General features: G+C 44.2%; 2 protein-coding genes and 1 long non-coding RNA gene across 3 annotated transcripts; all 3 read right to left on the bottom strand.

Annotated features, from left to right (window-relative positions):
- Positions 1-13,175: 13,175 nt before the first annotated feature.
- Positions 13,176-15,394, bottom strand: LOC131264583 (uncharacterized). Its single transcript, XM_058266862.1, has 3 exons — positions 15,287-15,394; positions 13,791-15,240; positions 13,176-13,192 (listed from the first exon to the last, which is right to left on the bottom strand). The coding sequence occupies exons 1-3, from the start codon at positions 15,392-15,394 to the stop codon at positions 13,176-13,178; spliced, it is 1,575 nt and encodes a 524-aa protein (XP_058122845.1).
- A 106-nt stretch (positions 15,395-15,500) lies between these two features.
- LOC131264582 (uncharacterized) lies at positions 15,501-16,952 on the bottom strand. The gene has a single exon (XM_058266861.1). It carries the CDS (start codon positions 16,950-16,952, stop codon positions 15,501-15,503), a length of 1,452 nt encoding a protein of 483 aa, XP_058122844.1.
- A 14,494-nt stretch (positions 16,953-31,446) lies between these two features.
- On the bottom strand, positions 31,447-43,205 carry LOC131265930 (uncharacterized). Its single transcript, XR_009178340.1, has 3 exons — positions 42,749-43,205; positions 42,488-42,670; positions 31,447-32,523 (listed from the first exon to the last, which is right to left on the bottom strand). It is a non-coding gene; the product is annotated as an uncharacterized LOC131265930 (long non-coding RNA).
- Between the last annotated feature and the right edge of the window lie 28,884 nt (positions 43,206-72,089).

Raw genomic sequence — 72,089 nt, 5'->3', positions numbered from 1 at the left:
AACAAAATCGATCCCACACCTTATAATAAAACTTAACTACAGGGTGGCATCGTAGAAGTGATACACTTTGTTTATGTCATAAAATTGAAAGCAGGTACGATATCTCTTTGAAATTGATTTAAATAACATCTATTACTACTTAATTTGCATTTGACTCAATTTATTTCAAATCTTTCACCTTTGAACTTGATAACGGCCCGTAGACGCTTTTGGAAGTCGTTGCAAGCCGCACGCACAACTTCATCCGGCATTTCGTCCCATATCTTTAGCAACCGTCTCTTGAATCCGGCCAAATTCAAACCTTTGACGTCGCCTAATTTCCCAAGCATGTATCCCCATATGCTGAAGTCCAACGGATTCAAATCTGGAGACGAAGCAGGCCATTCCGATGCGCTGATAAAACATGGCAAATGTTCCTTGCACCACTCCTGAACGATTGATGCTTTATGGGCCGGGGCTGAATCCTGTTGGAAGCAAAAGCTGTCTTTGCCAAAAAGCTTCATAGCGTATGGTTTCAAGTGGTCTTGGAGAACGTGTTCCAAATAGTACTCCTTGTTTATCTTCACGCCTTTGTCGATAAATAACAACGGCAACTTCCCTTTGGTGGAGATAGCTCCCCAAACCATAACCGCTGACGTATTTTGATACCGCTCGACTGCTCTTTTATCGGCTGGTATATCCCGAATAGATGCTCCATAGACTCGATCATTCTGCTTATTCAAGGGTGCCTCCAGAGTGAACAGTTTTTCGTCCGAAAAGATGATGTTGTGGCCTGCGTGCGTCTTCAGCAGCAAGCGAGATCTGGTAACCCTGTCGGCAATATTTTTGGTGGTTAAGCCGTGAATTTTCTGCTTTTTAAAGGCTTCGTAACCAAGGTCCTTTTTCAAAATGCATTGCATGGCAAAGTGACTCATGTTCATGTCACGCGCCATTTTTCTTCCCGAGCGAGCTGGATTCCGCCGGACACGTTCCTTCACCGCTTTGATCACCGCTGGAATCCGGACACTCCGTTTTTTGCCCGGTTTCTTCTTTGGAACAACTGTCCCTGTCTCCTCGTATCGCTTGATGGTCCGGTAGACAAATAATCGACTTAAATTTAGATGAGGCAGTTTCTGCCTAATCTGGATGTTTGTCAAACCTTGCAAATGCAAAATTTTTACTTGTTCGCGACTTGAATTCATTGTAGTTACTAGAAAACTGAACTGAACACTGAGTGTACGTTTTGGACATAAATAGTAAACAAGTCTTCTTCTTCTTCTTCTTCACTGGCCCGCTCGCAGTTGAGCACGTCGTGCTGACATGGCCTGGTCACCAATCGCTTTCCAGGTTGCTCGGTCCATGGCTGCAGCCCTCCAACCCCGGTCGCATCCGATGTCTCGCAGGTTCTGCTCCACTTGGTCCATCCACCGAGCTCGCTGAGCTCCTCGTCGTCTCGTGCCGGGCGGGTCGCTGGTGAGCACCTTCTTGGTGGGGCATGAGTCCGGCATCCTCATGACATGCCCCAACCAACGTATCCTGCCGGCCTTCGCCACCGTCAGGATGTCCGGCTCGCCATACAGCTCAGCTAGCTCGTGGTTCATCCTTCTCCTCCACACGCCCTGCTCATACACGCCGCCAAAGATAGACCGGAGCACGCGCCGCTCGAAGACTGCGAGAGCGTTAGCGTCCTCCGTGAGTAGGGTCCAAGATTCGTGCCCATAAAGGACGACCGGTCTAATCAGCGTGCGGTATATGGCACACTTAGTGCGTGGGAGAAGCCATCTGGACCTCAGGAGTTTGTGGAGCCCATAGTAGGCACGATTCCCCTGAACAATGCGCCTCCGGATTTCGCAGCTTACGTTGTTGTCCGGAGTTACGACAGTGCCAAGGTAGCAAAACTCCTCTACTACCTCGAGTTCGTCGCCGTCTACTGATACACTGCTCCCCAGCCTGGCTCTGTCACTGTCAGAGCCTCCGACGAGCAGGTACTTCGTTTTCGTCGCATTGATCATCAATCCAATCCTTGCGGCCTCGCGTTTCAGTCGGGTGTACGCCTCGCACACCGTCCTTGTGTTCCGCCCGATGATGTCGATGTCATCCGCGAAACCGAGGAATTGGAGAGAGCGGGTGAAAATCGTGCCACGGATGTCGAAGCCCGCGCTCCTCATGACACCTTCCAGAGCGATGTTGAATAGAAGGCAGGAGAGTCCATCACCTTGCCTCAGACCCCGATGAGATTCGAACGGATCCGACAGCATGTTCGAAATCCTCACCTTACACTGCACCCCCTCCATTGTGGCCTCTAGCAGTCGAACCAACTTCTCGGGGAAGCTGTACTGCCGCATGGTCTTCCATAGCTCCTTCCTATCTATGGTATCGTAGGCCGCCTTGAAGTCGATGAAGAGGTGGTGCGTCGGGATCTGGTGCTCCCGGCACTTCTGGAGGATCTGCCGTAGAGTGAAGATCTGGTCGGTGGTGGATTTGCCTCCAACAAACCCAGCTTGGTAGCTTCCGACGAAATCTGTAGCAAGGGACTGAGTGTACGTTTTGGACATAAATAGTAAACAAGTAAATCTGTCAAAATATGCCCATTTGTTTAACACACTGGGTACAGGGGTTTGGCAGAAACCGCTCGAATAAGTGTATCACTTCTACGATGCCACCCTGTACATAGACGTAGGCAGATTGAAGACGGCCAGAATGGAACTAGGTTTGATATATAGTCAGCCAAAACGTCAATGAGGTGTGGGAATAAAGGGAAGGAAAACCACTAGGCGGGAAGTGCATGTGCTGCGAGCAAGATCGGAAGGCAGAAATGGGGTGCTGGAAATCAAAGTGGTTAGAGCAAGCATTGAACTGTCGCAGGCACTTAAGCAGGGAATCGTCACTACCATACCGGGTACGACGGTTGGGATGAGCCAGTGGGAACCCGATCCGAGTTCTTAAGGATAGGGAAGGAACATTAAAAGGAAATTGTTGCAGTAAGGAGCAGAAGCGGAACAATCCGTTCGGGGGCCCAAGCGGTTGGATAAACGTGGCCCTCCAGACATTTCGATTGCTCTAAATATTTCTATACCTATGGCCAAAATTGGACTTATTTTTTACAACAGCTTGCAATCCTTTATACATATTTTCAGCATATAGTCTCTTTGATTTTTTATAGGTATAAATTCTTCGTCATATATCTTATAGTCAATATTAATTTGAAAAATCTAAAATAAATAATTAAATTTAACCATATAATGTGGAATTAAGGAATAAATCAAATGTATTCTGAGGATGTGCCAACGATGATGATGACGATTACGGATTAGGTTTTCGCGAGGAAATTCGATCTTTTGCGTTAGATACTAATTTACCGCACATAAATTACAACCAGGCTATACTGCGCAAATACACCACGCAGAACTTTCCAAAGGATTCCCGGACGTTTTTGGAAACATACAGAGATAAGGCAAATCGGACCATTTCAAACATCCAGGAAGGACAGTTCTGGTATCAAGGAATCAGAGCTTGTTTTGCCTTCGAGCTGAGGTAAGTTGAAAATTATTTGATGAATCGTTGACGTCGTTTAATGTCTCGGATTTTTTTTTCTTTTTATCAATATAAAACCTCTCCACAGTGGACACGGCCCATATTAACGTATCGGTCGACGGATTACCACCACACGATAGTTCGGATTGATAGATATTGCCACCTGCACAGTTTTGGCCGATACTCATCGATGTTTTCGAGATGGCCGAAGCTCCAGTGAAGACGGTAGGACTTTTCTGCGGAGATTCTAAACCAGCCAACCTTGAGGAATATCTGCGCCCTTTTGTGGATGGGATCAACGGAGTTCAGGAGAACGGAATCACCATTCGGTGGAAAACCAGTCCAGCTCAGATTGCGCGCAATAATTGCAGACTCACCTGCAGGTGCTTTCATAAAAGGTGTGCCCGGAAAGTAGATGGTGATAGAAGCGAATGTTATTATTGTTATAATTTTCAGGAGTCGCTTATTTTCACGCAAAGCAGTGCTGTTTAAAATGCACCGGTCTAGGTGTTTACCATTATACTTTGAGGAAGGTTATTTTCCCCTCAAGTGCAGGACCAAAGCGAACGGATAACGCATTCCGAGCAGGCAGTTATAGCGAGCATCATCGATCGAGAACACCTGTACTGGGTATTCGCAACATAGCACTGCTTGAGAAGTTCGTGGATCAATTCGACTCCATGAATGGTGCTGGACACATCTCAAGTAATGTCCATCAACTGTTGCAGGTACAAGATGACGTAGCTAAGTTTGGGAACCTTGAAACAATTTCTTCGTATCAGTTCGAAAGCTTCATGCAACACCTGAAACGAATGCTCCGTTCAGGACACAAAAATATACATGAGGTTGTGAATAGGACAGCAAAGAAAGCAGCTTTTTGCTTACTTTACACGAGGCACAAAACTCTGAAAATACAGGGGAATTTTTTTTTTCTGTCACTTTTTTTCGCTTCGTGTAAACGTGTGTAATTCGTGAGCCGAAGCAGATGTAAGCGCATTCAGTGTTAATTTGATTGTTTAACTGTAAAAAAACAGCACAGAGGTATTGTGTACACCGAAATCTTTTCAACAACCACTGTACATCATCACAAACAACTATATCCAAAAATAAAAAAAGAAAGGGAACCAAACGGTCTTATTCGTTAGCCAGGGTTTTTCTTTAAGACAGAGAATGAGGAATGAATGGTTTTTAACATCGGATAGCAGCATAGTGCAAGTTATGTTTTCAACCCTGGGGCGTGGTTTTTAAAAAACGGGCTGCCGCACGCGTAGTCGTTGTCATCGTACGATGCTGATGTTGCGTTTCGCGCGCATCGTATTACTCCACCGCAGAGTATGGGTTGCCGGTCGCGATGTTTACGTTGGCGTACGGTAACTTGCAGTATCAGGGTATTGTTGAGGAAGCAGGGTCAATAAGAATATTAGGTAGGGGGCTTAACAAGAAGGCAGATATATTTCAGTTCCAATGTGCAGCGTAGACGTTTTTTCGTTGCTTCAATGTAATCTGAGGAGGCCGTTTAGTCCGCTCATAGGTAGACCGCATCTGGTAAGGAGGGACTAATGATTACATGCCAAAGCAGAATGGAATGGCAGAACGTGCTAACAGAACCAACTTGGCCGGAAACCTAATTTGACTCATATTTGGGTGTATGGTATCGGAAGCATTGCTTTGGTACCAAAGATAAAGCGACAGAAATGGGATCCGAAATCCAAAGAGTGTACTTATTGCATTTAAAGAGGACACCAAATGCTATCGGGTTTACGATCCAGCTGCGAGGTGCTTATTGAAAAGTCGCGATGTTATTCTGCACAGTACATGGGTCCTGTAAACGGGCCATTTTACTTAGTACAAAAAAAAGCAAAAATATGTAGGAGATTATGTAGGTAGGAAATCAAAATTTGAAACTGGAATTTGAAGTCTTATTTCTTGGGTGGTAGGTTACAACAGTTGGAACTCGTCGGGAGAAGGAATCCCTTGCGTGCTGCTGAAATGTTAAAAACCATTGCTCGTAGACCGGGCTAGAGTTCGTGACCAAGCGATTTTACACCACTCTTGACCATGAGAAATACGAATATTCTGCGGCTGAAATAGAACGAAGGAGGAAGATGCCGGACCCGATATTCTACAGATTCAAGCCTATAAGTAGATATGAAAAGCTGTTTCTACAATAAGATGTTTTTCGAATGAAAAATAGTATTTAATCAACTTTCGTTTTTTTTTTTCAGATCACGTAGAAACCAAAACTAAAGGACATTGTTGAAAACGAAGAAACTTCCTTCTGATATCTAGTAGATTTTAAATAATAGATTAATTATATTTGTAATATTTAGATTAATTATGTATGCAATAGTTAGATGTTTTTTTTCAGTTCCTCTCCGAGACTCGTAGCGATCGGACGCTCTTTTACGAAGCAGAGGAATAAGTTTGTAACCGTGTAATAGAGCAAGCCCAACAATGGCAGCTTTGAGAAGCACTCTTCGAGTGGACTTCTCAAAGATTCCGAAAAGGTCTCCCGTGATGGAGGCAACAACCTTTGTGATGTCAAAGCTGGGTCTTACCAGCAACGACATCAGCTTGATCCGGATGAAGCCAGCGACATCCGCAATGTTTATTCGCGTAAAGGAGCAGAGCCTTGCTCTAAAAACCGTCGAGCGAAACGACGGAAAACACAAGCTAGAATGCGACGGGAAACTTTTCCCGATCCCGATCACCATGGTCGACAACTCCGTGGTCGTAAAAGTCCACGACTTGTCTGAAGACGTATCAGACAAGACCATCACGGATTTCTTCTCCCGCTACGGAGAGGTGCGCGCGATCCATGTACTGGCGTTTGGTCCAAACCCTATCCATGCGCCGGAATCCCGGACGGATACCGGTATGTGACAGCGGTTATCACAAAGCCGGTGCCTTCATACGTCACTATCGGAGATGAAGAAGCGATGGTGATCTACCGAGGCCAGCACCAAACGTGTCGCACCTGTGGGCTTTCGGGGCACCATGGCATGACCTGCAACCGTCCCGACGAGCGCACCAATCGTACCGATGGGCACACCGACCGTCCCGGCGAGCGCACCGATCCTATCGGTGTGCACACCGACCGTCCCGGCGCGCACACCGACCGTCACGGAGATCGCACCGGCCGTCCTGGCACCCTCACCTAGTACGCGTACAACTCCGCCGAGCGACTCGATCGGCACACCATGCGTCGTTTATACGACCCCGGGCGCTAAACCTAAACCCGCCGTATCCGGTCTGCTGCGAGCAAGTTCGCTGAACTTATCATCTGGCGCCAAAAACCACCGAGTTTCGAGATCAGCAATAACATCGGAGGCAGAGTCGGACATGGAAACGGAGCAGTGCCAGACTTCGTCGCTGCCTTTCCAAGCTCCTCGCATTCCTTCCCCTACTCCTTCCACATGATCCGTGCTGGTGACAGGTAAGAGAAGATCAGACGAGACGGTAAAGACAGACGAACCGGGAGGACGGACGGAGGCGCCGCCCGCCCAAGACCCGAAGCCGACAGAACGACATTCGCTCTAAATTGGTTGAGATGGAAGTCCCGCTGAAATCATTATCATTATTGCATCAATTAATATCAATGCGATCTCCAACTAGACCAAATTAGATGCTTTACGGAGCTTCCGGCGGAATATTGACGCTGACGTTGTATTCTTGCAGGAGGTTCATGACTCTGACTTGACGCTCCCTGGGTACAATATTGTAACGAACGTCGGGAGACGAACAAGGAGAGGTACTCCGATTGCTATTCGCGAACCGATAAAATTTTCTCACGGCGAACGCAGTTTGGATTCACGTTTCATCTGGGTTCGGCTTGAGAATAATTCCACATCATCCAACATCTATGCTCCTTCAGGAACGCAGCGTAGAGCAGAGCAGGAACTGTTCTTCAACCAGACGTTGGCCTACTACATGCGGAATGTACCAGCACCGCACGATGGAGCGAAGCCGGGATAAAAATCAAAAATTCATTTTTGGATTTCAGAAAAATGAAATATGATTTCTTAAACTACAAGATGAAACTAAGAAATGACCCAAAAACTAGAGCCTTTGCTCTTCCAGATTCTGAGAAACAGCCCGTCAAAGTCAAGATTTGTGAAAATATTGCGTGAAAAATTGAAAAAAATCCATCAACTTTGAAGGTCTGTAACTCCTATAATAATGGCCGGAATCAAATTTTAAGCACAGTTTTGGAAAGGTATATTATCCTGCTTTAAACTTGTTGACAGTTTAAGTAAATTGAAATTGAATGTCACAAAATATTAAGAGTTGTTTCGTCTAGGCGTCTCCATCATGCCATATGCTGCATATGCTGCAGGGTGGCCACTCAACCGGGAAAACCGGGAAAACCGGGAATCAGCCTTGAATTTAATTTTTCCGGGAAAAAAACCGGGAAAACCGGGAATTTCGCCGAAAACACCGGGAATATTTTTCATATATTTTTTTGAGATTTACATATTTTATTCTCGTAGCGTAATTATATTTTCCTTTAAAATTGTCACTACATTTCAATTGTTAAGGGCGACATTTGTTGTCAGCTGTTTGAAGGTCCAATGTATCCATATTGCGTTTTCGTTTCTTCCAGTAGTACCGGCGTAGAGGCAAAGCGAGAAAGCATGATGATTTTGTCGCCAGGGAAGCAATGTGTACGAAAGACAAACGCATCGAGGGTTAACATTCGTAACATGGTAACGGGGATTTCCAGTTGAAATTGTAAAAGCATTGATCATCTGTTTAAACACTCGATATGAAATGGCAAAGCAACCAAATGTCTTTGTATATGCTTCAGATAGTAGCCAAAACAGTTACTTTAAATCTAGTAAATCTACTAGCTGAAAAGCTAATCGCTTCCTATGATATTGTACGAAAATATTCACAGCGCTCAAATCCGTCCTTTGAAATTTCAATTGCAAACTCCTGTCCTTCTACCAATATTTCCTGATGAGATCCTTTATCCTGTTGAGTTTATAAGGTTGCTTGTTTCGGGACGATCGCACGCAGTGCAATCTCTTGCTTCACTTGTTATGAATGTGTCACTATGGATGTAACTTTCGGATATGATCTGAACGATTTCTATGATTGCAAAAAAATTGCCGCTTTGGATAGAATTTCGGTCGCGGTGTGGTCATTACTATTCGTACGGAAATAATTATGTATGTTTCATTCTATTTGTCAGCAATGGTTTGATATGGATAAAGTTATTTGTTTTACCTTTAACTGCTAACCACTCTCTGGCTGGTGTGGTAGATGGTGGAGGTGGTGGACTTGCTGCGTCGCGAACTTTAACCGTTTAGAGCTTTTACGCGCACATGAGTCGCGGGCGGACTCTGCTGACCGGACAGCATGGAAACACTTAGGGTGTTTCCCAAATACACGGTACGGAACGTTGGGAAGCGTCGGGCCTTACCTCGGGTAGGGGGACTTCGACGTTCCGGGAGAAAAAAATAAATAGACACGAGGTTTAATTTATCATTATCTCCGATGCACTGGCTCTCTTGTCCAACTATCGGTTCTTTATTTATACCAACTTTTTGAACGATTTTACACGGTTTTTAGGAAAGTGTTTGTGACGGTTGCCGAAATAGCTGACTCGGCTAGATGATGTCAACTTGTGTTATAATTGGTGAAAGTGGTAAAGGGTGGTTTTCCGGTGCGAACTAGTACATAGCCTACGCTTCACTTTGAGTGCGTTTACCTCTTGTTTACCAGCTAGCTTGTTGGTAAACCCTTCGTATGCCAATCGATTGATTAGCGCCTGTTGTTTATGAAATAATATGCATAGGTGAGGTGATTCTATCACACTGGTGTATTGGTTCTTATGGTATGGGATCTTATTGCATTCCGGCATTCGCTAGACGAGTGTACTGGTCAGTTTTTAATCTTGGTGAAATGTAGGTCATTTGAGTTGTTGGTGTGTTTGCTTGAAATTTTGATAACGTGAATCATTTGTAGTGACGTGTTTATGAAAGTCTGATCCATGCATTGTACAAAGAATCTTCGAAGTGTTCCAATTTAATAAAAGTTTAAGTAAAAATAAAACACATTTAAGATACTTCCGGCGTTATTTTTCACAACTCCCCCTTGAACAAATTTATTAATTTATTATTTTTCGAAGAGTTCAATTAACTTCTGCCAGATTACTTAGCTTGAACTTGTTTCATCATATATTTGAGGTATTTTATGTTAGGAAGATCGTAAAGTTTTGCTTTAATCATGCATAAACAACAAAGTTAATTATTAAAATATTTTCGATACAAACTATAAGTTAACAACTTCTTCTAATTATTGCGCAATTTGGCAATAGGAAACGTAGTCGTTTGATGCACTCATTTGAACTATATCTATAACCACTAATTTTGAGCATCTGGAGCGACGGAATCTGCAAGAAGTCATCGACAGTCCACTGGTATGGGAAGAACCGCAAGTAGAATGCATTAAAATTAAAAGTAAAGGGTAACAGTAGAATAATGGCGGATATAGTTTACCTACCTCGTCCCAGTTGTGAATCGAGAGTACACTGATTTTGTGTAATGGCATTATTTTAAGCAAACCATCAGTCACATATTGCTCGTTGGGATACATGTTATTTAAACTCAACTTAAACAGATGAGGTAATCGATCGAGCTATTCCAAAGATTTGATAGATCGAGGTAATGATTTCCCGCTGATCTGAAATGCAACACCACAAACAATTTAAATTCTTTTTTTGATTTGTACAAAAAATAGTGTGACACGCAGGTTAGTACCTTATTACATGATAACTTCAAACATCTAAGAGATAAAAGGTTATTGCAGATAAATTGAAGACATCGATCCTGAACAAAGTTTTCTAGACATAGCTTAGTGAGATATGGTGCCGCCGTACATAATCTTTTGAAGAACATCAACTGATCTTCTATGTCATGTAAGTAAGCAACATGAAGTGCTTGCAAAGAAGGAATTGGTTTACATTCGTCAAATACGTAATGCGGAATCGTGCCATTCAATTCAAGGGTCTGCAAGAGAAAAACGAAGCATAATTTTACTATCAACGAGCCTATTTCCCAATTTTTTTAAAAATATTTTGCAACTTACATTCAAATGTTCCAGATTCGCCAATTCAAGCAACGGAAGATTTTCTAATTTGTATATAAAGATTTCTAATTTGTTTGTAAAGATGGCAAGGAATGTTATTTCCCTGTTATTGTTTTATGTTGTGTAATGTTAAGGAATGGTCCACCAAACTGTTGATGAACGGTTGAGCTATCCGACATTTCAGTGTTGCACGTTGAAGATGTTTTGATCCAGATAACTTAATCCATGGAGCAGTTTATTCCATTGGGTAACAATTTATAACATAGAATTCGCACATGGTTTGTAATTCAGCTCGACTCGTAGACTACTTTTGGTTTAAAAGCGTGTAATTTCCATAGCTTTTCAGTGGTCGTCGACATCCTGTATTTGCTGCGAATCTAATTTTCTTTTTCCACCTTCTTCGAAAACAATCTATTGACAGTTTTTAAAGTTGCCAACTTTCTTCGAGCTTAGTAAAATAACTCGCCGTCGGAACAATCCTCCCATTCGTCCGATGATCCAGTAATACCTATAGCTTCGTCAACGACGTCGTTAATCCAGACTGAGAATTCCTCGAGCGATTTCTTGGGTAGATCATTGTTGAGCTTGTTGAACTTTGCGCTTGCAACGCGGGGCAAAAGTTTGATCAGCTCTGGCATCAGCTTCTTATCGTACGATGGTTGGACGACGAAGTTCTCGTCTTGCGCAGCTAACCAAATATCATCGATAACCATGGCGAAATCGTGCAGCTCCGTAAATTCGTCCTTCGGAATGTTTGCGCGATCGCGCAATCTCTTCATGAGATGCTGGATGCGTAATCGTTGGGTTGTTGCTGCTTTTTAGGTTTTTTGCCCTGCGGTTTTGGTTTAGTACCCTTCTTCAGCTCCGCCGTAGGCTTCACCTCGGGGGCTGCCGGCGCCGGATCATTTTGCGCTCCATTTGTGATAGCTTTAGCAGTGCCGGTAGCTGATAGCAAAAGCTGCGCAATTTCGGCATCCTTATCCTTTAGCAATACCCGGGTAGATTGATACAGTTCCTTCCAGCCTTCCACCTGCCGGCGAAGCGTTTCGATTTCTTCCTGCAATAATGCCGCGGAATTCGATGGGCCAGGATTGCTTTCACTTTCCTTGCCGGTCGCCTCGAAGGATCCTATTGTTTCCAACGCTGGTGGCAAGGCCTCTAACAGTTCATTTTGGCTTGCGCTTAGCTTATTACTTTTCTCCGCGATCTCTAACTTTACTGCTTCGGCCATAGTGTATTTACGTACTTTTGCCTTCCGAAACGACGTAAGTTCAACAATAAACCAGACATAAAACCACAATTCCCATTCAAGATAAAGCCATCAACAAAACCAAAAACAACAACCTTGATTTCTAAAAGCTTCGGAAAAACGATTTCACAAAACGAATACGTAAGTTCATTGTTCTTAAGAACTACATCCACCGATTTCAGTTGATATCTGAAGTGCCTGTATAAGGTTAGAGTGCTTTCTGTATCACACACCATCTGGATTGCCTGGAGGTTTGGAGCGATGGTACAGAAATCAATCGCAGTCAATAGCGTTGTGCTATTAAACCACATTTCCCGTACAGAAAGTTGTTTTAACTCCGCCAACTGGCTAAAACCGTTTGTACGCACTTCCATATCTTCAAGCTGGTTCAATGAAAGAGCCTTCAAAGTTGGAACCTCCAGTAGGATGCGCTTGATTAGCGACACTTCATTGTTCCACTCTAAATCTAAGCTCACTAAAAATCTTTCGAAACGCTGTAAAATGGTAACGAATTTCTCGCAAGTGCCTCTATTGCTGGCACTGAACCGAATATGGCGATACCGTCTTTGACTTCTTCTGAGTACGTTTAATGAGCCACGTTTTACATAATCGTTCGCTACATAAAAGCGCACGCGATCTAGTCCGCGTCCAGAAAATACCAACTGCGACAACTGAAAGCACACCAAGCTGGCAGTTTTTAACTCAGACACGGTCAAGTAGTCGAAAATGATTCCAAGAATCTACAAAACAAAAAAAAGTATTTAAAACAACGAACTGTGTTATTAGCATAAAATAAACTCACTTCATCTGGTAAATCACAAATTTCTATTGTTTGCTTAGTAGAATTATCCATTGTGCAGAATGAAATATTGTTCAACGCATCAAAACCGCTACACAAGAATTACTAGATGTTTTCTCCTTTCAATCTTTCGTAAGTATCTCTTTTGACTAAAAACCCAGTCTACTGCGACCAAAACTATGTCAGTTTGTTCGATCCAAAGAAAGTACTATGGTATGTTGATTCGCAACTGTGGTATGCATGATCTAGTCGTAATGATTCTTCTTGGTGTAACGACCTTGTTGGTCATGCATGCCCCGTTAAGGACTTACGAGACTTTTTTTGACCCTACTAGGTAAAACGGCCCGGTTACGCGGCCCAGTTACAGGACCCAGGTATAGGACCCGGTTACAGTGCCCGTTTACAGGACCCGATTACTGGGCCCGTTTACAGGTCCCGGATACAGGGCCCGTTGATAGGTCCCAGTTGCAGGGCCCGTTTACAGGGCCAGGTTACAGTGCCCGTTTACAGGGCCCGGTAATGTTATGATTGAGAAAATTCTATGAGCGAAAGAAAAACATTATTCATTTCTATTTTTGAGCCGTATCAAAAATTAATTTGTCTTTTATGTCAAAAATGAAGTTGTTCTACAACATCTTTATATACATTTTCTTCTTCTATATACGCTCAAGAAATGTGTGTTGTTGCAATATAAGTTCAGTTTAGGATTCTGTATAATCCCAACCCGTATGGGTTGTCCTTGTTTTCCTTCAGTTTTTCAAGAGTTTTTGATTTTGAAAATTTTGAAGTAATTTCCTTAAAGTAGTCTTAAACACATAACTTACATGCAGTTGTAAACTACCTTAGAAACCATAGAGACATATAACAGATAAGTTAATCTATTATGAGCAATCGAAATGTAGTAAACCTGCATAAACTGGAAAAAACCGGGAAAAGCTGGGAAAAAACCGGGGAAAAACCGGGGAAAAACCGGAAATTTGAAATCATAATCTGAGTGGACACCCTGTATAGTCTACCTTTAGGCGTCGCAATATCGTACATTCTGCCACCTTAAAATTGGATAATTTGAACTGTTTTCGTTTGGCTTTGGTAATACACAAAATTTTACCAATGGTCTAGTCACTGTAGTTCCCTTACTTGTACGCAATGTAAAGACACGCGCTTTGCCATCCTTTCCAGGATGCTCCTCGGTTACGCGTGCTAATGGCCAACACGATGAAGGCACATTATCCTCCTTGATTATAACTAACGTTCCTGGCGTTACTGTGGTTGTACCATCCTTTGTCCATTTAGATCGCGCCTGCAGTTGTTTTAAATAATCCTTCTGCCAACGGTTCCAAAAGTGCTGGCGAAGTTGTTGAACATGACGCCAGTGGTTCAACCGGTTCTCGGCTTCATACAGCAAGCAGTGGTCCGGAATGAGCTGTAGGTTCGTTCCAATAAGGAAATGTCCAGGAGTGAAGGCTGTCATATCGTGTGGATCGTCTGACATCGATGTTATAGGCCGGGAGTTGACACAGCATTCTATCTCGTCCAGCAGCGTAGACATGTCCTCAAACGAAAGTGTTGTCGTTCCTAAAACGCGTACTAGGTGATATTTCATGGTTTTGACGGCGGCTTCCCACAGTCCTCCGAAGTGAGGAGCTCTCGGGGGGATGAACTTCCATGAAATCTTCCGTTCTAGTGTCCAAGTCTGAATGCTCTGCTGGTGTTCAGTTGTACGCAACAGCTTGTACAACTCGTTCAGCTTGTTTGCTGCTCCCTTGAAGTTCGTCGCGTTTTTCGAGTGAAACTCCAATGGCAACCCACGACGAGACACAAACCGTCGCAATGCTGCTAGAAACGCTTCCGTTGTCAGGTTTGACACCAGCTCGATGTGTACGGCACGGGTGGTGAAGCATACAAATATGGCGACGTATGCCTTCACGGGCGCCGCCCGTCGATGGTCACCTTTCAGGAACACTGCACCACAGTAGGCAACCCCGGTGATCGAAAAAGGAAGGGCCGGTGTTACTCGGACAGCCGGCAGGTCAGCTATTATAGTTGCTGACGATGATGGTCGGGCGCGGAAGCAGGTGTGGCACTGGTGGAATACCTTCCGGGTGAGATTTCGGCCACTTGTGATCCATAAGCGTTGCCTGCACGTGTTTAGCATCAGAGTTGGTCCCGCATGAAGTAAGTGTTTATGGAAATGTTCCATCAGCAGACGAGCGAATGGATGGCTGGCAGGAACAACTAGTGGATGCTTAACATCCTCCACTAGCGGTGAGTTGGATAAACGTCCTCCAACCCGGATGATTCCGTCAGCTCCCAGTTGCTCTGCTTGCACTGAAGGATCTGGTGTCGCAAGCAGCGGTGGAGGCCATTGATCTTCTGGCAGGCTCATCCAGGAAGGACCCTGCCACCATAGGGTACTGGAGAGGAGATCTTTGCCCAAACATCCTCGGGAAGCAAGGTCAGCAGGATTGTCGACTCCTGCGATGTGACGCCACGTGCAACCCTCCGTTAGTTGTTGCACCTGCGATACCCGGTTCGCAACATATGGCTTCCAGGAGTTCGGTGATGCTCGTAGCCAATGTACCACAGTCTGTCCAGAAGACTGCCAGAGATTCTGGGTTTACCGCAGTTCTTACTCGGTCGAATAGCAAGCTGGCCAACTGAGCTGCGCACAGTTCAAGCCGAGCGATAGAGTGCTTGCTATTGAGGGGCGTCACCTTGGTTTTTGAGGCGAAGAGCTCCATTGTGCGATGTCCCTGGGCATCGCAGCTACGGATGTAGCAGCATGCTCCATATCCTTTCTCCGAAGCATCGCAAAAGACGTGGTATTGGATGGTGGTCACTGAAGATCTAATGGCGACTCTCGGAATGCTGATGTTGTGAATATGGGCTGGATGCTCGGCTTTGTTGGGCCACATGATGCAACACTGCTTCCTCGTTTGATGCCCATTTCCGCAGCTCAAATCCACCCTTGGCAAACAGTTGTTCGGTTTGCTGTTGCAAAGTTTGAGCAGCCTCGGGTGAATCAGCTCCAGACACAAAGTCATCCACGTAAAAGTCAGAGAACCGAGCCGCTGCTATTGGAAACTCACTCCCATGATCCAATACTGTTTGTTGCAGAGATCTCACCGCAAGGAATGGTGCAGAAGCGGTTCCATACGTCACAGTATTCAACTCATATTCTTCGATGGGATCATGGGGCGAAGCTCGCCACAGAATCCGCTGCAGGGCGCGATCGCTGGGATGTACCCATACTTGCCGGTACATTTTTGCCACATCTCCTGTCAGGGCAATTTGATGAGTTCTGAATCGCATCAGGATCGATGTAGCATCTTGTTGAATTGTTGGTCCGATCATCAGCGTATCGTTCAACGACACTCCTGTCGATGACTTGCTGAATGCATCGAACACAACCCGACACTTCGTGGTGGTGCTGTCGGCTTTAAAAACAGGATGATGTGGGAGGTAGAACGTTGTCTGACTATCAACTGCTGCTGCCACCTTTGTCATGTGGCCTAAGCGGAGGTATTCGGCCATAAACTCCACGTACGCCTTTTTTGTTTCGGGTTCTCGCTGCATACGTCTCTCGATAGCCAAAACCCGATGGAGGGCGATCGTCCGCGAGTCACCTAGTTTCCCGATCATGTCAGACTTTCTCGGAAGTCGGACGACATATCGGCCGGCTTGGTCTCTGCTTGTAGTGGCCGCGTAGTGGTCCTCACAGGCCCTTTCCTCGATAGTCCAGCTAGGGAAACTGCCTACGTCTTCTATTGCGAAGAATTTTCTCATCATCGTAGTCAGCTCATTGGTGTGTATGGCAACTGAACACACCACTGACAGCGACTGCTCTGCGATCGGGGCTGTGCCACTAACAACCCACCCAAATTCCGTTTCTTGTAGTGACGGCATGCCTTCTCCAAGTGAGATTCGTCCGGGTTTTAGAAGCTCGTAGAAGCACGCAGCACCCAGGATGAGATCGATGCCACCAGGCTTGTGGAATGTTGGGTCAGCCAAGACGCAGGCTGCTGGAATCATCCACTGGCTATGGTTTATGCGATGGGCTGGCACGTCTGCTGACAGCTTGGGCAGTACCAGCATCTCCAGTGACGTCGAGAATGATGAACAGCGCGACTGGATGGTGGCTCGTACTGATGATTTCACGTTGGTCGCTTGGCTGCCACCAATCCCCGACAGCGGAATGCTCACCGACTTACGAGGTAGGTTTAAAAACTGTTCTAACCTTCCCGTGATGAAGTTGGACTGTGCTCCACTGTCCAAGAGAGCCCTAGCAGCATGCATCATCCCTGCGCTGTCAGTGATGTACAGTAAGACGGTTGACAGCAACACAATCGATGGTATCACCGTGTGAAGGGATATTGTAGCTGTACGGTGTTCTGCTGCAGATGCTGGCTGTTCGTGACGGATCTCGATGGCGGCACTAGTCCCTTCGTCGTGGAGCAAGGTGTGATGTTTCTGCTGGCATCGACGACACGTCCACTTCGAGGGGCACCTTTTGTTGAGATGACCAGCTCCGAAACTGTTGAAACAACGTTTCCAACTTCGAAGCTTGTCACGTTTGGCTGGTAACGATAGTGCTATAAAATCTGCGCACTTGCTGAGCGTATGGTTGTCATGGCACATGACACATGTTGCGGTCGGTGACGGTGTAACGGTCGATGTGAACGCCTTTGTAGGTGCCGGCTTTGGACGAAATGGTTTGTCCGTACTGCCTGCTGCACAGCTCTTCAACACTTCACATTGACGCGTGATATAGTCGAAGGTACGGAACTAGTGTTGTGCTTAATGAATCTTTTGGCGAGATTCATTCATATGAATCTTTTACCTAAGATTCATTCAGATGGATTCATGAATCTTTGCGGATTCGAATATTCAAAGCTTAATGAATTTTTCGAAACCTTAATGAATCTTCATGAATCTTTCATGGTTCTGTCATGAATCTCCCCGATTCTGTCATAGGCGTGGACAATGAGACCAAAAAAAAAAAAAAAAAAGGTGGTCCCTCAACCGACTTTTGGTTGGTGACTTTACATCATTTGGTGTGTCTTTGGGATTCATGAATCTCGCGGCGAAAGATTCATGAATCCCTTATAAGGCAGAGATTCATTCAGATTCATGAATCTGAATCCGATTTACACAACTCTATACGGAACAAATCCGGAAACTCGCCGTGTTGCAATGTGAGCTCCCATGCCTTTCGAGTGTTGGCGTCCATACACGACGCGAGGATGTGTGTGATGATGAGGTTGCTGGTTTCGTCGATGTTCTTCTCTAAGAACTGCAACCCATCAACATGACCCTTGCACGCTTCTACAAGTGAGCGAAGATCGCTGGCTGCTTCGCGTTGCACGGGTTTAAGTTGGAGCAACCCAGCAATGTGTTCGAATTTTCGTCTAATTGTCCTACAGCAGACTTTTCAATGTTCGACATACTTGCCGCAACATTTTTTTCGTCCTCTCCCGATAGCATTGTAGTTGCTACATCACTATCCTCTTTGTCACTCGTAGCCTCACTTTCCTCGGAGATTATACGCCGTACACGCTTGCCTGTGTTCCGCATCAAAGAGCGTCTCATAACAATCGAGCTCGTATCAGACTGATCACTATCTGACGATTCCGATTGAATGGCGAGACGAGTGCGTTTCGTTCGGCGGACATTAACGATGGATTCGTCACTGCCGGAGCAATGACAACCCGACTCTTCGGAACCGTGTGATGCATCCTTGCGCACTGCCCTATCTTCAACATCAACAGAGGATGAAGAAGAGGAAATGGTAGATGATGCTTCATTCTGATCATCTTCGCTGTCTTCAGCGTCACTTTCATCATCGTGGTCATCTACGGTCAATCGGGATACAACTTCTCCCGTGATCGGTCTACAAGACTGACACACGTACGTACGTGACTCCGTGGACTCTATACACAGGGTGGCCACTCAACCGGGAAAACCGGGAAAACCGGGAATCAGCCTTGAATTTAATTTTTCCGGGAAAAAAACCGGGAAAACCGGGAATTTCGCCGAAAAAACCGAGAATATTTTTCATATAATATTTTTTTGAGATTTACATATTTTATTCTCGTAGCGTAATTATATTTTCCTTTAAAATTGTCACTACATTTCAATCGTTAGAGCGACATTTGTTGTCAGCTGTTTGAAGGTCCAATGTATCCATATTGCGTTTTCGTTTCTTCCAGTAGTGCCGGCGTAGAGGCAAAGCGAGAAAGCATGATGATTTTGTCGCCAGGGAAGCAATGTGTACGAAAGACAAACGCATCGAGGGTTAACATTCGTAACATGGTAACGGGGATTTCCAGTTGAAATTGTAAAAGCATTGATCATCTGTTTAAACACTCGATATGAAATGGCAAAGCAACCAAATGTCTTTGAATATGCTTCAGATAGTAGCCAAAACAGTTACTTTAAATCTAGTAAATCTACTAGCTGAAAAGCTAATCGCTTCCTATGATATTGTACGAAAATATTCACAGCGTTCAAATCCGTCCTTTGAAATTTCAATTGCAAACTCCTGTCCTTCTACCAATATTTCCTGATGAGATCCTTTATCCTGTTGAGTTTATAAGGTTGCTTGTTTCGGGACGATCGCACGCGGTGCAATCTCTTGCTTCACTTGTTATGAATGTGTCACTATGGATGTACCATTCGGATGTGATCTGATCGATTTATATGCTTGCAGATATACGGAAATAATTATGTATGTTTCATTCTATTTGTCAGCAATGGTTTGATATGGATAAAGTTATTTGTTTTACCTTTAACTGTTAACCACTCTCTAGCTGGTGTATTGGTTGTTTTGGTATGGGATCTCATTGTATTGCGGCATTCGCTAGACGAGTGTGCTGATCAGTTTTTATTCTTGGTGAAATGTAGCTCATTTGAGTTGTTGGTGTGTTTGCATAAAATTTTGATAACGTGAATCATTTGTATCGACGTGTTTATGAACGTGTCTTTTGATAGAAATATTAGAAGATGTACAACAGGTATGCTACATCTCCCTTCTTTTGTTGAAAAATGTTATGATTAAGCAAATTCTATGAGCGAAGGAAAAACATTTTTCATTTCTAATTTTGAGCCGAATTAAAAATTAATTTGTTATTTATGTCATTAATGAAGTTGTTCTTTAACATTTTTATAAGGATTTTCTTTTAAAATATATACGCTCAAGCAATGTGTGTTGTTGCAATGAAAGTTCAGTTTACGATGCTCTATAATCCCAAACCGTATGTGTTGTCCCTGTTTTCCTTCGGTTTTTCAATAGTTTTTGTTTTTGAAAATTTTGAAGTTATTTCCTTAAAGTATTCTTTAACACATAACTTACATGCAGTTTTGACCTACCTAAAAAACCATAGAGACATATAACAGCCAAGTTTATCTACTATAAGCAATCGAAATGTAGTGAACCTGCATAAACTAGAAAAAACCGGGAAAAGCTGGGAAAAAACCTGGAAAACCGGGAAAAAACCGGGAATTTGAAATCATAATCTGAGTGGACACCCTGCATATGCAGCATCATGTGTGGTAAGAAATATTTGAAATTTTCATTCAATTAAAAATTGTGAAGCAGGGTAATGATTGAACATCACGTAAAAGAGGAACGACAAGCCAAATCACTAGCAAAGAATGAAATTTGGTTTGGTTTGCTTTGAATGTATCAGGTCGCTTTTACTTGTTCTACAGCTCATAAACCCATCTTTATATCCCCAAGATTCCTCGGAATAATGTACCCTACACTTACACTTTATTCTGTTTGTACCCTTACACATCATATACGTTTTGATATCATAAACGTTTTGAAAAACATTAGGTATGCGTTAGAGTTCATTGAAAGTAAAGTAAGCAATAAAAAAAGCAGAAATCTTGCGACACCTTTGATCTTCTTTGTGTGATTCACTAAGCGTCACATTATTGTGCTCGTGGGGCATTGACGGATCTAGTGGACACAACATTTACAATCAACCGTTTCATGGTTCCGGCGAAAATACTGCATCAGACAGATTTACTAGTATCGGCATTAACGCCTATCCGCCTTTCGTTCATTAGTGACGATTCAGATATCAACTGGATAAACTTGATGCACCAAAGTGTTAGGATTTGCAGGACAATTGTTATCGAGTTTGCGAAAGTTTGTTATCAAAAGATAAAGTTATACAAACAGTAGACGAAATCAAAAGCCAAATAACCAGGTTGGTCCCTTACACAATTCTGCTAAATGAAACAAATCATGCGGCAGTAAACTATTCATATTTTATGAGTTTTTTCTCTTCTTGTTGGCGTAACGACCTGCCCGTGGGCTTACGGGACTTATTTCCCTGTTGTATGTGGATGGTCAGTCCTCTCGTACAGGGGAGGGTCCGGTCTCGGTTGGGATTCGAACCCACGCCGTCGAGGTGGTGAGCCCCGACGCTCATGGGCCGATTACATGAGTTTAATTGATGGAATATTTTTGGTATATTTAACCGACACTCTGTCTATGCAAACATGTTGTGTATGTGGTGCAAAACCAACAGAAATGAACAGTGTATAGCACTTAGAAAATGGATTTATTCCAAATCCTGAGAATTTATCTTATGGAATATCTCCACTGCACTGTTGGATGATATTTTTCGAATGCTTGCTTCACATTTCGTACAGTTTTGAATTCAAAAAATGGAAGGTTACTAAAAATTATAAAAACAAGTACAATGACCGAAAAAAAACTGTATTGGAAAAGATGTACAAAAATGTGGTGTTAAAGTAGATGAGCCAAGGCAAATGGGTAAACATAGTACGACGGTAAATGTCTGTCGTCGGGCTTTTTCAAGCATAGAAAAATTGAGCGATATTTTGCAAATAGAAACAGAACTTATAGAAAGGTTTCAAAATATGTTAATAGCCATCAAATGCTCACAGCCTTTAAATCCAAAAACTATTAGTCTATATAACAAAGACACATACATGTTTTACAAACATCATTATGTGATATCCCGGCACTTTTAATAATAACTATTTAAGTGTGACTTTTCCGAAGACTTTATTGCGAATGATCTTACTTCGCACGCAGCGCGCTTTTATATCACTCTTACACAAAAGGCCCAATGACACAACGTAATTAAAGTAAGGTGACCGCTTGCTTGTGATGCGCAATATTATCCTTTTCGGGATCTATCTATAAATTGGTCATCTTACCCTATCTAAGTTATATTCCTAATTACCCTAATTTTAATTACCTATCACGTGAAATTATTTCCTACCTATTTATAATTATATTTTGATTTAAATTTACAATTATTTGATAAGCATGCTTAAAACATATATCTGTCTCTTTCTTATTATCTAGCTATCTATCTTATCGCCCGGTGCTAAACATATTTCAATCTTATCTTAACGAAAGTTTTGAAATGTTTCACTAACTAGCTTACTATAATTATTTCAAACACCTATAACCTAAATTCGTTGGCTGTTATAATTATGTTACATCCTACCCCTATAGAAAAAAAATGAAAAGTGTAACAGTATGTAAGCTTTTCATTTTTTTTATCAACCTATTTTTATGAACTACGGTTGTTTTATTAGTATGATTATTTTTGATAGTACAGTTTGGATCTCTTAATTCAATTACTGTAAATGGTCCTATGTATAACGGGTCTAGCTTTTTTCTATTTTTATTTTTTAGATACACAAAATCGCCTATACTAATATCTATGGGGTGTATGTTTTGATTCAAGTAGGTTTGTCTTTTTTCTTTTTGTTCAATTATGTTTTTACGAGCGATTTCATTAGATTTCTGTAATTTAAATTTTAACTCATTGTAATATTGATCTAAATTATAAATTGGGTCTATTTTATGTTTGTAAATATCTTGAGGTAGGTTTGCTTTCCTACCGAAAACAAGTTCATAAGGTGTAAATGTATGACAATTTGGTGTAGTATTATAAACGAATTCGTAAAATTTGATCCATGCATCCCAATCATCGTGGTGTTCGTTAGTGAATGCTCTTAAATATTCATTAAGGCTTCGATGGTTTCTTTCCAACGCACCGATTGTTTGTGGATGATAGGGTGTAGCAAATGTCTGTTTGATTTTAAGAATTTCAGCAATTTTTCCTAGAATCTCATTATTGTACTCCAATCCTTGTTCCGATTTGAGCTCCAAGAATGAACCGTAAGTGAGAATAAAATTTTCAACCAGTGCCCTTGCAATAGTACTTGCCTCTTTGTTTTGAATAGGAATGATCACTACATATTTTGTAAGGTCACATTGAATGGTGATTGCGTATCTGTTATTGTTTAGTGTTTTAGGTAAAGGACCGACAGTATCAATTGATATTACTGTAAATGGTTTACTTGTAGTTGTTGTGATTATTGTTTTTTCTTTTGTATGTCTGTTTACTTTGTTTAATTTGCATGTTTCGCAACTATGCACATAATTCCTTATGTCTTGCTTCATATTATTCCATGTGAAATTTTCACGTATTTTCAAATATAACCTGTGCTGCCCTACATGGCCTCCAGTTGGTATCATATGATATTCTCGCATAATTTGTCTCTTTTTATTTTCATCGCTAATCCATTTGGGTGGATCAAATAATATTACAGGGTTTACCATTTGATAAGACAAAATAATCAGATGATTCCACAAACGCAGTAGATGATTCCACAAACGTGAAAGATGACAAGCCAAGTGAGGCATGTACACCACAATCGTGGCACATGATATCACAATTGTGGGAGATGATAGCACAAGCCCGTACGGATGGTGTCAGTGAAGTACAAACTCGCGCGTATAAACGTATTCACAGCAATTTGACATGTTGACAATCAAACGATCGTTGTTTACATTTTCGTTCGGTTTCATTTTCAAATTCGATTTCTCAGCTTTGTTTTGCGTTTAGGTGCTCTGCACTTTTTTTCAAACAGCATATCAAGAGTAAGTGAACCTACCTGAACTTTATTTTGTGAATATCATTTTTACATTGTATATTAGCATTCCTCTTGCAGTCATGGATGTTGATGTAGGTGACTGGACGGCAGGATCGCCTGAGTCAGAAGAGCGAAATTCTCCCACAAGTGAAGCACCTGGTGCGTCGAGGAAAACGACTAGTGATTCCGATAGACAGCGGATCATTAATGCGTATTTAAAAGGGAGCAATGCTAAAACAATTGCAGAGATGTTTAATGTAAAACTGTTCACTGTCTACGGCATCATCAAAAAATATCGCAATACCGGTGAAGTGGCTGCCGCAGCACGTGGAGGGAATCACAAGAAAAAGCTCACGAAAAATGCAATAGCCGGCATTCAGCAGATGGTAGATGATGATTGCACCATAACCTTGAAGCAGCTGTCGGACAAGATCTGGCAAAATTACAACATACGAGTTAGTGTATCCACTGTGGCACGTGAACTGAAGGGATTCAACTACACGTTGAAAAGGCTGCATCTCATTCCTGAACGGAGAAATAATCCGAATACAGTACAGGAACGAAAAGATTATGCAACATTCCTGTACGATCTATCCCATCAGTTCCCTGATAGTGGCATGGTATTTGTCGACGAGGTTGGGTTCAACGTCAGCATGCGCACATCAATGGGACGATCAGCCAAAGGAAGTCCTGCAACACTTGTGGTCCCAACGATTCGGTCGCGCAATATTTCAATTATTTGCGCAATGAATAAAAGTGGGATATTGCACTACTCAATTCACCACCAGGCAATAAATCGTGAAACTTTTAAAGACTTCATTTTGGAGCTGAAACAGAAACTGAGGTCGCAAGATATTAGTCAGTCTGCCATTGTTATGGATAATGTTCGTTTCCATAAATGTGTAGAAGTTAGAGAAGCCATTGGGGAAGGACAAGATAAGGCTGTTTATTTACCGCCATATTCGCCCTTCTTGAACCCAATCGAAAACTTATTTAGTAAGTGGAAAAATTCGGCAAGGAGGGCAAATCCCCAAAACGAAACGGAATTAATGGAGGCTATACAGAATGGAGCAGAAACCGTTACAGCAGCAGACTGCGAAGGCTACATTCGCAACATGTGGAGTTATGCATCTCGCTGCTTAAGAGGTGAAGAAATTCTCGATTGAATTTCAACTATGCTATAATTTCAACTATGCTATGTAAAATAAAGTTCAGGTAGGTTCACTTACTCTTGATATGCTGTTTGAAAAAAAGTGCAGAGCACCTAAACGCAAAACAAAGCTGAGAAATCGAATTTGAAAATGAAACCGAACGAAAATGTAAACAACGATCGTTTGATTATCAACATGTCAAATTGCTGTGAATACGTTTATACGCGCGAGTTTGTACTTCACTGACACCATCCGTACGGGCTTGTGCTATCATCTCCCACAATTGTGATATCATGTGCCACGATTGTGGTGTACATGCCTCACTTGGCTTGTCATCTTTCACGTTTGTGGAATCATCTGATTATTTTGTCTTATCAAATGGTAAACCCTGTATCTCATAACCGAAAATGGCTGTATCCGCGATTTCCTTTATGGTTGACTGAGAAAATTGATTAAATAATTCATCCTTTACTGAAATTGCAACTTTATCACGATTATATCTCTTCAGAATTTGGCATATTTCCAGAAGAGCTGACTCGAGGATCAGACTTCCATTTTGGCCTTTTACATCATTTAGAGAAATAATCTGTTTTCCAAGCTCCTTGTTGTAGTTATGGTTAAGTACTGCTATTTCAATACTTTTACGATTGACTTTTGACTTAATCTTCAACATTTTGCCAACATCTGACGGTAGTATTGGCAGAAAAGTTTTTCTCTCCAACTTGTTGATCAAGGTATACTTGATGATCGGATGTTATATCGTGGTTATGTGTGCATTCTTTCTCATATTTTTCTGGACTCGTTTCTGCTATGGTGCCATTTACGATACCAAGGTAAGAGTTCATTTTTTCTATCAAAATGTTAGTTGCAATGAAGAGTTGTTTAAGTGAATCAGTTTTCATCCTTTTTGTACGATCTTTAACCCAGCGAAAAATATCATCATAACTCTTTTCCACCGTTGTTCTGAATGACGCATCAGAAATTTTGCGCAACAGAACGAGAGCCCTGTCCAACTCATCGTGAACTTTTTGTCGCAGAACACGGTTTATAGTTTCACGATCAGCCATTTTCTACGCTGGCGGTGTCTGCTGCTCCGCTACGGCGGTGGCTGGCGATGGGCTGCTGCGCTACGTTGGTGGATGCTGCTCCGCTACGGTGGTGGATACTGCTCCGCAACAACTGCTGTCCTTATCTTTTGTTTAATTTTTTTTTTTTTCTCACTGTTCCGCTATGGCGGTGACTGCTGTAATACGGGAATATTGTTGTCTCTCTCTTTTATTAAAATCACTCATTCCACTCACTTTGTTCACTTGTGAAGTTCACTGTACTCACTTCTCGCGTTACCCTACCAACAAGAACCGTTTAGATCGCGAACCGGTCACGCCTCCACCGTGGATCAGAGAGTGACGCATACACCAGTCGAATATGCCGTCGCACTCGCACCGCCGGCGTTCAAAATTTCCGGTTGGGAAAAGATGTAACCGATTCGATTTTGTACCGAGCGCTCGCTAAAAATTGCATACCTGCAGGGACTCTGTATGGAAATCGTATGGGAAACGGTATCACCGATTCGAATTGTATGTGAGAGCGAAGAATGGAGAACGTAAAATGTATGTATGTTCGGTGTGTTCGCGCGTCCGCCGCACGTTTTTTTCATACATTTGTTTTGTTTATGTTCCGTTCTACCATTCGATGCAGCGAGGAGTCGGAAAGAAAACTACACGAAGTTTCAAAAATGCATGATAGAAATTCCAAAATATCTCTTTTGGGGTTTATCGTAGCTAAACACAATCCGAAGACATAATGTTAACCTGAAAAGGATCTTTTCAACTCAGGTCATAACTACTAAATCGCTTTACAATTGATGGAGCTTTGAACGATCAAAGATCAATGATTTTGAATGCATTTTCAACATTGCCATATGTTTCCTACCAAACAACAACTGGTAGAAAGATGTCTTCTTGGACAAAGATGCTACCTGCGAGCAGATACCATGGTTTTGATACGTTGTTTGAAAAAATCGATCACAGTTCAACATCAATGAAAATAACAAGCGCATACGCTGTGGTGTAAAACATAATGTTTGTAACGGGAACAAAGTACAACAATGGTACAATCGAGTCATTTATAATATTTATATGTTAGCATGAAAGTAAAGTTTTCGAGTTTAAATTCCCGACGACCGCGTTGAATTTTCAATCCAACCACGCACTTCCTTCAAAGCACCTTCTGAGAAGGGCGGAAGCAATGCGGGATCAAACTTTGTGCATTTCTCGTGCTTAAAGGAAAGGTACAAAATAACGGTATTATTTTTCCGACCTCGATCACTCCTCTCGCGTAGATACTACATCCGATATTGCTGTATGTTTTGCAACAGTGTCACCAACACTGAATAATTGAATGCTTACCAACGTGTTGTCCAAAGACTTCATGTTTTCAATAATCCACTCGGTCGATTTTCATAATACAATGGCATCACTAGACGAACTCCATTATTACAATAAGGCCGTGTAATATCAAACCCTAAGAAGTTGCTGTTATGTTTTTTTTCTCTGTCCGAGCTTGGTTTTTAGGCCTCTCTATCGCGGGGCTGGTTGCACCTGGTCGCGAGCTTCTGCCTTCTTATTTTTGTTTTTAATAAACAAATGCAATTGAACAATAATATTTCAGAATATCCAACCCAAATCAAAAGACATCAAGAAAACATTAGCTGAACGAAATCTGTTCTCTTTAAGATTGGCACCACCTGCTTGAAGCCATCATAATACAGGCAAATATATCAATGTAAATATGTTACAAATTGCTAACGTTTGGAGAAGAAACGAAACTGTGAGTGAAAAGTAACGTTGAGAACAAAGCTAGTTTTTGATAAGATCTAGATCTTTACAAGATAGGTTACTAGAATACGCTCTGATTTAATCAAATGACAAGCTATCCTGAAAAATCCGATCCGAAGCCGATTTCTGCATTAAAAGCATGGCAACATTGAGGTGCTGTGTGGCAGGAGACTATATCCAATGGTATTATCGTTTTACTTTTATCATCATAAACAGAACTTGTTACATTATAACCACCTTTCCATCGTATTGCAACACTATTAATCAAACAACACTATAAGACTCCGAGCAGATGATTTTATAGTGTGTGTTACCTTCACATCACAGTGGTGTGACGGGCCGAATGGTAAAACGAGTGTTGTATTTTGTTTTGCATGGTTTGAGTCAATTTTTGCAGGGGCACATATTTATACTTTTGGGTTGAATTTACGGGCAGAAGGAAGGGTCTGAGGGAATCTTCGTGGAACTTTACAAGTTGCGTTTTGAAGAGTACTTGAAGTTTGTCCAAGACCGCAAGACGCTATCTACCACCGTATGGGCGCAAGAGCCAAAAAACATGTTCCTATTGAATCCCACAAAAATCATTGACATCAGTACACAATGAGATGACGCGCATTCGATTTCTTGAATAAAAATTTTTTGGTAGAAAAATATATATTTTTCGAAAAAAAAAATGACGACCATCAATTCAATACGTCACTGATTGCACCTTGACTACATTACCGACCGGGCGTCTCCATACCCAAGATAATTTATCTTGCTTGTTTTTTTTAATTTCGTCTGTTTGGTGTGTGAACCTCATGTCTCAAACTCGTTGATATATATTGGGTACACAACGTGTTGGATTTCAGGTTGGCAATAGCCTACCTTGTTTCCAGTATTTCTTTCAGATTCAATCATGCCATTTCAAGGGTTCGAGACGTCAACAGCGCTACATACACGACGACGATGCAAGAGCGAACGAGACGGAAACACATGTGCGGCAAGAGCCAACACCCCGAATACACATCCATTCAGCAGGAGCATCAACTGCCGACTGACCGACCCGACTCCGTCCGCTGAGTGCGAGCGATCGCGCACACACCAGCGAGAACGAAAGAGAAGAGATAGGCAAGGCAAGAACCGATATGGGGAAAGCGAAGAACTTTTTTTTCCCGTTTTGTGCGTGCCTTTTGCATACCGATCCCCATTACCCGGGACAAAACGGGGTTTCATGGCTCCTATAGGTATGCAACACGGTGTAATCGGTATCGCGGATCGAATGAATCTCCCCGGTTTGACTGGACGACCGTTGAGAGAATCGTTGAGACAACCGGGATCCATTTTGTATGGAGAAATGTTCATTTTGTGTTACCAGGGTAATTATTCCAGATGTTCGCTTCACTCACTATAATATTTTAAGTTCACTTTACTAATTTCACTTCTCAGTTGCTCACTCACTTTAATATTTTGAGTTCACTTAACTCATTTTACTTCTCAGCTGCGATGATGCATTTATTGCATTTATTAGTCTAAATTGCTAAGTCCATTATTTTGCTGGACTTGGTATTTTTTCGGTATTCTAGTTTCACGGCTAAGTCCATGATTTTACTGGACTTGATATTTTTTCCGGTATTCTGGTTTTACGGCTAAGTCCAATTTTTTATTGGACTTGTAATTTCCTTCACTAAACTTGGTTACGTTAGCACTTCGTATTTTTTTCGTTCAGGCTCTAAGTCACGGTCGCCATGTGATATCCTGGCACTTTTAATAATAACTATTTAAGTGTGACTTTTCCGAAGACTTTATTGCGAATGCTCTTACTTCGCACGCAGCGCGCTTTTATATCACTCTTACACAAAAGGCCCAATGACACAACGTAATTAAAGTAAGGTGACCGCTTGCTTGTGATGCGCAATATTATCCTTTTCGGGATCTATCTATAAATTGGTCATCTTACCCTATCTAAGTTATATCCCTAATTACCCTAATTTTAATTACCTATCACGTGAAATTATTTCCTACCTATTTATAATTATATTTTGATTTAAATTTACAATTATTTGATAAGCATGCTTAAAACATATATCTGTCTCTTTCTTATTATCTAGCTATCTATCTTATCGCCCGGTGCTAAACATCTTTCAATCTTATCTTAACGAAAGTTTTGAAATGTTTCATTAACTAGCTTACTATAATTATTTCAAACACCTATAACCTAAATTCGTTGGCTGTTATAATTATGTTACAATTACAATTGGTACAAAATGCCTTCTACTGCCCATAAAGTTCTTGCGCATGTAGGTGAAATAATTTTAAATGCCCCAGCACCATTGGTATCCTATAGAGAGGAAGCAGCAGAAGGTAGAAATAAAATATACAGAAGTGATAGAAGAGAACACGCCCGTAAAATGTAGAAATATTAAAGACATTTTTATGAGAGCATTACAATCATCCGATCCATACATTTCAACAATATCCCTGGCTAAATCGTTGAAAAATGTAAAACAAATCCCATACCCAGACGCAGTTAAAACATTCTTCGTAGATTACAGCTCCTCAAATAGTAACAGACCCTTGCCAATTCAAAACCAAGTAGATGATGGTACAAGTTCATAGTATTCAGATAGTATATCTTCGTTAGGAGACGTTATGTCCGCGTTAGATGCTTTAAATATCAATTATATTCCAGATAACAATATTTTGAAAGAAAATTTTGTTGTAAATTTAGTTTGTTTTACATAAAACTAAAAAAAAATCTGTAAAATTAATGTAAAAAAAGATTGAAAAAATAATGCACCCATAGAAAAGTCCAAAAATATGTGATTTTTGCAGCGCCACCTGGCGGGATTGTCCAGAAACATCATAATTTTGTGTAATATAATAGTATTACACGATATTACAATGAAAAAATTGCAAAACATTGGATTCCGAATTTTATCCTGGCAATTTGCTCTTTTCGCTCCATAGTGCACCGGTGTTTCTGGCAAGGGACTTCAACTGTGTATTGAAGTCCAAGAACGCTACCGGTGGAGGAAGTCAGAGCCTTGCTTTGCAAAACGTTGTGGACGGATTAGCTTTGTGTGCCAGCTGGGAGGCCGTCAGAGGAAACGATGTTGAGTTCTCCCACATCCCACGTGGTTCCGGTTCGCGCATCGATCGCTGTTATGTCTCCAAGAATATGAACGGCGAAGTGCATTTGGTACGACGCATATGCATTTGGTGTCGTACTCAGACCACAAGGCACTTACGGTACGCCTCTGCCTTCCGAACATACCAGAAGCGCGACGAAATGGCTATTGACAACTACGACCATACAATTTGACAGCCGAAAATATAGAGGATTTTAGATGCAAGTGGATGTATTGGATAAGACAACGATGAAACTATGGTTCCTGAAAGAAATGATGGATTTGTTTCTCCTAACCAAAGATTAAATCGTTTTCCGCTGGAAAACATATCAAAAATACTCCAACTTCCGCTTGCAACATCCTCTACGCGGAGTTAAGGTCCTCATATGATCTGTATTTGCCAGATCCTATTAACACGTTGCGTATCAAGCGTTTTAGCACAACTTTTAGTGCAATTTTTTAAATTACAATTTGTTTATAATATTTGTTAAACCGATTGTTTTCGAAGGCCAAGCAAAAACTTAGCTTCCCAAAACAATAAAATAAAATATTACAATAATTTTTATGTTGCATTTTCATTTATTTATGAGTCAAAAACTTTTTAGAACTACAACTGCTGTGTTAAACTGTTTAATATTAGACTTTGACGTCCGCTCAATTCATGGTGTCGCTACGCTTTACGACCGGCGCGTTTGCACTAGTTCCTCCGTATCAAGCCGCCTTGTTTGATAATTCTTTTTCAATCTTTATTAGAATTTACGTACGAACAGCATTGCTCCCTGCGAAATTTGTTTACTTTCCTTTTGATAATAGTATGTGGTGCGTGCCATGAGACAGCATTGACAGCACACCAAAATGATGTGCTCGGATGCAAACTGAAACGGAGCCGTGGGGGACTCAACCTACACATCCCAGCCGTAGCAGCTATAGCCTTGATGACCAACCGGTACGTGGTAGAGCAGGAGTGCCTGCCGTTTGGTGCTCATCACATACAGTGTGCCGATAACCCGCCTGACATCACGGCGATCCAAACGGCGTATCCGTGCCTTCGAGAGCGTTGTTCAACAACTCACCTACGTTCCCGTCACGCTCGAGCAACACCCGTTCACTAAGGCGTTTCGCAAGACGCTAGTGGAACGGTTACCCACCGTGAATATACAGGAACAATTACCGAATCTCAACTGGAAAAGGGTGTGGAAAAACACCCCCTACACAAAACTATCATCGGAGCAGCGGTCCGCACTATACTTTGTTCTAAATGGCAAGATCCCGCACGGAGATTTGCTATTGCGGATGGGACGCACGCCATCGGCTTCCTGCATGTTCTGTATTAAGTGTGACACCCTGGAACACATGTTCACCGCCTGCACTCGCATTATTGCCGCCTGAGATCTGCTGCAACAGTGCATCAGGAATGAAGCTCCAGGGTGTCAGTTGTCATTCCAGTGTATCCGATTTCCAATGTTTGAGACAAAGGCACTGCGCAACGAAAGGTTGCTCTTCGTCTATTTGCAAATTACGTCATCCACATCATTGTTCTTCGTCTGTTTGCAAATTACGTCAGACCCTTCGTCCTTAATTGTGCACTGTATATGTGATGCTAGAGTATAAAAGATTTGGTTTGTAAAACCTTCACTATTTATAAAATAAATAGTTCATATTGTATTTTTTAAAAATGATTGTATTATGTATCAATTTGAAGTGTTTGTAATTATGCAATGATCATTAGCACATACCTACCTCCTTCCTCTACTTACCGGTGAATAAAATATCCTTAGATCTTTTATCAAACTTTTTAAAAAGAACACGCCAGTGGTCATCGTGGGCTCGAACGTAGAAACTGAAAAATAGTCAAGAGATAACAAAAAAAATCAATTTAAAAACTGTGTTACCAAAATTCAAGCAATCTACATGTTGTACATAAATGTTATGAAAGCTTGGGTGTATTCAATGATGTTCGGGATGTGTTGCGTATTGCAACGGTCTGATCAAAACAGTCCCAAGGATGACAAAAAGAGGGCGCTGCAGGATAGTCGCCATAGAGTCGGTACAGCGGCGCGTAGGCGTGTTAGTGAGGGCGGACAGCGGCAATCACAGCTGATCGAGAATGGGCCAACCGATCCCTGAAACTCGGCTAAAGGGACAAGGGCCGAGGTTGTCGCGTGACGCATGCGGAAACCGATAAAAGATGCATCGCAGACGACAAACTGCTCTTTCATTTCAGGCAGGCTCTTTAAATAAAAAAATAAGTGTTCAAGAAAGACGTGTGTAAATCTCTCCTGCCGGCGGAAAAAAAGTATGTTGCGTTTGCAACATTTAAAAAAAATTAACTTTCGAAACACAAGTTCTCTCGCGGGTATAAAATATAAAGGATTTAAGAATCGTGCGTGGCTGAACTGCCGGCACCTGACTAGTGGGCAGCGACGGCGGTGTGCGAAGGAAAGTAGAGAAAGACAATAAACTTGCGCTTTCTCCCCGACGGCACGATCAGTGGGCAGCATAATGCAAATCAGTGGGCAGCATAGTACAGTCCGCGAAGACAAGACAATATAGAATGGAAAAAGAAAAGTGCGGTGTGCTCCGGTACGACGAGAAACGATGTGCTAACTTGCGACCAATGAGGCGTATGGTATCACTTGCGGTGCGTGAACGAGGACGATTCCGTTTTCAGCCGGGACTGGCAATGTGCACGGTGCGTCGATGTCTGGCGGATCTGGCTCCCGGAACTCCCTTCACGCTGCGTTCCACAACACAGGAGAATCTAACCGCAGCATCATCATCGCTCCGACAATCTAAAATGGACGACACGAGATTTCAAAATCTTCAAAATGGCGATTGATGCCAACAACGAAGAGCTCCAACCCATCTTGCAGGCAACTTCGCAAAAATGGCTAGTGCTCATGATGACGAAGAAATGGAGTCCAGTGAAAGTGAAACCCTGACATGGAACCCCAACCACCAAGTTCAACGATGATGTACCAATCAGCAGATGCCGAACCAAGCCGAGCCCAACTGTCGGCGCGGCAAGCGGTTTCCAGCAAACTTCCTGCTTTTGGTGGCAACCCGGAGGAGTGGCCGATGTTTCTGGCCAGTTACAACGAAACCACGTGGATGTGCGGGTACTCCAGCGAAGAAAATGTTCTATGTTTGCAGCAGGCCCTTCAAGGGAAAGCGCTAAAGGCTGTGCAGTGTCGCCAACAACCGAAGGCGGATAAGGTTGAAACGCTCATCGACTTCGTACTGACCGTCGAGGAGATTTGTTCCACAGTGCGAACGAGTGGCGTCGAAATTCAATTCGATGGTCCGATCCTGCAGGAGCTGGTCGAACGCCTTCCCGGAATGGTAGAGTTACTATGGGGCATTCATTATTTGACGCTAAAGACTGTAAAGAACTAGAAGAGTTCGGTAAATGGATGAAACAGATCAAAAACACGTCACTGAAAGTTAGGAAACCTACCTCCACTTATGGCTCGCCCCACGAGGAAAAAAGCACGGATCAACGTCCATACCGTGAGAGACTCCAAAGCTAGGCAGGTGAAGCCGACATGTCCTTGCGAGGAATGCAATAGCATTTCGCTACTGCAATGTGAAGCTTGCATGCCGGTTACCGAAAGGTGCAAAATATGCAGTATGCTTAAAGTAGCCAGTATGCTCTGTATGTGCGGTACAGGTAGCATTCTGTAACTCGTGCTTCGGAAATTTAGGGAATTTCGAGTGGCCATGGCAGCAGATATAACGGAAATGTACCATCAGGTACTCATCCGCCAGGACGACCAAGCCAGCCAGCGGTTCCTGTGGAAGTGGGATGCATCGCAAACCATTCCTGAGGAATACGTCATGACAAGGATGACGTTCGGTGCAACCTGCTCCCCAAGCTCCGCAAAGTACGTTAAGAAACTTAACGCCGACAGGTTCGCCAAATGCATTCCACGAGCGACTGAATGCGTGCAGCAAGAACACTACGTCGATGACATGTTGGTAAGCGTCGAAACTGTCGCCGAGGCCACCCAGCTAGCACTAGATGAAGTGCACATTCACTCGAAGGGTGGATTTAATCTGCATAACTGGGCGTCCAACTTTGCCGATGTTCTAAGGTGGTTGGTAGAATGGAGAGCCAGTTGAAGGACATGAACCTTGATGCAACTGCGAGACCACAGAAAGTGCTGGGCATGTGGTGGAACACGCATACACATACGTTCCAATTCAAGGTTCCCGGAAAAGAGCGAGAGATCTTGCAAGGGAAGACTGTGCCAACCAAGAGACAAGTCGTAAGCATTTTAATTTCAATCTACGATCCCCCCGACTTAATCGCAGCTCTGCTCTTCTTCCTCAAGGTTCTTCTCCAAGACATTTGGCGTTCTGGTGTAGGCAGCGATGACGTTCGGACGGTGCTCGACCCAACTTCATTTGTTCGAGGATGCCGGCAAAGACGGGTTTAGAGCGGTAGCCTACTTTCGATTCCAGGCATGTGGAGGGATAGAAGTAGCTCTGATCGAAGGACGAACCCGAGTAACTCCTCTGAAGTACGTCTCCGTTCCTCGGCAGGAACTACAAGCAGCAGTCATCAGGCTCCGGCTAGCAAAAGCTCTCATCGAAAGTCATCGTATCCCAGTTCATCGCAGGATATTCTGGACGGAATCTAGGGACGTGCTGAGCTCAGTGGCAAGTATACGTAATTATAAGTAAAGTCATAGTTTTATAAGTGATTTTCAAACATAGAACTGTTGAAGATCGTTGTGTAAAAGAGATACATTTTAAAACTAATCATTTAAAGTTGTGTTGTGTATGAGCTTAATTGAGGCAAATATGAATGTGTGGTTTGAATGCATATCATTATTCTTATAAATATTGCTTTTTTGGTTTCCCAAATTTCTCCCATAACTATGGTCACTGTGCAGTGTTTTACCAAACAGAAAGTTCAAATTCCTATAAATTGTTACATTAATTGAAACAAAGACACATCATGAAAAGGTACCAAAGTGAAGCTGAACAGCGCAAAAAAAGTAAAAAAGATGAAGAACTGGTTGAGAGCCAGAGAAATGCACTACACAAGTTTTAGGCAATAGGTTTCTATTCCCCGTCGTCAAAATAGGTCGTCAAAATGTTCGAGTTAATCAGTGATATGTCCAGATACAACTAAAAAATGTTCAAACAATAAATTTGCCTGCAAAGATGCCAGTGAAGATGCAAATGAAATTGTGAAAAATGAAACAAATGTAAACAGTAGTTCCTCAACCAATTCAGTTAAATTTGTTGAACAAGCCGCTAGTGCTAATACTTCCCAAGCAATTAATTACCAAACTACCGACACAGTGACTGATATCGCTTTTTGGCCAACCAATTTTGGTGATAACTTTATTGAGCACGTCCTTAAACATAAACCTAAAAATATTGGGGAAATATCTAAATCAAAATTATTGTACAAAGATAAGGCAGGTGTTTACCATAGAAGTCTAACAAGTCTAATGTGTGTTTTTTTTATAGAAGATCATCGAATCTGGAAAGAATAGATTCAAAGATTGTAGAAGAGCGAATCAAAGAAGAAGGATATTGGAAAGAAGTTTTAAAGAGAATCGTCTCAACGATAAAATTACTCAGCCGCTTAGGATTAGGTTAATGAAGGAAAAAACTCAAATCGGAAAGGAAACTATATGACATGTTTACAATATTAAAGAGAATACGATGATTTTTTGGAGCATCATCTGCAAAAATTTGGAAGCCAAGGAAGCGGCAATGTGAGTTATCTATCACATAATATAATGTCGAAAGTGGAAGCATGGATGAGCGAAACGCTTCCCAGGAAGGAGAAAAATGTTGGTGGACATCCAAGTGACAAGCATACACCTATACCGGCAAAGGATTACTCTAAAGTATGTACTCAGGACAATGTGAAACTGCTACAACGGATGTAACACGAATCACAAAATGGTGGCAAAGGTCCGAATCACCAACAATTGACTGCCAGGCAAATGATGGGCAAAGATCTCCCGATCTTCAATGGCGACCCAAATGAGTGGGCCTTATGGCATGCAAATTTTGGGCGAACAACGGAAGCGTGGGACTTTTCAGAAGATGAAAATTTTCTGCGGCTTCAAAGGTGTTTAAAAAGGCAGGCACTGTAAATGGTGAGTGGGAGATTGTTGCTGCCGAAGAACGTGCCGGATATTATAGAGCTGCTCAAAATGCGATATGGAAGATCGGAAATTCTTTTACGATCGTTGGTTGAAAAAATTATGGCCAGTCCGTCACCTAAGGCAGATGATATAAGTAGCTTGATTCCATATGCATGTACGGTCGATAATTTAGTGCAAGATCTTGTCTCGACCAACATGCAAAAACATCTAAACAACCCAATGCTATTACTCGAAATGGTTCGAAAATTGCCCTCAGGATACAAGATGAAGTGGGCAGAGTACAACAAAATGGCCAATACGGAAGAAGGCAATATTGGTACATTTAATCAATTCTTGCACAACATTATGATTATGGCATCTGAGGTGACGGACGAGAGTCGAAAAGTTAAAGATACCAAGGTGAACAAAGGTCGCGTCCACGTGCAAAGAGAAAATACCGCAGTGCAGCGATGGCGGAAACCATGAGGTAATTGTAATGGAGGAGGCCATGGAGCATCGACGTGCGCAACTTTTAAGGGAATGTCCGTGGAAGAACGGTTGAGGAAGGTGGAAAGCCTTAAGTTGTGCCGAATTTGCCTGGATGGGGACAGGCCATGTCGACCGAATAGAGAATGTGAAGTGGAGAATTGTCGATTGAGGCACAACACGCTACTCCATCCTCCAAAACCACCTGGTGGCAGTACATCAGGGTATTGTGCATCCCACCAGAAAGGCGGCATGTCAAGTGGTGCGCAGTGATGATGCCGTGTGATACCTGTGACGTTGCAAACATCCAAACTCGTCACACGTTTATTTTCTTAACTAGCGCAAAGTGAGCGTATATGCGCTAGTCGACGAAGGATCTGAACTGACCCTGTTGCACCAAGAAGTTGCCGATAAGTTAAACGTCAACGGGGTGAGTGAGGAATTGAGCATGGTGTGGACGGGCGATATATCACGGGTCGAGAAAAATTCCCAGAAGATTGACAAGCTGAAAATCAGTGGCATGAGTAGCACCAAGACACATCAACTAAGTGGTGTCAGGACAGTAAATCATTTGGATTTGCTACAGCAAACTCTAAATTATCCGGAAATGATTGTAAACTAGCCTTACCTAGAAGGCCTACCGATCAAAGATTAGAAAGACGTGAAACCGAAGCTCTTAATCGGGTTTGATAACTTGAGCCTTACTGTTGCTGCACCAACGAGGTGTTTAAGTTAGTTAAGGCTTAGTTAAGAAATAAGCCCACCTTTGGACAACTGTAACATTTCGGTAACCGGTACGATCGTTGATCCAAATAAAGAACCTTTCCGAGAGGGACGCGACGTACCGGAAACCAAATGCCCAAACAAGTTAAATTCGATTTCGCAAATAGAAGTTAATTTCGATGGCTGCCGCCGTGCTGCACCGTGCTGCATCAGCGAGTTAAATGCCGTTCCGGGCGACCCGTTGGCGCGTATTGCTGCGTCAATACAACCCACGGCGCACCAAGTGTTCGGCCAGCGCGCGTTGCTGCGTCGGCAGCCCTCGATCGTTGGCAGGCCGGCTTACTGCCCTACTTATCAATAATCAATACACCCTACGGTGCGCCAAGTGTCCGGCCGACGCGCGTTGCTTCGTCAGCAGCCCTCCGTCAACGGCCGGCCGGCTCGTTGCTCTACTTTTAAAATCGTAAACAAATGCGATTTTTGGGTATATAAATGGTAAGAAATTTTAGAATAAATCAGTGTTAAGTTGAAACTCAGACGATTCACTTCGTAGTTTATTTTTGACCGCTACACTCACTGCCATATCCGAAAAGCTTGAAGCGCCCAGTCCCCCCTTTCGAAGCATAGGCCTCCTCTATACGCAGAGGCAACTAGCTTGATAGGTAATAGGGATCCAGGGACTTCAGCCATTAGCCGGCAGTAATTGATTTCACTTTCTCTAAGTTGCTCACCCTAACCAAGCTAGGAGGTCTTCCTTCGCGGGACCTGTTTGGTTAGACGTGAAGTAACACTTACAGTGCCACTGAGCACCAAGCACCAAGACACATCAACTAAGTGGTGTCAGGACAGTAAATCATTTGGATTTGCTACAGCAAACTCTAAATTATCCGGAAATGATTGTAAACTAGCCTTACCTAGAAGGCCTACCGATCAAAGATTAGAAAGACGTGAAACCGAAGCTCTTAATCGGGTTTGATAACTTGAGCCTTACAGTGCCACTGAAGGTACGGGAAGGAGCGTGGGGGCAGCCAGTTGCATTGAAATGCCGACTAGGATGGGGTATAACGGGAAGATACCAACCCGCATCAGGTAGCCAATACGTCGGATGCCATCGTCGTGGTACAACGTGTGCAAACGAAGAATTAACCAGCCTGATACGCGAGTTCATCATTCACGACGACCTTATAATAAAGTCAACGAGTCCTTTAGAATCGTAAGAAGATTTAAAAGCAAAAAAGGTTCTAGAGGACACCACAAAAAGACTTGGCAGCAGATTCGAGACGGGATTGCTGTGGAAAGAAGCTAGACGAGAGTTGCCTCCAAGCTTCCAGATGGCACGAAACGTCTATATCAACTGGAGAAGAGGTTAAAAAAGAATGAGGTGGTGTACGATCGAGTACGACATGTAGCATAAGCCTCATTAACGTTCATGGCCCTACCGAAGACAAAGATGAAGAGGAGAAGGACCTGTTTTACGGCCGCCTTGCGAAACTCTATGAAAGCTGCCCTAGGTATGACCTCAAAATCATCCTGGGGGACTTAAATGCAAAAGTCGGTAGGGAGTCGATATACCGCCAGTACATCGGAACCCACAGTCTACACGAGCACAGTAATGAAAACGGTAGTAGATTGGTCCAGTTCGAAGCAGCGAGCAATCTGGTCGTCGGAAGTATCAAGTTTGCGCGACGGGACATCCACAACACCACGTGGGTGTCCCCGGATGGAGCCACTTCCAACTAGATCGACCACATGTTGATAAACCGCCGCCATCAATCGAGTCTGTTAAACGTCAGAACTTATAGAGGGGCCAACATCGATTCTGATCATTACCTGGTTGGCTTAAAGATAAGATGCAGAATCGCCTGCCCACGAGCCAATGTGGGTAGAAACAACACGCAGACACGATACAACACGGACTCTCTTAAGGACAGTCGAGTCCAACTCTCTTACCAGGGAGCCATAGATGAGTTTCTACTACTGCAACAAAGAGAAACAGATACGAGCGGTAGATGGGATGCTCTAAAAACAACGATCACGAACTGTGCCAAAAACATTTTAGGAGAACGTCTTGGCAACACCAGATCTGGCTGGTACGAAGAGGAGTGTAGACGAGGAGTGAAGAACACGGGCATGCGCAGAAGAATATCACTGGTTCAGACGAGAAGAGAAACAAGTTTACAAGCGGAAAAAGCAACTGTGGGAGGACGCTAAAATGCGAAAACTCGAGGAAACCAGAGTGCGTTACGGACCCACAAGACAGCTTTACCAGGCGATAGCAAGCCACCGAATCACCTTTACTCCGAAGGTGACCTGCTGTCGCAGCAAGGATGGAGATCTGATCAGAAACCAGCCAGAGGTCCTCTCGCGGTGGGCTCAGTACTTCGATGAATTACTAAATGATCAGTTTAACGAGCAGCTGGAGGCTCCACCAGCAGATGAAATCATGCTTCAGCTACCTAGCATTGAAGAAACACGAAAGGCTATCCGTCGCCTCAAGAACAAAAAGTCGCCTGGCATGGACGGAATAACAGCCGAACTGATCAAAAACGGAGGCGCAAATCTAGAAAACGAAATTCATCGACTGATATCTGAGATATGGGATAGCAAATCGATGCCTTGTGATTGGAATCTTGGCATCATCTACCCTATATACAAAAAGGGAGATAAGTTAGACTTCAGTAACTACAGGGGTATAACGGTGTTGACAAAATATTCTCCCTCGTTCTTCAAGAACGACTTGACCCATACGCTGAAGAGATAGTAGGAAACTATCAGAGGGGATTCCGAAGAGGGAGATCAACCACTGATCAGATCTTCACCATGCCTCAAGTCTTGGAGAAGATGGCAGAGTACCAACAAAACACTTTCCATCTCTTCATTGACTTTAAAGCCGCATATGATAGCATAGCCAGGGTAAAACTGTATCAAGCCATGAGCTCATTTGGAATCCCGGCTAAATTAATCAGACTTGTAATAATGACCATGACCAATATCACTTGTCAGGTGGAGGTGGATGGAAAACTCTCAAGTTCCTTTGCTACCACCAAGGCACTGCGCCAAGGGGACCATCTTTTATAAGTCAATCCAGATTGTTACTGGGCGAAATCGGGGTGTCACCAATGTCAGAAATTTCGCCCGACGGAAGGGCTAAGTGTCAGCCGAGATCAGAAGTGACCAATTGAGAGAAAGAGCTTTCGGTGCGGAACGACTTAGGGAACGGACGTGATAAACCGGAGTGTGGTGGAGTGAGCAATTTCTAGTGACAATTGTTCCGGGTGCACGAAGGAAACGGACGAAACGCTATTCGTTCAGTGTGATGCTTGTGATAATTGATGGCACCTTTCATGTGCGGGTGTGGGGGAATCGGTTTCAGAACGTTCTTGGATTTACGCCACGTGCAGCGATACGATGTCACTGGCGGGAGACGTCAAAAATCAGGAGCGCAGCAGCACCACGAACGAAAGGCTTCCTGATCATATTGTTGCGGCAAATGAGAGATCTCATCTGAACAACCCGACACTTATCAAAGAACCGGTTGGAAAGCTGCCGAAGGACCAGGCGTTGCAGTGGGCGCGTTACACGCGGAACGTAGAAATATTGGATCTCGCAACGTTTGGAACGTACATGAGCGAGCTAGTGAAAGATGCCACGAGCTTAGTGACCGTCGTGTCGGAGTCGCTCTGGAAAGCTGACAAAGTTCGTGCTACGCGAGGACATGTGAACACTCACTCGTTGCGGACATCTAACCGGCGGAAAGTGCTTGAGCTAATTCAAGCACTTGGGGGCCAGTGTTGCGTATTGCAACGTATTGGTCCGATCAAAACAGTCCCAAGGATGACATAAAGAGGGCGCTGCAGGATCGCCATCATAGAGTCGATACAGCGGTGCGTAGGCGTGTTAGTGTATGCGGACAGCGGCGATCACAGCTGATCGGGAATGATGCAACGGCCGATCCCCGAAACTCGGCTAAAGGGTCATGGGCCGAGGTTGTCGCGTGACGCATGCGGGAACCGATAAAAGATGCATCGAAGGCGACAAACGGGTCTTTTCATTTCGGGCAGCAGGGAAAAAAGGACGTTAAATTGTTTAACTCTCTTTAAATAAAAAAAATTAGAGTTCAAGAAAGACGTGTGTGAATCTCTCCTGCCGGCGGAAAGAAAGTCTGTTGCGTTTGCAACAGGGTGGTATAATGTACTGTAGGAAAAAATACAGTATACAACCCTTTCTTTAAAAACTGATAGCTCCGTTTCCAGCTGCTATTAATTTTCTGTAAATTAGCTTCCAATAAATTCGCACTTTATCGTAAAACTTAATGTATTGTATTTTAATAAGAGAATCGTAAAGATTGAAATGACGATAAATTTCGTTGAAATGGTCGCAATGTGAAATATAATTTTGACACTAGGTTTTATTTTCAATCTAAAATCTATGAAACTATTAAGTTCAAACCAAAACAACCTAGGAAAAATTTTAAACATTTACCTTGGACTGCAGTAGTGATGTTCTTCCCGTTGCACATAACGTAGCAATTATCCCGTATCGTTAGTACACATTCACTATCCAACATCAACAACACGTCACATCACAAACCCAACCTCATCACGATGCCTAGTTATAACACAGCATTTGGTAAGTACCAATAGTACGCCATGATATTCGGTTAAACTGAAAGAAGCCAAAAAGCAGAGTAATTAAAATTTCAATCGTACCTTTTCACAGGTTTCATAGTAATTATCAACTTACCACATTATTTGGAAGGAAATTTGCCGTCATTGAAAATTCAAATCAAATTATTAACATCACATTGCACATATTTCTGACGAAACGGAACATTGCAACATACCAGCCAACCGCTGTTTACTATTTTTCCTTCATTGTCGACATAGCAAAGTACCGTATTTTTCAGTGTATACGACCCCCAAAAACAAATTTTTTATGTTTATGAAAAAAATTTAAAAAATTGTTTTCTACATTTCATCAGTTGTAACAATGTTGTACGTGTTTTAACCTCCACTCTATGATCGAATAGAAAAGTTACTACCTGTGTATAACCACCCACTTAATCGGACTTTGATAATTTGTGAACTAAAAGGGGGTCGTTATACACGGAATAATACGGTAAGAATTTTATCGCGCCTACGGAACACCAAAGCTATTCCGTGCGACTTGTTACTTGTCGCCTAAAATCTTCACATCAATCTTTTGCCATTTCTCCTAAAACGAATAATATTCAAGTTTCAATGCCAATAATTTCGGTGATCAAACTAATAATTAATCTGCTTACTCACCATTAAATTATGTATTCATTTTTTGTTCTGCCGCCAAACAATATGAATATTCTAGAACATTGTGTATTCAGTACATTTTCTGCACCTGTAAAGAAAAAAAGATGAAAATTATGTAAAGCTAGACTAAACTTGTGCAGCTTCTTATATAACGACCACTTAAGTCGTTCAATTGAAGTTAAAATATAGTTAGACAAAAGCTTCGACATTCTCAATTGCTTAATTGATACGGATGGAAAACAGGACTCAAGATTTATTAACGGCCAATAACAATTGACTACGATCATTGAAACATAATAATAAAGCAAAAACTCAATTCTATACACACTTTGCTTTTGCTACACCTTAGGAAAGTTTCAAAACTGTAGAACGCTGCGTATTTGTATTTTGGGCCAGCACCCTGGCGTAATTTACCGTCACTGGCGCCACTTTCTAAAACTACGCCCAAATTGAGATGTACAAGTTGGCAAACGCACACATGTATGCTATACAAAGCCTACTTTTGAGTCAAATCAGATCGGAACAACAAAATCACCTTTCTACACTTTTTTACATAAGCACCCTGGCGTAATACACTATCACAAAATCTCTTTTCACTTCACAAAACTACGGCCGAACTTTAAAAACAATCAAATGTACAAGTTAACTAACGCCTCGCCTGCCTACGTGCAAAACCTACTTCAGAGTCATTGTATCAGACCGGAACTAGAAATGTATTGCTACCGTTTTCTACACTTTGACATTTGGTAAACGATCCAAACATACGAAATGATTTTTCAAGCAAAATTATGTCGACTCCCCATTGACAGTGAAACATTTCATGTGAGTCGGTAGTTTCACAAATGCAAAACGGCCGTTTGCTTTACTACAAAATCATATTTTAAAATGTACCCAATCTTTATCAAAAATCATTCTTATGTATCCCGAAACAAACCTCGACTAATGAATATCATTCTACCACCGTGATTTTATTCGATAGATTATGTGAAATTTATTCACGCCTACGCAACACGAAATCGTAGAAAGTTATATAAATTTAATCTCAAATCAGTATTTTTCGAATCGAAGTCGAATCGGCCTGTAGTGGACCGGACATCATCGTAGAACGAAACCCGATTCCGTAAGGCTTGCGCTGAGAGTATCGCATCCGGAAGCGAAGATTCACGAGTTGTCCATCGTCCGAACCGTCAAGGCGCTTGCGTTACCTGCACAGACGATGGATTTAACGAAATTAACGGCAAGCATTGACCACCTTAAAAAATTGATAGCACCATCGTATTCTAAAGCAAGGCCCCGAATACTGATTGGCGTCGACAACTGTCGTTTGGGTCTAATGACAAGTGGCCGAGAAGGCAAAGCGGGACAACCAGTTGTAATTGCAACCCGGCGATCCGCTTTTAAGGAGGAATGACCGCGGACGGTTAGTGATCGTCGGTCGGACTCGTGAGCACATTTTATTGCAATGACGGTCATTTTTGGTAGTAACGTCAATTTTTTTTCATTGCATTGAAATATTGCATCCATCAATTAGCAGCTTAAGTGGCCACACGGCACGTAATTTTCAATTGATAAAGAAACCGGCATGAGTCCCCGAATCGGAAATGGAGTTACAGAAAGTAAAGAAGTTGCAACACAGGAAGACATGTGTTGTGGAGACGCAGCTTCACCATCCACTGGAAGCTGCAACGCACGCAGCCATCCTTCCACTCGCCGCTATCGGTATCCGATAGCGGACGAGGTGATCAACAGGATGGCCGCTTCGCTTCCCGACCGTCCTAGCGAGAGGACGCGCATCGTCTCCCGGGAGCAGCTGAAAACGCATTCCTCTACCAGATGCTGCAAACCTTGTCTCAGCAAATGCAGCAGCAGCAGCAATTTATGATGCAAGCTCTAAAGCAACACATACCGCCCCAGCAGCAACCCGTGAGTAACCCAGAGTTAATCGTAGATTCTCTGGCGGGAAACATCAGCGAGTTCCGGTTCGACGTCGAAAAAGGCATCACGTTCGAAGCGAGGTTTTCCCGCTACGACGATCTCTCCAGTCTTGATGCGTCCAGGTTGGACGATTCGGCAAAAGTGCGGTTACTGGTGCGCAAGCTGGGCACCACCGAGCATACTGGTTACATGAGTTTTATTCTGCCACTTGCCCCACGGGAACTCCCCTTCGAGTAGACGACGGCAAAACTGAAAGCCCTGTTCGGGAAGGCGGAATCGACCCTCAGCAAGCGATATAGGTGCCTCCAGACGGAAAAAAGGCGAACAGAGGACCTAGTGGCTTACGCTTGCCGGGTCAACAGAGCGTGTGTTGATTTCGAGTTACCGGCAATGAATGAAGAGCAGTTCAAATGCCTCATCCTCGTGTGTGGACTAAAGGACGAGAGAGACGCCGAGATCCGGACAAGGTTACTCGCGCGCATAGAGGATCACCCTGAAGTAACCTTGGACCAGCTTACCGCAGAGTGCCGACCAACCTAAAAGGAGACAGTGCCTTTATTCAGGGACACGAACGGCAAGTACAAATGTTGCATGAAGCAAATGATACTACAGAATCGAAAAGCTTTCAGCATCACCGTTCTCCACTGCGAAGTGCTCAACCAAGCAGGCCATGTTGGTTATGCGGCGAACTACATTGGACCAGAGACTGCCCGTACGAGACACACAAATGCAGATCATGCGTAAAGATCGGGCATCGGGAAGGTTTCTGTTCCCGCAAAAGCAGCGGCACCCGGCGAACAAGATATCGAGAAAACCGGCCAGTGACGAGAGCCGTAACGGTCAGCATATATACCGTGGCCTCATGCCGTAAGTACATAAATGTTATTATAAACGGAACCAATCTAAAGCTACAGCTGGACACGGGTTCAGACATAACATTAATTGGCCATAGCCTCTGGGAACGCGTCGGCAGCCCGCCTCTAACAAACGCCAGCGTAAAGGCGAAAACAGCATCCGGGTCGAACCTAAAACTAACAGGCGCATTCGAAGCAACGGTTAGAATCGGCGAAAATACAAAAAAGGCTACAATTCGCGTTTCAGAAGCTGAACTTGAACTTTTCGGAGCCGATTTGATAGACGCATTCGAATTGGGTTCGATGCCTTTAGATGCATTTTGTGGGCAGCTAGCCACGATTCCGCAAATCGATGGGAATGTAGAGCCCAAGTTTCCGGAGGTATTTCGCGGGCCAGGAAAGTGCACTAAAGCACGCATTGCGCTGCGGATCAAAGAAAACAGTCTACCTGTTTTCCGGCAAAAACGACCGGAGGATCACGCAAAGCCAGAAGCAGAAAACATTATAGCAAGCATCGACTTACAAAACGATTTAAAGTCTGTAGCCGTAAATCCCGTCAGCTCATTTCCACTTGCTTTCAGTGATGTTGAGCGTAGCACCAAAAGAGATCCAGTACTACAGCAAGTGTACTCGTACGTTCGAGATGGATGGCCTACAAAAGTATCGTTTGGTGCAGAAATAAGGCGATACAGTTACAGGAAGGACGCATTATCAACGGTGGGAGGTTGCCTTTTGTTCGGGGAGAGATTGGTCATCCCTGAAATCCTGCGCAAGCGATGCTTGGAGCAATATCATCATGGCCATCCCGGCATTCAACGCTTGAAGGCGATCGCACGGAGCTTCCTTTACTGGCCATCTATAGACGACGACATCGCGGATTACGTTGCATCCTGTGAGCCATGTGCAGCGGCATCCAAGGCTCCTCCACGGGTGGACCCCATTCCATGGCCACAACCATCGAGTCCCTGGTCCAGAGTGCACGTGGACTATGCCGGTCCAATAGAAGGTTTTTGGTATCTGGTGGTAGTGGACGCGCTGTCCAAATGGCCGGAGATCATCAAAACCTCGAGCACGACGTCTTCAGCAACGATAGCAATACTGCGTAGTCTTTTCGCTCGTTTTGGGATGCCATTAACGTTGGTGAGTGATAAAGGACCGCAATTCACCAGTGAATCGTTTCAGGAATTCTGCAGCCGAAACGGCATCCAGCATGTCACATCGCCACCTTTCCATCCTCAGTCGAATGGTCAGGCTGAGCGATTCGTCGACACCTTCAAAAGGGCTTTGAAGAAGGGTCAAATGGATGGATCCTCATCAGACGAGGCGCTGGACAATTTTCTACAGAACTACAGAACGACTCCTCACCCGCTCCTGGACCAAAGGAAGGCGCCCGCCGAAGTTATGTTAGGTCGACAGCCGAGGGTTGCGCTCGATTTACTGCGGCAGCCGACGGCTCATCAGTCACAACAGAGCGAGAGTCGTAGAAGTTTCCACGAAGGTGATAAGGTTCTGGCAAAATATTTCTCAGGAAACGCAACATGGATTCCGGGGACCATTATTCGAAGATGTGGACGTGTGCTGAACGAGGTAGCAACGGAAGATGGGCGTACAATTAGGCGGCACATAAATCAGCTGCGAAAGCGAAACCTTCGTAGCCCGTCGCAGTTCATCTGCCCTACGTCCCTTCATCTGCCCTGCGACATAGTGATGGGCGACTGGGGAGCGCCTACGGAACAGAGACCGAGCAGTTCTTTCATCGGCCCGGCAGCTCCTGACCCGGTGGATCCGATTCCGCCGCCTGCACCATCCACAGCTGTCTCGCAAGCGCCACTACGTCAGCCGTCATGCGGACCTACGGAAGCAGCTCCGAGTGCCTCGACTCAGCCGCTAATGCTGCCACAAAAGTCTTCTAGGCAAAGAAGAGTTCCTCGTTGGCTTAACGATTATCGGAAATAAAAGGGGGAGATGTTGTGGAGACGCAGCTTCATCATCCACTGGAAGCTGCAACGCACGCAGCCATCCTTCCACTCGCCGCTATCGGTATCCGATAGCGGACGAGGTGAACAACAGGATGGCCGCTTCGCTTCCCGACCGTCCTAGCGAGAGGACGCGCATCGTCTCCCGGGAGCTGCCTCGTCCGTACCGTATTCGTCCATCCTTCACGCGCAAACCATTTTGAAGTGTACTTGTCTAAACGTTAATTTATAGATAATAAAGTACTTTTAAAGTGTATCATAAGACACAACATGGGGCCTAGTTCGTTCACTTCTGGTCGAGCGATTGAATTGACAATATTTCAAGGTCAATTTCTGCTGAAACTATCCGAAAAAATATTAATTCCGAAGTATTGTTCACTGACGAAAAATAAATTATTTTTTTTGTATCGATGGGCCAAAAATTGTGTGGAGAACGAACAAAACGAAGCTTGACGCGAAGCATTTAAATACCAACCATCAAGCATAACGGTGGAAACGTTGGAATTCATTGAAACCACGAAGGTCAAAATGATGTTTTAAACATCTTGAAAAAAACACCAAAGAAAGAGCGGCAAAACTGGAACTGGAGGCAAACTCAAGAAGTTTGAAATCCACCATCGAACAGATCGTCACACTACGGCAGATCCTCCAGAAGTGACTTCAAGGCGGCCTACGATGCCATATATAGGAAGGAGCTATGGAAGACCATGCGGCAGCACAACTTTCCCGAGAAGCTGGTTCGGCTACTAGAAGCCACAGTGGAGGCAAGGTGATGGACTCTCCTGCCTTCTATGCAACATCGCTCTGGAAGGTGTCATGAGAAGCGCGGGCTTCATCACATCTACTACATATTTTAGCTTTTTTTTATGTATGGATTTCTATGTACACCTAAAACTCGACCAATATAGAACCGTCGCTTCTGAAACTTTTCACACATTAAGTTTAAGTACTGTAGATGTTGTTGAAGGTTTGTTTGATCACTTTTTTTTTGATAAAATCATCTAAATTTTACAATTTAAACTCAGTTTTACTAACACAAACAAAACAAGCATGTAAACAAATGTCAAGGTGTATCTACCATAGTTACACTAAGGTTTATACATCGCGGGGTAATTGATGAAATATCAAAAATTTTAAATATGTCGTTATTGTAACTATTAAATTCAAACATATCTTTCAAGTATTAGTTAAAACCATAATTCTTTTCTCAATTCCTTCTTCACCGCGCAACGCCAGGGCGTCAAGCTAGTTGCACATATTTCTGACGAAACGAAACATTGCAACATACCAGCCAACCGCTGTTTACTATTTTTCCTTCATTGTCGACATAGCAAAGTACCGTATTTTTCAGTGTATACGACCCCCAAAAACAAATTTTTTATGTTTATGAAAAAAATTTAAAAAATTGTTTTCTACATTTCATCAGTTGTAACAATGTTGTACGTGTTTTAACCTCCACTCTATGATCGAATAGAAAAGTTACTACCTGTGTATAACGACCCACTTAATCGGACTTTGATAATTTGTGAACTGAAAGGGGGTCGTTATACACGGAATAATACGGTAAGAATGTTATCGCGCCTACGGAACACCAAAGCTATTCCGTGCGACTTGTTACTTGTCGCCTAAAATCTTCACATCAATCTTTTGCCATTTCTCCTAAAACGAATAATATTCAAGTTTCAATGCCAATAATTTCGGTGATCAAACTAATAATTAATCTGCTTACTCACCATTAAATTATGTATTCATTTTTTGTTCTGCCGCCAAACAATATGAATATTCTAGAACATTGTGTATTCAGTACATTTTCTGCACCTGTAAAGAAAAAAAGATGAGAATTATGTAAAGCTAGACTAAACTTGTGCAGCTTCTCATATAACGACCACTTAAGTCGTTCAATTGAAGTTAAAATATAGTTAGACAAAAGCTTCGACATTCTCAATTGCTTAATTGATACGGATGGAAAACAGGACTCAAGATTTATTAACGGCCAATAACAATTGACTACGATCATTGAAACATAATAATAAAGCAAAAACTCAATTCTATACACACTTTGCTTTTGCTACACCTTAGGAAAGTTTCAAAACTGTAGAACGCTGCGTATTTGTATTTTGGGCCAGCACCCTGGCGTAATATACCGTCACTGGCGCCACTTTCTAAAACTACGCCCAAATTGAGATGTACAAGTTGGCAAACGCACACATGTATGCTATACAAAGCCTACTTTTGAGTCAAATCAGATCGGAACAACAAAATCACCTTTCTACACTTTTTTACATAAGCACCCTGGCGTAATACACTATCACAAAATCTCTTTTCACTTCACAAAACTACGGCCGAACTTTAAAAACAATCAAATGTACAAGTTAACTAACGCCTCGCCTGCCTACGTGCAAAACCTACTTCAGAGTCATTGTATCAGACCGGAACTAGAAATGTATTGCTACCGTTTTCTACACTTTGACATTTGGTAAACGATCCAAACATACGAAATGATTTTTCAAGCAAAATTATGTCGACTCGCCATTGACAGTGAAACATTTCATGTGAGTCGGTAGTTTCACAAATGCAAAACGGCCGTTTGCTTTACTACAAAATCATATTTTAAAATGTACCCAATCTTTATCAAAAATCATTCTTATGTATCCCGAAACAAACCTCGACTAATGAATATCATTCTACCACCGTGATTTTATTCGATAGATTATGTGAAATTTATTCACGCCTACGCAACACGAAATCGTAGAAAGTTATATAAATTTAATCTCAAATCAGTATTTTTCGAATCGAAGTCGAATCGGCCTGTAGTGGACCGGACATCATCGTAGAACGAAACCCGATTCCGTAAGGCTTGCGCTGAGAGTATCGCATCCGGAAGCGAAGATTCACGAGTTGTCCGCCGTCCGAACCGTCAAGGCGCTTGCGTTACCTGCACAAACGATGGATTTAACGAAATTAACGGCAAGCATTGACCACCTTAAAAAATTGATAGCACCATCGTATTCTAAAGCAAGGCCCCGAATACTGATCCCCCGGCGTCGACAACTGTCGTTTGGGTCTAATGACAAGTGGCCGAGAAGGCAAAGCGGGACAACCAGTTGCAATTGCAACCCGGCGATCCGCTTTTAAGGAGGAATGACCGCGGACGGTTAGCGATCGTCGGTCGGACTCGTGAGCACATTTTATTGCAATGACGGTCATTTTTGGTAGTAACGTCAATTTTTTTTCATTGCATTGAAATATTGCATCCATCAATTAGCAGCTTAAGTGGCCACACGGCACGTAATTTTCAATTGATAAAGAAACCGGCATGAGTCCCCGAATCGGAAATGGAGTTACAGAAAGTAAAGAAGTTGCAACACAGGAAGACATGTGTTGTGGAGACGCAGCTTCATCATCCACTGGAAGCTGCAACGCACGCAGCCATCCTTCCACTCGCCGCTATCGGTATCCGATAGCGGACGAGGTGATCAACAGGATGGCCGCTTCGCTTCCCGACCGTCCTAGCGAGAGGACGCGCATCGTCTCCCGGGAGCAGCTGAAAACGCATTCCTCTACCAGATGCTGCAAACCATGTCTCAGCAAATGCAGCAGCAGCAGCAATTTATGATGCAAGCTCTAAAGCAACACATACCGCCCCAGCAGCAACCCGTGAGTAACCCAGAGTTAATCGTAGATTCTCTGGCGGGAAACATCAGCGAGTTCCGCTTCGACGTCGAAAATGGCATCACGTTCGAAGCGAGGTTTTCCCGCTACGACGATCTCTCCAGTCTTGATGCGTCCAGGTTGGACGATTCGGCAAAAGTGCGGTTACTGGTGCGCAAGCTGGGCACCACCGAGCATACTGGTTACATGAGTTTTATTCTGCCACTTGCCCCACGGGAACTCCCCTTCGAGCAGACGACGGCAAAACTGAAAGCCCTGTTCGGGAAGGCGGAATCGACCCTCAGCAAGCGATATAGGTGCCTCCAGACGGAAAAAAGGCGAACAGAGGACCTAGTGGCTTACGCTTGCCGGGTCAACAGAGCGTGTGTTGATTTCGAGTTACCGGCAATGAATGAAGAGCAGTTCAAATGCCTCATCCTCGTGTGTGGACTAAAGGACGAGAGAGACGCCGAGATCCGGACAAGGTTACTCGCGCACATAGAGGATCACCCTGAAGTAACCTTGGACCAGCTTACCGCAGAGTGCCGACCAACCTAAAAGGAGACAGTGCCTTTATTCAGGGACACGAACGGCAAGTACAAATGTTGCATGAAGCAAATGATACTACAGAATCGAAAAGCTTTCAGCATCACCGTTCTCCACTGCGAAGTGCTCAACCAAGCAGGCCATGTTGGTTATGCGGCGAACTACATTGGACCAGAGACTGCCCGTACGAGACACACAAATGCAGATCATGCGTAAAGATCGGGCATCGGGAAGGTTTCTGTTCCCGCAAAAGCAGCGGCACCCGGCGAACAAGATATCGAGAAAACCGGCCAGTGACGAGAGCCGTAACGGTCAGCATATATACCGTGGCCTCATGCCGTAAGTACATAAATGTTATTATAAACGGAACCAATCTAAAGCTACAGCTGGACACGGGTTCAGACATAACATTAATTGGCCATAGCCTCTGGGAACGCGTCGGCAGCCCGCCTCTAACAAACGCCAGCGTAAAGGCGAAAACAGCATCCGGGTCGAACCTAAAACTAACAGGCGCATTCGAAGCAACGGTTAGAATCGGCGAAAATACAAAAAAGGCTACAATTCGCGTTTCAGAAGCTGAACTTGAACTTTTCGGAGCCGATTTGATAGACGCATTCGAATTGGGTTCGATGCCTTTAGATGCATTTTGTGGGCAGCTAGCCACGATTCCGCAAATCGATGGGAATGTAGAGCCCAAGTTTCCGGAGGTATTTCGCGGGCCAGGAAAGTGCACTAAAGCACGCATTGCGCTGCGGATCAAAGAAAACAGTCTACCTGTTTTCCGGCAAAAACGACCGGAGGATCACGCAAAGCCAGAAGCAGAAAACATTATAGCAAGCATCGACTTACAAAACGATTTAAAGTCTGTAGCCGTAAATCCCGTCAGCTCATTTCCACTTGCTTTCAGTGATGTTGAGCGTAGCACCAAAAGAGATCCAGTACTACAGCAAGTGTACTCGTACGTTCGAGATGGATGGCCTACAAAAGTATCGTTTGGTGCAGAAATAAGGCGATACAGTTACAGGAAGGACGCATTATCAACGGTGGGTGGTTGCCTTTTGTTCGGGGAGAGATTGGTCATCCCTGAAATCCTGCGCAAGCGATGCTTGGAGCAACTTCATCATGGCCATCCCGGCATTCAACGCTTGAAGGCGATCGCACGGAGCTTCCTTTACTGGCCATCTATAGACGACGACATCGCGGATTACGTTGCATCCTGTGAGCCATGTGCAGCGGCATCCAAGGCTCCTCCACGGGTGGACCCCATTCCATGGCCACAACCATCGAGTCCCTGGTCCAGAGTGCACGTGGACTATGCCGGTCCAATAGAAGGTTTTTGGTATCTGGTGGTAGTGGACGCGCTGTCCAAATGGCCGGAGATCATCAAAACCTCGAGCACGACGTCTTCAGCAACGATAGCAATACTGCGTAGTCTTTTCGCTCGTTTTGGGATGCCATCAACGTTGGTGAGTGATAAAGGACCGCAATTCACCAGTGAATCGTTTCAGGAATTCTGCAGCCGAAACGGCATCCAGCATGTCACATCGCCACCTTTCCATCCTCAGTCGAATGGTCAGGCTGAGCGATTCGTCGACACCTTCAAAAGGGCTTTGAAGAAGGGTCAAATGGATGGATCCTCATCAGACGAGGCGCTGGACAATTTTCTACAGAACTACAGAACGACTCCTCACCCGCTCCTGGACCAAAGGAAGGCGCCCGCCGAAGTTATGTTAGGTCGACAGCCGAGGGTTGCGCTCGATTTACTGCGGCAGCCGACGGCTCATCAGTCACAACAGAGCGAGAGTCGTAGAAGTTTCCACGAAGGTGATAAGGTTCTGGCAAAATATTTCTCAGGAAACGCAACATGGATTCCGGGGACCATTATTCGAAGATGTGGACGTGTGCTGAACGAGGTAGCAACGGAAGATGGGCGTACAATTAGGCGGCACATAAATCAGCTGCGAAAGCGAAACCTTCGTAGCCCGTCGCAGTTCATCTGCCCTACGTCCCTTCATCTGCCCTGCGACATAGTGATGGGCGACTGGGGAGCGCCTACGGAACAGAGACCGAGCAGTTCTTTCATCGGCCCGGCAGCTCCTGACCCGGTGGATCCGATTCCGCCGCCTGCACCATCCACAGCTGTCTCGCAAGCGCCACTACGTCAGCCGTCATGCGGACCTACGGAAGCAGCTCCGAGTGCCTCGACTCAGCCGCTAATGCTGCCACAAAAGTCTTCTAGGCAAAGAAGAGTTCCTCGTTGGCTTAACGATTATCGGAAATAAAAGGGGGAGATGTTGTGGAGACGCAGCTTCATCATCCACTGGAAGCTGCAACGCACGCAGCCATCCTTCCACTCGCCGCTATCGGTATCCGATAGCGGACGAGGTGAACAACAGGATGGCCGCTTCGCTTCCCGACCGTCCTAGCGAGAGGACGCGCATCGTCTCCCGGGAGCTGCCTCGTCCGTACCGTATTCGTCCATCCTTCACGCGCAAACCATTTTAAAGTGTACTTGTCTAAACGTTAATTTATAGATAATAAAGTACTTTTAGAGTGTATCATAAGACACAACATGGGGCCTAGTTCGTTCACTTCTGGTCGAGCGATTGAATTGACAATATTTCAAGGTCAATTTCTGCTGAAACTATCCGAAAAAATATTAATTCCGAAGTATTGTTCACTGACGAAAAATAAATTATTTTTTTTGTATCGATGGGCCAAAAATTGTGTGGAGAACGAACAAAACGAAGCTTGACGCGAAGCATTTAAATACCAACCATCAAGCATAACGGTGGAAACGTTGGAATTCATTGAAACCACGAAGGTTAAAATGATGTTTTAAACATCTTGAAAAAAACACCAAAGAAAGAGCGGCAAAACTGTAACTGGAGGCAAACTCAAGAAGTTTGAAATCCACCATCGAACAGATCGTCACACTACGGCAGATCCTCCAGAAGTGACTTCAAGGCGGCCTACGATGCCATATATAGGAAGGAGCTATGGAAGACCATGCGGCAGCACAACTTTCCCGAGAAGCTGGTTCGGCTACTAGAAGCCACAGTGGAGGCAAGGTGATGGACTCTCCTGCCTTCTATGCAACATCGCTCTGGAAGGTGTCATGAGAAGCGCGGGCTTCATCACATTGCACATATTTCTGACGAAACGAAACATTGCAACATACCAGCCAACCGCTGTTTACTATTTTTCCTTCATTGTCGACATAGCAAAGTACCGTATTTTTCAGTGTATACGACCCCCAAAAACAAATTTTTTATGTTTATGAAAAAAATTTAAAAAATTGTTTTCTACATTTCATCAGTTGTAACAATGTTGTACGTGTTTTAACCTCCACTCTATGATCGAATAGAAAAGTTACTACCTGTGTATAACGACCCACTTAATCGGACTTTGATAATTTGTGAACTGAAAGGGGGTCGTTATACACGGAATAATACGGTAAGAATGTTATCGCGCCTACGGAACACCAAAGCTATTCCGTGCGACTTGTTACTTGTCGCCTAAAATCTTCACATCAATCTTTTGCCATTTCTCCTAAAACGAATAATATTCAAGTTTCAATGCCAATAATTTCGGTGATCAAACTAATAATTAATCTGCTTACTCACCATTAAATTATGTATTCATTTTTTGTTCTGCCGCCAAACAATATGAATATTCTAGAACATTGTGTATTCAGTACATTTTCTGCACCTGTAAAGAAAAAAAGATGAGAATTATGTAAAGCTAGACTAAACTTGTGCAGCTTCTCATATAACGACCACTTAAGTCGTTCAATTGAAGTTAAAATATAGTTAGACAAAAGCTTCGACATTCTCAATTGCTTAATTGATACGGATGGAAAACAGGACTCAAGATTTATTAACGGCCAATAACAATTGACTACGATCATTGAAACATAATAATAAAGCAAAAACTCAATTCTATACACACTTTGCTTTTGCTACACCTTAGGAAAGTTTCAAAACTGTAGAACGCTGCGTATTTGTATTTTGGGCCAGCACCCTGGCGTAATATACCGTCACTGGCGCCACTTTCTAAAACTACGCCCAAATTGAGATGTACAAGTTGGCAAACGCACACATGTATGCTATACAAAGCCTACTTTTGAGTCAAATCAGATCGGAACAACAAAATCACCTTTCTACACTTTTTTACATAAGCACCCTGGCGTAATACACTATCACAAAATCTCTTTTCACTTCACAAAACTACGGCCGAACTTTAAAAACAATCAAATGTACAAGTTAACTAACGCCTCGCCTGCCTACGTGCAAAACCTACTTCAGAGTCATTGTATCAGACCGGAACTAGAAATGTATTGCTACCGTTTTCTACACTTTGACATTTGGTAAACGATCCAAACATACGAAATGATTTTTCAAGCAAAATTATGTCGACTCGCCATTGACAGTGAAACATTTCATGTGAGTCGGTAGTTTCACAAATGCAAAACGGCCGTTTGCTTTACTACAAAATCATATTTTAAAATGTACCCAATCTTTATCAAAAATCATTCTTATGTATCCCGAAACAAACCTCGACTAATGAATATCATTCTACCACCGTGATTTTATTCGATAGATTATGTGAAATTTATTCACGCCTACGCAACACGAAATCGTAGAAAGTTATATAAATTTAATCTCAAATCAGTATTTTTCGAATCGAAGTCGAATCGGCCTGTAGTGGACCGGACATCATCGTAGAACGAAACCCGATTCCGTAAGGCTTGCGCTGAGAGTATCGCATCCGGAAGCGAAGATTCACGAGTTGTCCGCCGTCCGAACCGTCAAGGCGCTTGCGTTACCTGCACAAACGATGGATTTAACGAAATTAACGGCAAGCATTGACCACCTTAAAAAATTGATAGCACCATCGTATTCTAAAGCAAGGCCCCGAATACTGATCCCCCGGCGTCGACAACTGTCGTTTGGGTCTAATGACAAGTGGCCGAGAAGGCAAAGCGGGACAACCAGTTGCAATTGCAACCCGGCGATCCGCTTTTAAGGAGGAATGACCGCGGACGGTTAGCGATCGTCGGTCGGACTCGTGAGCACATTTTATTGCAATGACGGTCATTTTTGGTAGTAACGTCAATTTTTTTTCATTGCATTGAAATATTGCATCCATCAATTAGCAGCTTAAGTGGCCACACGGCACGTAATTTTCAATTGATAAAGAAACCGGCATGAGTCCCCGAATCGGAAATGGAGTTACAGAAAGTAAAGAAGTTGCAACACAGGAAGACATGTGTTGTGGAGACGCAGCTTCATCATCCACTGGAAGCTGCAACGCACGCAGCCATCCTTCCACTCGCCGCTATCGGTATCCGATAGCGGACGAGGTGATCAACAGGATGGCCGCTTCGCTTCCCGACCGTCCTAGCGAGAGGACGCGCATCGTCTCCCGGGAGCAGCTGAAAACGCATTCCTCTACCAGATGCTGCAAACCATGTCTCAGCAAATGCAGCAGCAGCAGCAATTTATGATGCAAGCTCTAAAGCAACACATACCGCCCCAGCAGCAACCCGTGAGTAACCCAGAGTTAATCGTAGATTCTCTGGCGGGAAACATCAGCGAGTTCCGCTTCGACGTCGAAAATGGCATCACGTTCGAAGCGAGGTTTTCCCGCTACGACGATCTCTCCAGTCTTGATGCGTCCAGGTTGGACGATTCGGCAAAAGTGCGGTTACTGGTGCGCAAGCTGGGCACCACCGAGCATACTGGTTACATGAGTTTTATTCTGCCACTTGCCCCACGGGAACTCCCCTTCGAGCAGACGACGGCAAAACTGAAAGCCCTGTTCGGGAAGGCGGAATCGACCCTCAGCAAGCGATATAGGTGCCTCCAGACGGAAAAAAGGCGAACAGAGGACCTAGTGGCTTACGCTTGCCGGGTCAACAGAGCGTGTGTTGATTTCGAGTTACCGGCAATGAATGAAGAGCAGTTCAAATGCCTCATCCTCGTGTGTGGACTAAAGGACGAGAGAGACGCCGAGATCCGGACAAGGTTACTCGCGCACATAGAGGATCACCCTGAAGTAACCTTGGACCAGCTTACCGCAGAGTGCCGACCAACCTAAAAGGAGACAGTGCCTTTATTCAGGGACACGAACGGCAAGTACAAATGTTGCATGAAGCAAATGATACTACAGAATCGAAAAGCTTTCAGCATCACCGTTCTCCACTGCGAAGTGCTCAACCAAGCAGGCCATGTTGGTTATGCGGCGAACTACATTGGACCAGAGACTGCCCGTACGAGACACACAAATGCAGATCATGCGTAAAGATCGGGCATCGGGAAGGTTTCTGTTCCCGCAAAAGCAGCGGCACCCGGCGAACAAGATATCGAGAAAACCGGCCAGTGACGAGAGCCGTAACGGTCAGCATATATACCGTGGCCTCATGCCGTAAGTACATAAATGTTATTATAAACGGAACCAATCTAAAGCTACAGCTGGACACGGGTTCAGACATAACATTAATTGGCCATAGCCTCTGGGAACGCGTCGGCAGCCCGCCTCTAACAAACGCCAGCGTAAAGGCGAAAACAGCATCCGGGTCGAACCTAAAACTAACAGGCGCATTCGAAGCAACGGTTAGAATCGGCGAAAATACAAAAAAGGCTACAATTCGCGTTTCAGAAGCTGAACTTGAACTTTTCGGAGCCGATTTGATAGACGCATTCGAATTGGGTTCGATGCCTTTAGATGCATTTTGTGGGCAGCTAGCCACGATTCCGCAAATCGATGGGAATGTAGAGCCCAAGTTTCCGGAGGTATTTCGCGGGCCAGGAAAGTGCACTAAAGCACGCATTGCGCTGCGGATCAAAGAAAACAGTCTACCTGTTTTCCGGCAAAAACGACCGGAGGATCACGCAAAGCCAGAAGCAGAAAACATTATAGCAAGCATCGACTTACAAAACGATTTAAAGTCTGTAGCCGTAAATCCCGTCAGCTCATTTCCACTTGCTTTCAGTGATGTTGAGCGTAGCACCAAAAGAGATCCAGTACTACAGCAAGTGTACTCGTACGTTCGAGATGGATGGCCTACAAAAGTATCGTTTGGTGCAGAAATAAGGCGATACAGTTACAGGAAGGACGCATTATCAACGGTGGGAGGTTGCCTTTTGTTCGGGGAGAGATTGGTCATCCCTGAAATCCTGCGCAAGCGATGCTTGGAGCAACTTCATCATGGCCATCCCGGCATTCAACGCTTGAAGGCGATCGCACGGAGCTTCCTTTACTGGCCATCTATAGACGACGACATCGCGGATTACGTTGCATCCTGTGAGCCATGTGCAGCGGCATCCAAGGCTCCTCCACGGGTGGACCCCATTCCATGGCCACAACCATCGAGTCCCTGGTCCAGAGTGCACGTGGACTATGCCGGTCCAATAGAAGGTTTTTGGTATCTGGTGGTAGTGGACGCGCTGTCCAAATGGCCGGAGATCATCAAAACCTCGAGCACGACGTCTTCAGCAACGATAGCAATACTGCGTAGTCTTTTCGCTCGTTTTGGGATGCCATTAACGTTGGTGAGTGATAAAGGACCGCAATTCACCAGTGAATCGTTTCAGGAATTCTGCAGCCGAAACGGCATCCAGCATGTCACATCGCCACCTTTCCATCCTCAGTCGAATGGTCAGGCTGAGCGATTCGTCGACACCTTCAAAAGGGCTTTGAAGAAGGGTCAAATGGATGGATCCTCATCAGACGAGGCGCTGGACAATTTTCTACAGAACTACAGAACGACTCCTCACCCGCTCCTGGACCAAAGGAAGGCGCCCGCCGAAGTTATGTTAGGTCGACAGCCGAGGGTTGCGCTCGATTTACTGCGGCAGCCGACGGCTCATCAGTCACAACAGAGCGAGAGTCGTAGAAGTTTCCACGAAGGTGATAAGGTTCTGGCAAAATATTTCTCAGGAAACGCAACATGGATTCCGGGGACCATTATTCGAAGATGTGGACGTGTGCTGAACGAGGTAGCAACGGAAGATGGGCGTACAATTAGGCGGCACATAAATCAGCTGCGAAAGCGAAACCTTCGTAGCCCGTCGCAGTTCATCTGCCCTACGTCCCTTCATCTGCCCTGCGACATAGTGATGGGCGACTGGGGAGCGCCTACGGAACAGAGACCGAGCAGTTCTTTCATCGGCCCGGCAGCTCCTGACCCGGTGGATCCGATTCCGCCGCCTGCACCATCCACAGCTGTCTCGCAAGCGCCACTACGTCAGCCGTCATGCGGACCTACGGAAGCAGCTCCGAGTGCCTCGACTCAGCCGCTAATGCTGCCACAAAAGTCTTCTAGGCAAAGAAGAGTTCCTCGTTGGCTTAACGATTATCGGAAATAAAAGGGGGAGATGTTGTGGAGACGCAGCTTCATCATCCACTGGAAGCTGCAACGCACGCAGCCATCCTTCCACTAGCCGCTATCGGTATCCGATAGCGGACGAGGTGAACAACAGGATGGCCGCTTCGCTTCCCGACCGTCCTAGCGAGAGGACGCGCATCGTCTCCCGGGAGCTGCCTCGTCCGTACCGTATTCGTCCATCCTTCACGCGCAAACCATTTTAAAGTGTACTTGTCTAAACGTTAATTTATAGATAATAAAGTACTTTTTAAGTGTATCATAAGACACAACATGGGGCCTAGTTCGTTCACTTCTGGTCGAGCGATTGAATTGACAATATTTCAAGGTCAATTTCTGCTGAAACTATCCGAAAAAATATTAATTCCGAAGTATTGTTCACTGACGAAAAATAAATTATTTTTTTTGTATCGATGGGCCAAAAATTGTGTGGAGAACGAACAAAACGAAGCTTGACGCGAAGCATTTAAATACCAACCATCAAGCATAACGGTGGAAACGTTGGAATTCATTGAAACCACGAAGGTTAAAATGATGTTTTAAACATCTTGAAAAAAACACCAAAGAAAGAGCGGCAAAACTGTAACTGGAGGCAAACTCAAGAAGTTTGAAATCCACCATCGAACAGATCGTCACACTACGGCAGATCCTCCAGAAGTGACTTCAAGGCGGCCTACGATGCCATATATAGGAAGGAGCTATGGAAGACCATGCGGCAGCACAACTTTCCCGAGAAGCTGGTTCGGCTACTAGAAGCCACAGTGGAGGCAAGGTGATGGACTCTCCTGCCTTCTATGCAACATCGCTCTGGAAGGTGTCATGAGAAGCGCGGGCTTCATCACATTGCACATATTTCTGACGAAACGAAACATTGCAACATACCAGCCAACCGCTGTTTACTATTTTTCCTTCATTGTCGACATAGCAAAGTACCGTATTTTTCAGTGTATACGACCCCCAAAAACAAATTTTTTATGTTTATGAAAAAAATTTAAAAAATTGTTTTCTACATTTCATCAGTTGTAACAATGTTGTACGTGTTTTAACCTCCACTCTATGATCGAATAGAAAAGTTACTACCTGTGTATAACGACCCACTTAATCGGACTTTGATAATTTGTGAACTGAAAGGGGGTCGTTATACACGGAATAATACGGTAAGAATGTTATCGCGCCTACGGAACACCAAAGCTATTCCGTGCGACTTGTTACTTGTCGCCTAAAATCTTCACATCAATCTTTTGCCATTTCTCCTAAAACGAATAATATTCAAGTTTCAATGCCAATAATTTCGGTGATCAAACTAATAATTAATCTGCTTACTCACCATTAAATTATGTATTCATTTTTTGTTCTGCCGCCAAACAATATGAATATTCTAGAACATTGTGTATTCAGTACATTTTCTGCACCTGTAAAGAAAAAAAGATGAGAATTATGTAAAGCTAGACTAAACTTGTGCAGCTTCTCATATAACGACCACTTAAGTCGTTCAATTGAAGTTAAAATATAGTTAGACAAAAGCTTCGACATTCTCAATTGCTTAATTGATACGGATGGAAAACAGGACTCAAGATTTATTAACGGCCAATAACAATTGACTACGATCATTGAAACATAATAATAAAGCAAAAACTCAATTCTATACACACTTTGCTTTTGCTACACCTTAGGAAAGTTTCAAAACTGTAGAACGCTGCGTATTTGTATTTTGGGCCAGCACCCTGGCGTAATATACCGTCACTGGCGCCACTTTCTAAAACTACGCCCAAATTGAGATGTACAAGTTGGCAAACGCACACATGTATGCTATACAAAGCCTACTTTTGAGTCAAATCAGATCGGAACAACAAAATCACCTTTCTACACTTTTTTACATAAGCACCCTGGCGTAATACACTATCACAAAATCTCTTTTCACTTCACAAAACTACGGCCGAACTTTAAAAACAATCAAATGTACAAGTTAACTAACGCCTCGCCTGCCTACGTGCAAAACCTACTTCAGAGTCATTGTATCAGACCGGAACTAGAAATGTATTGCTACCGTTTTCTACACTTTGACATTTGGTAAACGATCCAAACATACGAAATGATTTTTCAAGCAAAATTATGTCGACTCGCCATTGACAGTGAAACATTTCATGTGAGTCGGTAGTTTCACAAATGCAAAACGGCCGTTTGCTTTACTACAAAATCATATTTTAAAATGTACCCAATCTTTATCAAAAATCATTCTTATGTATCCCGAAACAAACCTCGACTAATGAATATCATTCTACCACCGTGATTTTATTCGATAGATTATGTGAAATTTATTCACGCCTACGCAACACCAAATCGTAGAAAGTTATATAAATTTAATCTCAAATCAGTATTTTTCGAATCGAAGTCGAATCGGCCTGTAGTGGACCGGACATCATCGTAGAACGAAACCCGATTCCGTAAGGCTTGCGCTGAGAGTATCGCATCCGGAAGCGAAGATTCACGAGTTGTCCGCCGTCCGAACCGTCAAGGCGCTTGCGTTACCTGCACAAACGATGGATTTAACGAAATTAACGGCAAGCATTGACCACCTTAAAAAATTGATAGCACCATCGTATTCTAAAGCAAGGCCCCGAATACTGATCCCCCGGCGTCGACAACTGTCGTTTGGGTCTAATGACAAGTGGCCGAGAAGGCAAAGCGGGACAACCAGTTGCAATTGCAACCCGGCGATCCGCTTTTAAGGAGGAATGACCGCGGACGGTTAGCGATCGTCGGTCGGACTCGTGAGCACATTTTATTGCAATGACGGTCATTTTTGGTAGTAACGTCAATTTTTTTTCATTGCATTGAAATATTGCATCCATCAATTAGCAGCTTAAGTGGCCACACGGCACGTAATTTTCAATTGATAAAGAAACCGGCATGAGTCCCCGAATCGGAAATGGAGTTACAGAAAGTAAAGAAGTTGCAACACAGGAAGACATGTGTTGTGGAGACGCAGCTTCATCATCCACTGGAAGCTGCAACGCACGCAGCCATCCTTCCACTCGCCGCTATCGGTATCCGATAGCGGACGAGGTGATCAACAGGATGGCCGCTTCGCTTCCCGACCGTCCTAGCGAGAGGACGCGCATCGTCTCCCGGGAGCAGCTGAAAACGCATTCCTCTACCAGATGCTGCAAACCATGTCTCAGCAAATGCAGCAGCAGCAGCAATTTATGATGCAAGCTCTAAAGCAACACATACCGCCCCAGCAGCAACCCGTGAGTAACCCAGAGTTAATCGTAGATTCTCTGGCGGGAAACATCAGCGAGTTCCGCTTCGACGTCGAAAATGGCATCACGTTCGAAGCGAGGTTTTCCCGCTACGACGATCTCTCCAGTCTTGATGCGTCCAGGTTGGACGATTCGGCAAAAGTGCGGTTACTGGTGCGCAAGCTGGGCACCACCGAGCATACTGGTTACATGAGTTTTATTCTGCCACTTGCCCCACGGGAACTCCCCTTCGAGCAGACGACGGCAAAACTGAAAGCCCTGTTCGGGAAGGCGGAATCGACCCTCAGCAAGCGATATAGGTGCCTCCAGACGGAAAAAAGGCGAACAGAGGACCTAGTGGCTTACGCTTGCCGGGTCAACAGAGCGTGTGTTGATTTCGAGTTACCGGCAATGAATGAAGAGCAGTTCAAATGCCTCATCCTCGTGTGTGGACTAAAGGACGAGAGAGACGCCGAGATCCGGACAAGGTTACTCGCGCACATAGAGGATCACCCTGAAGTAACCTTGGACCAGCTTACCGCAGAGTGCCGACCAACCTAAAAGGAGACAGTGCCTTTATTCAGGGACACGAACGGCAAGTACAAATGTTGCATGAAGCAAATGATACTACAGAATCGAAAAGCTTTCAGCATCACCGTTCTCCACTGCGAAGTGCTCAACCAAGCAGGCCATGTTGGTTATGCGGCGAACTACATTGGACCAGAGACTGCCCGTACGAGACACACAAATGCAGATCATGCGTAAAGATCGGGCATCGGGAAGGTTTCTGTTCCCGCAAAAGCAGCGGCACCCGGCGAACAAGATATCGAGAAAACCGGCCAGTGACGAGAGCCGTAACGGTCAGCATATATACCGTGGCCTCATGCCGTAAGTACATAAATGTTATTATAAACGGAACCAATCTAAAGCTACAGCTGGACACGGGTTCAGACATAACATTAATTGGCCATAGCCTCTGGGAACGCGTCGGCAGCCCGCCTCTAACAAACGCCAGCGTAAAGGCGAAAACAGCATCCGGGTCGAACCTAAAACTAACAGGCGCATTCGAAGCAACGGTTAGAATCGGCGAAAATACAAAAAAGGCTACAATTCGCGTTTCAGAAGCTGAACTTGAACTTTTCGGAGCCGATTTGATAGACGCATTCGAATTGGGTTCGATGCCTTTAGATGCATTTTGTGGGCAGCTAGCCACGATTCCGCAAATCGATGGGAATGTAGAGCCCAAGTTTCCGGAGGTATTTCGCGGGCCAGGAAAGTGCACTAAAGCACGCATTGCGCTGCGGATCAAAGAAAACAGTCTACCTGTTTTCCGGCAAAAACGACCGGAGGATCACGCAAAGCCAGAAGCAGAAAACATTATAGCAAGCATCGACTTACAAAACGATTTAAAGTCTGTAGCCGTAAATCCCGTCAGCTCATTTCCACTTGCTTTCAGTGATGTTGAGCGTAGCACCAAAAGAGATCCAGTACTACAGCAAGTGTACTCGTACGTTCGAGATGGATGGCCTACAAAAGTATCGTTTGGTGCAGAAATAAGGCGATACAGTTACAGGAAGGACGCATTATCAACGGTGGGAGGTTGCCTTTTGTTCGGGGAGAGATTGGTCATCCCTGAAATCCTGCGCAAGCGATGCTTGGAGCAACTTCATCATGGCCATCCCGGCATTCAACGCTTGAAGGCGATCGCACGGAGCTTCCTTTACTGGCCATCTATAGACGACGACATCGCGGATTACGTTGCATCCTGTGAGCCATGTGCAGCGGCATCCAAGGCTCCTCCACGGGTGGACCCCATTCCATGGCCACAACCATCGAGTCCCTGGTCCAGAGTGCACGTGGACTATGCCGGTCCAATAGAAGGTTTTTGGTATCTGGTGGTAGTGGACGCGCTGTCCAAATGGCCGGAGATCATCAAAACCTCGAGCACGACGTCTTCAGCAACGATAGCAATACTGCGTAGTCTTTTCGCTCGTTTTGGGATGCCATCAACGTTGGTGAGTGATAAAGGACCGCAATTCACCAGTGAATCGTTTCAGGAATTCTGCAGCCGAAACGGCATCCAGCATGTCACATCGCCACCTTTCCATCCTCAGTCGAATGGTCAGGCTGAGCGATTCGTCGACACCTTCAAAAGGGCTTTGAAGAAGGGTCAAATGGATGGATCCTCATCAGACGAGGCGCTGGACAATTTTCTACAGAACTACAGAACGACTCCTCACCCGCTCCTGGACCAAAGGAAGGCGCCCGCCGAAGTTATGTTAGGTCGACAGCCGAGGGTTGCGCTCGATTTACTGCGGCAGCCGACGGCTCATCAGTCACAACAGAGCGAGAGTCGTAGAAGTTTCCACGAAGGTGATAAGGTTCTGGCAAAATATTTCTCAGGAAACGCAACATGGATTCCGGGGACCATTATTCGAAGATGTGGACGTGTGCTGAACGAGGTAGCAACGGAAGATGGGCGTACAATTAGGCGGCACATAAATCAGCTGCGAAAGCGAAACCTTCGTAGCCCGTCGCAGTTCATCTGCCCTACGTCCCTTCATCTGCCCTGCGACATAGTGATGGGCGACTGGGGAGCGCCTACGGAACAGAGACCGAGCAGTTCTTTCATCGGCCCGGCAGCTCCTGACCCGGTGGATCCGATTCCGCCGCCTGCACCATCCACAGCTGTCTCGCAAGCGCCACTACGTCAGCCGTCATGCGGACCTACGGAAGCAGCTCCGAGTGCCTCGACTCAGCCGCTAATGCTGCCACAAAAGTCTTCTAGGCAAAGAAGAGTTCCTCGTTGGCTTAACGATTATCGGAAATAAAAGGGGGAGATGTTGTGGAGACGCAGCTTCATCATCCACTGGAAGCTGCAACGCACGCAGCCATCCTTCCACTAGCCGCTATCGGTATCCGATAGCGGACGAGGTGAACAACAGGATGGCCGCTTCGCTTCCCGACCGTCCTAGCGAGAGGACGCGCATCGTCTCCCGGGAGCTGCCTCGTCCGTACCGTATTCGTCCATCCTTCACGCGCAAACCATTTTAAAGTGTACTTGTCTAAACGTTAATTTATAGATAATAAAGTACTTTTTAAGTGTATCATAAGACACAACATGGGGCCTAGTTCGTTCACTTCTGGTCGAGCGATTGAATTGACAATATTTCAAGGTCAATTTCTGCTGAAACTATCCGAAAAAATATTAATTCCGAAGTATTGTTCACTGACGAAAAATAAATTATTTTTTTTGTATCGATGGGCCAAAAATTGTGTGGAGAACGAACAAAACGAAGCTTGACGCGAAGCATTTAAATACCAACCATCAAGCATAACGGTGGAAACGTTGGAATTCATTGAAACCACGAAGGTTAAAATGATGTTTTAAACATCTTGAAAAAAACACCAAAGAAAGAGCGGCAAAACTGTAACTGGAGGCAAACTCAAGAAGTTTGAAATCCACCATCGAACAGATCGTCACACTACGGCAGATCCTCCAGAAGTGACTTCAAGGCGGCCTACGATGCCATATATAGGAAGGAGCTATGGAAGACCATGCGGCAGCACAACTTTCCCGAGAAGCTGGTTCGGCTACTAGAAGCCACAGTGGAGGCAAGGTGATGGACTCTCCTGCCTTCTATGCAACATCGCTCTGGAAGGTGTCATGAGAAGCGCGGGCTTCATCACATTGCACATATTTCTGACGAAACGAAACATTGCAACATACCAGCCAACCGCTGTTTACTATTTTTCCTTCATTGTCGACATAGCAAAGTACCGTATTTTTCAGTGTATACGACCCCCAAAAACAAATTTTTTATGTTTATGAAAAAAATTTAAAAAATTGTTTTCTACATTTCATCAGTTGTAACAATGTTGTACGTGTTTTAACCTCCACTCTATGATCGAATAGAAAAGTTACTACCTGTGTATAACGACCCACTTAATCGGACTTTGATAATTTGTGAACTGAAAGGGGGTCGTTATACACGGAATAATACGGTAAGAATGTTATCGCGCCTACGGAACACCAAAGCTATTCCGTGCGACTTGTTACTTGTCGCCTAAAATCTTCACATCAATCTTTTGCCATTTCTCCTAAAACGAATAATATTCAAGTTTCAATGCCAATAATTTCGGTGATCAAACTAATAATTAATCTGCTTACTCACCATTAAATTATGTATTCATTTTTTGTTCTGCCGCCAAACAATATGAATATTCTAGAACATTGTGTATTCAGTACATTTTCTGCACCTGTAAAGAAAAAAAGATGAGAATTATGTAAAGCTAGACTAAACTTGTGCAGCTTCTCATATAACGACCACTTAAGTCGTTCAATTGAAGTTAAAATATAGTTAGACAAAAGCTTCGACATTCTCAATTGCTTAATTGATACGGATGGAAAACAGGACTCAAGATTTATTAACGGCCAATAACAATTGACTACGATCATTGAAACATAATAATAAAGCAAAAACTCAATTCTATACACACTTTGCTTTTGCTACACCTTAGGAAAGTTTCAAAACTGTAGAACGCTGCGTATTTGTATTTTGGGCCAGCACCCTGGCGTAATATACCGTCACTGGCGCCACTTTCTAAAACTACGCCCAAATTGAGATGTACAAGTTGGCAAACGCACACATGTATGCTATACAAAGCCTACTTTTGAGTCAAATCAGATCGGAACAACAAAATCACCTTTCTACACTTTTTTACATAAGCACCCTGGCGTAATACACTATCACAAAATCTCTTTTCACTTCACAAAACTACGGCCGAACTTTAAAAACAATCAAATGTACAAGTTAACTAACGCCTCGCCTGCCTACGTGCAAAACCTACTTCAGAGTCATTGTATCAGACCGGAACTAGAAATGTATTGCTACCGTTTTCTACACTTTGACATTTGGTAAACGATCCAAACATACGAAATGATTTTTCAAGCAAAATTATGTCGACTCGCCATTGACAGTGAAACATTTCATGTGAGTCGGTAGTTTCACAAATGCAAAACGGCCGTTTGCTTTACTACAAAATCATATTTTAAAATGTACCCAATCTTTATCAAAAATCATTCTTATGTATCCCGAAACAAACCTCGACTAATGAATATCATTCTACCACCGTGATTTTATTCGATAGATTATGTGAAATTTATTCACGCCTACGCAACACGAAATCGTAGAAAGTTATATAAATTTAATCTCAAATCAGTATTTTTCGAATCGAAGTCGAATCGGCCTGTAGTGGACCGGACATCATCGTAGAACGAAACCCGATTCCGTAAGGCTTGCGCTGAGAGTATCGCATCCGGAAGCGAAGATTCACGAGTTGTCCGCCGTCCGAACCGTCAAGGCGCTTGCGTTACCTGCACAAACGATGGATTTAACGAAATTAACGGCAAGCATTGACCACCTTAAAAAATTGATAGCACCATCGTATTCTAAAGCAAGGCCCCGAATACTGATCCCCCGGCGTCGACAACTGTCGTTTGGGTCTAATGACAAGTGGCCGAGAAGGCAAAGCGGGACAACCAGTTGCAATTGCAACCCGGCGATCCGCTTTTAAGGAGGAATGACCGCGGACGGTTAGCGATCGTCGGTCGGACTCGTGAGCACATTTTATTCCAATGACGGTCATTTTTGGTAGTAACGTCAATTTTTTTTCATTGCATTGAAATATTGCATCCATCAATTAGCAGCTTAAGTGGCCACACGGCACGTAATTTTCAATTGATAAAGAAACCGGCATGAGTCCCCGAATCGGAAATGGAGTTACAGAAAGTAAAGAAGTTGCAACACAGGAAGACATGTGTTGTGGAGACGCAGCTTCATCATCCACTGGAAGCTGCAACGCACGCAGCCATCCTTCCACTCGCCGCTATCGGTATCCGATAGCGGACGAGGTGATCAACAGGATGGCCGCTTCGCTTCCCGACCGTCCTAGCGAGAGGACGCGCATCGTCTCCCGGGAGCAGCTGAAAACGCATTCCTCTACCAGATGCTGCAAACCATGTCTCAGCAAATGCAGCAGCAGCAGCAATTTATGATGCAAGCTCTAAAGCAACACATACCGCCCCAGCAGCAACCCGTGAGTAACCCAGAGTTAATCGTAGATTCTCTGGCGGGAAACATCAGCGAGTTCCGCTTCGACGTCGAAAATGGCATCACGTTCGAAGCGAGGTTTTCCCGCTACGACGATCTCTCCAGTCTTGATGCGTCCAGGTTGGACGATTCGGCAAAAGTGCGGTTACTGGTGCGCAAGCTGGGCACCACCGAGCATACTGGTTACATGAGTTTTATTCTGCCACTTGCCCCACGGGAACTCCCCTTCGAGCAGACGACGGCAAAACTGAAAGCCCTGTTCGGGAAGGCGGAATCGACCCTCAGCAAGCGATATAGGTGCCTCCAGACGGAAAAAAGGCGAACAGAGGACCTAGTGGCTTACGCTTGCCGGGTCAACAGAGCGTGTGTTGATTTCGAGTTACCGGCAATGAATGAAGAGCAGTTCAAATGCCTCATCCTCGTGTGTGGACTAAAGGACGAGAGAGACGCCGAGATCCGGACAAGGTTACTCGCGCGCATAGAGGATCACCCTGAAGTAACCTTGGACCAGCTTACCGCAGAGTGCCGACCAACCTAAAAGGAGACAGTGCCTTTATTCAGGGACACGAACGGCAAGTACAAATGTTGCATGAAGCAAATGATACTACAGAATCGAAAAGCTTTCAGCATCACCGTTCTCCACTGCGAAGTGCTCAACCAAACAGGCCATGTTGGTTATGCGGCGAACTACATTGGACCAGAGACTGCCCGTACAAGACACACAAATGCAGATCATGCGTAAAGATCGGGCATCGGGAAGGTTTCTGTTCCCGCAAAAGCAGCGGCACCCGGCGAACAAGATATCGAGAAAACCGGCCAGTGACGAGAGCCGTAACGGTCAGCATATATACCGTGGCCTCATGCCGTAAGTACATAAATGTTATTATAAACGGAACCAACCTAAAGCTACAGCTGGACACGGGTTCAGACATAACATTAATTGGCCATAGCCTCTGGGAACGCGTCGGCAGCCCGCCTCTAACAAACGCCAGCGTAAAGGCGAAAACAGCATCCGGGTCGAACCTAAAACTAACAGGCGCATTCGAAGCAACGGTTAGAATCGGCGAAAATACAAAAAAGGCTACAATTCGCGTTTCAGAAGCTGAACTTGAACTTTTCGGAGCCGATTTGATAGACGCATTCGAATTGGGTTCGATGCCTTTAGATGCATTTTGTGGGCAGCTAGCCACGATTCCGCAAATCGATGGGAATGTAGAGCCCAAGTTTCCGGAGGTATTTCGCGGGCCAGGAAAGTGCACTAAAGCACGCATTGCGCTGCGGATCAAAGAAAACAGTCTACCTGTTTTCCGGCAAAAACGACCGGAGGATCACGCAAAGCCAGAAGCAGAAAACATTATAGCAAGCATCGACTTACAAAACGATTTAAAGTCTGTAGCCGTAAATCCCGTCAGCTCATTTCCACTTGCTTTCAGTGATGTTGAGCGTAGCACCAAAAGAGATCCAGTACTACAGCAAGTGTACTCGTACGTTCGAGATGGATGGCCTACAAAAGTATCGTTTGGTGCAGAAATAAGGCGATACAGTTACAGGAAGGACGCATTATCAACGGTGGGAGGTTGCCTTTTGTTCGGGGAGAGATTGGTCATCCCTGAAATCCTGCGCAAGCGATGCTTGGAGCAACTTCATCATGGCCATCCCGGCATTCAACGCTTGAAGGCGATCGCACGGAGCTTCCTTTACTGGCCATCTATAGACGACGACATCGCGGATTACGTTGCATCCTGTGAGCCATGTGCAGCGGCATCCAAGGCTCCTCCACGGGTGGACCCCATTCCATGGCCACAACCATCGAGTCCCTGGTCCAGAGTGCACGTGGACTATGCCGGTCCAATAGAAGGTTTTTGGTATCTGGTGGTAGTGGACGCGCTGTCCAAATGGCCGGAGATCATCAAAACCTCGAGCACGACGTCTTCAGCAACGATAGCAATACTGCGTAGTCTTTTCGCTCGTTTTGGGATGCCATCAACGTTGGTGAGTGATAAAGGACCGCAATTCACCAGTGAATCGTTTCAGGAATTCTGCAGCCGAAACGGCATCCAGCATGTCACATCGCCACCTTTCCATCCTCAGTC

Source organism: Anopheles coustani, chromosome 2, assembly GCF_943734705.1.
Source record: "Anopheles coustani chromosome 2, idAnoCousDA_361_x.2, whole genome shotgun sequence".
Classification (NCBI taxonomy): domain Eukaryota; kingdom Metazoa; phylum Arthropoda; class Insecta; order Diptera; family Culicidae; genus Anopheles; species Anopheles coustani.
The sequence above is the reverse complement of the archived record's forward strand: the minus strand, read 5'-3'. Positions and strand labels throughout refer to the sequence as shown.

Excerpts from the sequence above, each read along its gene's own strand:
- LOC131264583 (XM_058266862.1), bottom strand. The coding sequence starts at position 15,394 with ATGGAGCTCTTCGCCTCAAAAACCAAGGTGACGCCCCTCAATAGCAAG. Across the intron at positions 15,241-15,286 it reads CCAGCTTGCTATTCGACCGA|ACTGTGGTACATTGGCTACG; the intron begins GTAAGAACTGCG and ends TCTTCTGGACAG.
- LOC131264582 (XM_058266861.1), bottom strand. The coding sequence starts at position 16,952 with ATGATGCATGCTGCTAGGGCTCTCTTGGACAGTGGAGCACAGTCCAAC.